General features: G+C 46.5%; 1 protein-coding gene across 2 annotated transcripts; it reads right to left on the bottom strand.

Moving 5' to 3' along the window:
• Positions 1–34567: 34567 nt before the first annotated feature.
• Positions 34568–60138, bottom strand: LOC144110015 (dehydrodolichyl diphosphate synthase complex subunit DHDDS-like). 2 transcript variants are annotated; one of them, XM_077642820.1, is made up of 7 exons: positions 60029–60138; positions 57054–57238; positions 53481–53623; positions 49286–49402; positions 47917–48021; positions 45737–45959; positions 34568–36874 (listed from the first exon to the last, which is right to left on the bottom strand). In XM_077642820.1, exons 1-7 carry the CDS (start codon positions 60048–60050, stop codon positions 36731–36733), a joined length of 939 nt encoding a protein of 312 aa, XP_077498946.1. In that variant the 5' UTR covers positions 60051–60138; the 3' UTR covers positions 34568–36730. The 2 variants fall into 2 exon arrangements, with proteins under 2 accessions (XP_077498946.1, XP_077498947.1); XM_077642821.1 differs by having other exon boundaries at positions 45737–45884.
• Positions 60139–72089: the final 11951 nt, after the last annotated feature.

The following is a 72089-nucleotide window of genomic DNA, read 5'->3' as shown; positions in this document are numbered from 1 at the left end:
GTGAGGGTTCCAGCTGGCGGGTGATCCATTTTCTTTGATCCAAGCTTTTTTTTTCTGAGTGTGTGTGAGTGTGTGAACTTTGTATTGAAGTGTTCCCCCATCGCATGACTCCAACTCGTGACGCCTACATTAAAAAAGACTCCGTGATCCCAGTTTTTTGAACCAAAATGGCTCTGTAGCCGGTCCTATGGTATAAGAGTTTAAAAACAAATAGGTCCACGCAGTGCATTCACTTCCGAAATAGCACTGTGAGGGTTCCAGCTGGCGGGTGATCCATTTTCTTTGATCCAAGCTTTTTTTTTCTGAGTGTGTGTTAGTGTGTGAACTTTGTATTGAAGTGTTCCCCCATCGCATGACTCCAACTCGTGACGCCTACATTAAAAAAGACTCCGTGATCCCAGTTTTTTGAACCAAAATTGCTCTGTAGCCGGTCCTATGGTATAAGAGTTAAAAAACAAATAGGTCCACGCAGTGCATTCACTTCCGAAATAGCACTGTGAGGGTTCCAGCTGGCGGGTGATCCATTTTCTTTGATCCAAGCTTTTTTTTTCTGAGTGTGTGTGAGTGTGTGAACTTTGTATTGAAGTGTTCCCCCATCGCATGACTCCAACTCGTGACGCCTACATTAAAAAATACTCCGTGATCCCAGTTTTTGAACCAAAATGGCTCTGTAGCCGGTCCTATGGTATAAGAGTTAAAAAACAAATAGGTCCACGCAGTGCATTCACTTCCGAAATAGCACTGTGAGGGTTCCAGCTGGCGGGTGATCCATTTTCTTTGATCCAAGCTTTTTTTTTCTGAGTGTGTGTGAGTGTGTGAACTTTGTATTGAAGTGTTCCCCCATCGCATGACTCCAACTCGTGACGCCTACATTAAAAAAGACTCCGTGATCCCAGTTTTTGAACCAAAATGGCTCTGTAGCCGGTCCTATGGTATAAGAGTTTAAAAACAAATAGGTCCACGCAGTGCATTCACTTCCGAAATAGCACTGTGAGGGTTTTAGCTGGCGGGTGATCCATTTTCTTTGATCCAAGCTTTTTTTTTCTGAGTGTGTGTGAGTGTGTGAACTTTGTATTGAAGTGTTCCCCCATCGCATGACTCCAACTCGTGACGCCTACATTAAAAAATACTCCGTGATCCCAGTTTTTGAACCAAAATGGCTCTGTAGCCGGTCCTATGGTATAAGAGTTTAAAAACAAATAGGTCCACGCAGTGCATTCACTTCCGAAATAGCACTGTGAGGGTTCCAGCTGGCGGGTGATCCATTTTCTTTGATCCAAGCTTTTTTTTTCTGAGTGTGTGTTAGTGTGTGAACTTTGTATTGAAGTGTTCCCCCATCGCATGACTCCAACTCGTGACGCCTACATTAAAAAAGACTCCGTGATCCCAGTTTTTTGAACCAAAATGGCTCTGTAGCCGGTCCTATGGTATAAGAGTTAAAAAACAAATAGGTCCACGCAGTGCATTCACTTCCGAAATAGCACTGTGAGGGTTCCAGCTGGCGGGTGATCCATTTTCTTTGATCCAAGCTTTTTTTTTCTGAGTGTGTGTGAGTGTGTGAACTTTGTATTGAAGTGTTCCCCCATCGCATGACTCCAACTCGTGACGCCTACATTAAAAAATACTCCGTGATCCCAGTTTTTGAACCAAAATGGCTCTGTAGCCGGTCCTATGGTATAAGAGTTAAAAAACAAATAGGTCCACGCAGTGCATTCACTTCCGAAATAGCACTGTGAGGGTTCCAGCTGGCGGGTGATCCATTTTCTTTGATCCAAGCTTTTTTTTTCTGAGTGTGTGTGAGTGTGTGAACTTTGTATTGAAGTGTTCCCCCATCGCATGACTCCAACTCGTGACGCCTACATTAAAAAAGACTCCGTGATCCCAGTTTTTGAACCAAAATGGCTCTGTAGCCGGTCCTATGGTATAAGAGTTTAAAAACAAATAGGTCCACGCAGTGCATTCACTTCCGAAATAGCACTGTGAGGGTTTTAGCTGGCGGGTGATCCATTTTCTTTGATCCAAGCTTTTTTTTTCTGAGTGTGTGTGAGTGTGTGAACTTTGTATTGAAGTGTTCCCCCATCGCATGACTCCAACTCGTGACGCCTACATTAAAAAATACTCCGTGATCCCAGTTTTTGAACCAAAATGGCTCTGTAGCCGGTCCTATGGTATAAGAGTTAAAAAACAAATAGGTCCACGCAGTGCATTCACTTCCGAAATAGCACTGTGAGGGTTCCAGCTGGCGGGTGATCCATTTTCTTTGATCCAAGCTTTTTTTTTCTGAGTGTGTGTGAGTGTGTGAACTTTGTATTGAAGTGTTCCCCCATCGCATGACTCCAACTCGTGACGCCTACATTAAAAAATACTCCGTGATCCCAGTTTTTGAACCAAAATGGCTCTGTAGCCGGTCCTATGGTATAAGAGTTTAAAAACAAATAGGTCCACGCAGTGCATTCACTTCCGAAATAGCACTGTGAGGGTTCCAGCTGGCGGGTGATCCATTTTCTTTGATCCAAGCTTTTTTTTTCTGAGTGTGTGTGAGTGTGGGAACTTTGTATTGAAGTGTTCCCCCATCGCATGACTCCAACTCGTGACGCCTACATTAAAAAAGGCTCCGTGATCCCAGTTTTTTGAACCAAAATGGCTCTGTAGCCGGTCCTATGGTATAAGAGTTAAAAAACAAATAGGTCCACGCAGTGCATTCACTTCCGAAATAGCACTGTGAGGGTTCCAGCTGGCGGGTGATCCATTTTCTTTGATCCAAGCTTTTTTTTTCTGAGTGTGTGTGAGTGTGTGAACTTTGTATTGAAGTGTTCCCCCATCGCATGACTCCAACTCGTGACGCCTACATTAAAAAATACTCCGTGATCCCAGTTTTTGCACCAAAATGGCTCTGTAGCCGGTCCTATGGTATAAGAGTTTAAAAACAAATAGGTCCACGCAGTGCATTCACTTCCGAAATAGCACTGTGAGGGTTCCAGCTGGCGGGTGATCCATTTTCTTTGATCCAAGCTTTTTTTTCTGAGTGTGTGTGAGTGTGTGAACTTTGTATTGAAGTGTTCCCCCATCGCATGACTCCAACTCGCGACGCCTACATTAAAAAATACTCCGTGATCCCAGTTTTTGAACCAAAATGGCTCTGTAGCCGGTCCTATGGTATAAGAGTTAAAAAACAAATAGGTCCACGCAGTGCATTCACTTCCGAAATAGCACTGTGAGGGTTCCAGCTGGCGGGTGATCCATTTTCTTTGATCCAAGCTTTTTTTTTCTGAGTGCGTGTGAGTGTGTGAACTTTGTATTGAAGTGTTCCCCCATCGCATGACTCCAACTCGTGACGCCTACATTAAAAAAGACTCCGTGATCCCAGTTTTTTGAACCAAAATGGCTCTGTAGCCGGTCCTATGGTATAAGAGTTTAAAAACAAATAGGTCCACGCAGTGCATTCACTTCCGAAATAGCACTGTGAGGGTTCCAGCTGGCGGGTGATCCATTTTCTTTGATCCAAGCTTTTTTTTTCTGAGTGTGTGTGAGTGTGTGAACTTTGTATTGAAGTGTTCCCCCATCGCATGACTCCAACTCGTGACGCCTACATTAAAAAATACTCCGTGATCCCAGTTTTTGAACCAAAATGGCTCTGTAGCCGGTCCTATGGTATAAGAGTTAAAAAACAAATAGGTCCACGCAGTGCATTCACTTCCGAAATAGCACTGTGAGGGTTCCAGCTGGCGGGTGATCCATTTTCTTTGATCCAAGCTTTTTTTTTCTGAGTGTGTGTGAGTGTGTGAACTTTGTATTGAAGTGTTCCCCCATCGCATGACTCAAACTCGTGACGCCTACATTAAAAAAGACTCCGTGATCCCAGTTTTTTGAACCAAAATGGCTCTGTAGCCGGTCCTATGGTATAAGAGTTAAAAAACAAATAGGTCCACGCAGTGCATTCACTTCCGAAATAGCACTGTGAGGGTTCCAGCTGGCGGGTGATCCATTTTCTTTGATCCAAGCTTTTTTTTTCTGAGTGTGTGTGAGTGTGTGAACTTTGTATTGAAGTGTTCCCCCATCGCATGACTCCAACTCGTGACGCCTACATTAAAAAAGACTCCGTGATCCCAGTTTTTTGAACCAAAATGGCTCTGTAGCCGGTCCTATGGTATAAGAGTTAAAAAACAAATAGGTCCACGCAGTGCATTCACTTCCGAAATAGCACTGTGAGGGTTCCAGCTGGCGGGTGATCCATTTTCTTTGATCCAAGCTTTTTTTTTCTGAGTGTGTGTGAGTGTGTGAACTTTGTATTGAAGTGTTCCCCCATCGCATGACTCCAACTCGCGACGCCTACATTAAAAAAGACTCCGTGATCCAAGTTTTGAACCAAAATGGCTCTGTAGCCTGTCGTATGGTATAAGAGCTAAAAAACAAATAGGTCCACGCAGTGCATTCACTTCCGAAATAGCACTGTGAGGGTTCCAGCTGGCGGGTGATCTATTTTCTCTGATCCAAGCTTTTTTTTTTTTTTAGTGTGTTTGGTACCCTACTCTTTAGGTCCTGACAGCAATTTTGTGATAAAACTCGCTTGCCTAAAGTTAGCATTTCGGTCATTCTTACTAAATAACAATGTTTAGGCGATCCAGCTGCATGGCACTCTGGCAGGAAGACAATATCTCAATCACGTGTCAAGCAGTCATTTCCGGGCGGAGAAAGACGTGACAGGGATGTATTTTTTGCGCGATAAGGTAACGAAGACATGCTTAAGGCTCAAGAGGAGCCAGGGAAATACCACGTACTTTTTAAATGTCGAACAAAAGCTTCTGAGACCTAAGTTATTCAACGTGCAATGTTAACTGAGTAATACTCTTCTTTGGGCGAGTTGATTCATCTTTGAAAGAGTACGTACTTGAGCGAAGAACACAGGACACAACATAGAAGCACACGGTACTTGTAATTGAACTCAACCTCCAAATAAATTATTTTCTTAGAAGGCAGATACATTTGAAGGGGTTTTTATCAATTTTACGTGTAATGCTATCTGGTGGCACACTTGGCGGCGGTATGCTTACATGAACAGTGCGTGTCTTTGTCTGTTAATCTTGTGATTGTTCAGCACGGGTATAAATGTATCTGCCTTCTACGAAAATAAACTAGTTTGAAGTCGCGCTCTCTACATGACGTACTTATTCCCGTGTTGCGTCCCGTCTTGTTCGCTGAAGTGCGTACCCTTTCAAACAATTCTGATTGCTGGCATTTACCAGACCGAAGGACAATGGTGCAAGTAAACTCTCATCTCTTTACAAATTGTTTGTTATTTGCAAAGTGAGCAGAGTTGGCAAAGAAGAAAATGTCGCTGTGGATCTTCTGATTACTCACCCAGATAATACAGTTCCTTCTTTGACAGCCTTTGCGAAGTCAAGTACCATGAGCTTCGTGTTCTTCCTGCTCGTGTGCGGCGCAAACTGTCCATGCCATTTTACTGCAACAAAGAATAGTGCGGACAACCGTTTAGATGGAGACTTCCTAATGGACAACTAAGAGTCATTAAAAAACATACAAGTAAGTCTTTACTTCAGATTTGTAGATTTCTGAAACTCCAAATCAGACATTTCCACAAGAAATCAGGACACCACTGCCTGGTCTGTTGCAGATGAGGGAACGATCACGCCTACACCATGTGAATCACTATGGAGCAGCGGCAGAACCATCTACTAGTGATATAAATGGGAACTGCAGTAACTTGTGTAAGATTTGCCCGGTAATGACCGATAATATGTTGAATGCATGAGAATAATGGCTAAAGAGACTACGCACATATCATCACTGACCGCCCGCTTTCAGGAGGTACCACTTTTGGGCAATACTACAGGTCACTCTCACCGGAAGTTGCGCCATTTGTTCGACAAAACAATTTCAATGAAGTTTCCTTTTATTCAGCTTTGCGTACGTAGTAGAGCGTTGGACCCTTACATGGCCCAGCGCCCAAATCTGAGAAAGCGTGCTCTACATTGCCACTGCCCGGGTGCGAGCAACCCCCAAGTGTGACAGAATTACGCTTAACGCCAGGTTCAACCAAAGCGCACGCATGCGTGAATCTGGTGGCCATATTAATTAATCGCTAGGAATACAGCCGCTTACGCGGGAATATAATGGAAGCACTGTAGCGGCTCGGTTGTGTACATCGCTCAGCATCAAACAATGCCCTGTCATTGGGTTTCAGTTCTGGTAACGAAGTACAACAAAGACAAGCGCGTAATAACGCAGCCGTTTGCTGAGCCATGGAGTTAAACATATGCGGCATTTACCTGCACAATGAAGATGCCCTACCTTCTGGCGCGCAGTTCGCTGCAGATGATAGGGAATGCTGGCAGGTAATCCTTTTCGGAACACCAAACTAATACGCAGTAATATGAAGCGCCATCTGTTGAGCATCAAGAACATTAAATTTCACCGTACCGAAAGAACAGCCAATAAAAATCTTTCCCGGGTATCCGAAAACCAAAGGAAAACGTGCCTGGTCATAAAATACTTCATTTTCAAGTCTTTTCATGTTAAGAATTTGTGACTATTTGCGGTTGAAGTTTGACCTGAACGCTTCGAGTTCTGCCAGAGTGAACTTCGGTTATACACTCTTTTTAGAGCATTACGGCCGTTGCGCAAGCTATTCACATGGTTTAAGTTGGAAGCTCATGCATCTGCTGCTCTATAGCGCTGAAATCGCGCTGATGAGAGTGTTTAGTTTTATTGTTAATATTAGTGGTACGGAGCACGAAGTGTATTCCACCAGCTTCCTTTCTGCCAGTCCTCTAGCTTTTTGATATTTTCTGCGAGTATTTTAGCACGAGTAGTGACTGCACCCCGCTAAATGTTCAGACCTCTTTTGGGAAAGAAGTTTGTTCATTATGCGAGAAAATGACGACACAATGCGCCAAACACACTGCACGCCATCGGCCAGATAAAGTATCACTCACTCGCCTACGAACCGTGGACCTGCGATCGCAACGTCATCTACTGGCCAAGCGGTGAAACTTCGCCAGCATAAATAAAAAAAACATTAATTATATCGCCGCCGCATAAACAGGATGCTATCGCACGGCGCTTAGTTACCGTCGTTTGCCATCCAGCCACTATTGAGAGCAACGACGTGATATACGGGTTGTAGCCGTTCTGGGCACTAGATTGTGAGCAGGGACGGACGCTAGTGGCGATGATAAAGGGGCGGGTTAGAGGTAGAGTTAAGAAACGAAGGAACCAGAGAACGCTGGGCGAGAGTTAAAGCTTTGTCACCAGGCGCCGGTCGTTGCCTGTGTAACAGGGGGAAATAATTTGTGATAATGGCGGCTTAGCGAACAGTCATCCTGTGGCGCCTGGAAGAACTAGGGTACTTCATTTGGCAACGCGGCAGAGAACTGTCGCCACCTTTATGTCTAATACAAGGTACCACGAGTAAACAGTTACATTTTTTCTTAAGCCGCCATAGTTGCTCAGCGATAACGGTTCTCGGCTGCTGACCTGGAAGGCGCGGGTCAGCAGCTGGGTCGTCCTTTACTGAGTCGTCTTTGTGTGGGCTAAAAATAACTCTTATGGGGTTCGATTTTGGCTGCAGCGATGGCATTTCGATAGAGGGGAACTGCTGTAACCCGCCGCGGTGGCTCAGTGGTTTGTGCTCTCAGCGACTGATGCGGAGTACCCGGGTTCGAACCCGACTGGTGGTGGTAGTGGTTTTATTAAAAATAATAGTAAAAAGGAAGGAAAAGATTTTTGCTAGCCCCGGCATCTGCCTTCGATACTGAAGCACCTGAGCTGGGGCAGCGGAAATAAAGGATAGCAGGCAGAATAGAGAAATGAAATGAAAGAGGTGAGGGGCCAGGAAGAGAGGATAGGGGGAGAAGTAATATGTACAAACTATTTACACAATCAGAAATGTGTTCATTTTCTTAGTTCATTTTAGTTAGTTCATTTTAGGCGAATTAAATCACACACGCGCACAGCACTGTGTTGGTTACAACTGGAGTGGGGCGTCCAGTTATTAATCGTTCAAGGTAGAACTCGCGGAGCGTTCGGTCACTGCGTGTAACTACCTGACGGAGAACAGACGGGACGTCAAGCCCGCGTGTTCGAGGAATGCACAGAGGCTCACCAAAGTTCGTTCACGAGTGCGCGCACTGCCCTGCGGTAACAATAACGTCTTGATGGAGTCTGGTAGTTTGCCCTGCGCCCTATAGGCCGCGAGCATATCGCGACGAGCATCGGCGAGCGCGGCACAGCGAAGGAGCAGGTGTTCTAGTGTTTCCACTGCACCGCATCCGTCACACGCATCACTCGTCGCGATTCCGTGACGCAACCGTCGTTCCCCGGGCCACACGCAGCCAATGCGCGCGCCGAGGATCATTGCACGTTGTGACCGTGTAAGTGCTCGACAGCCGGTGACACTGTCGATGGGCTCACCTCCCGCGATGCGTGGGTCGGGGTGCTGCTTTCGGAGATGGTCGTGGATGGCCGCACGCACGTCCTCCAGCGCAAGGGGCAGATCGCATGCAGGTAGTTGGTGTGCAGCGGTCGCGAGGTCGTCAGCTTCTTCGTTGCCTGCGATGCCGCATTGACCGGGCACCCACTGTGCACGCACGGCACAACCTCTCTGCGCGAGGCGCTCGATGCGCGAGCGAATTTCCCGCACTAGTGGGGTACCGCGGCCGTTAGATTGCAGGCGGCTGAGGGCGGCGCGGGAGTCGCACAGCAGAGTACTCCTGGGCGGCGGAGAGCCGAGGGCGAGCAGCACGTCCAGCCCGAGCCGGATCCCCATCAACTCCGCTGTGGTGGAGGAGCCCAGGAAGGCTGCGTGTTGCTGGCTGTGTAGTCGCAGGGCGGGGATGGTGGCCGCCGCAGCAAGGGAGCAACTGTCGCGGGCCACTTAACCGTCGGTGTACGCGAGGAGATGGTCCTGGAGCTCCTCGTGTATGACGGCTCTGGCCAGCTGCTGCACATCACAGAGGGGTGTGCTCCGCTTTCCCACATTGCCGACGATCTCTCGCTGCACCTCCGAGGCAGCAGGCCAGGGCGCGCAGGAGCCGTAGGGGGGTGGGCATTGGGTCAATTGCTCATACTCGAGCAGCGCCGCTCCCATTCGTGAGCGCGGGTGCGAGCGCATACGCTGCAGAAGCGAGCCGCCGTCCGGTGCGCGGTGAAGCCGGTCAATATGATTCAATGCCCTGCGCGCGACTTGGAGCTCAAGTGGCCACGCTCTTGCCTCGGCCAACGTTGCGGCGCACTGCGAGTTTTTGGGCAGGCCTAGGCACACGCGCAGAGACTTGCGGTGCTGAAGCTCGAGTTTCTTCCACCACGTCTTGCGCACTGTGACGAGCGGCAGCGCATAGAGCACCGCCCCCAAAGCTGCGGCATTGTATAGCCTCAGCGTGGCTTGCTGGGAGATGCCCTGGCCTCCAGCGGTGAGCTTGTGCACGGCGGCGGTGAACCTCTTCATCTGCAGACAGGCCTTGGTCGCCGCGGGGCGGAAGGAGAGGCGCCAGTCGATGTCCAGGCCAAGGTACCGCACCGATTTACGCCAAGGAATCGCAGAGAGATGGTGATCGGTGTCAAGTTGTGCGGCCGCGTTTCGATGGAGGCGAAATTATAATAATAATAATTGGTTTTTGGGGAAAGGAAATGGCACAGTATCTGTCTCATATATCGTTGGACACCTGAACCGCACCGTAAGGGAAGGGATATAGGAGGATTGAAAGAAGAAAGGAAGAAAGAGGTGCCGTAGTAGAGGGCTCCAGAATAATTTCGACCACCTGGGGTTCTTCAACGTGCACTGGCATCGCACAGTACATGGAGGTGAAACGCAATGGCTCCCGTGTACTGTGCGATGTCGGTGCACGTTGAAGATCTCCAAATGGTCGAAATTATTCAGGAGCTTTCCTTTACGGCACCTCTTTCTTCCTATATTCTCTCAGTCCCTCCTTTATACCTTCCCTAACGGCGCGGTTGAGGTGTCCGCCGATATGAGACATATACTGCGTCACTTCTTTTCCCCAAACACTAATTTTCATTTTCGTTTTGAATTGCTGTATTATGTGAGAGCACGTTGAAGAGCCCTTCGAAGTATACAAATTATCCGGTGCCCTCTACTACGACGATCCTCTTAGCCTGAGTTGCTTTGGGACATTCAAACCCAATAAACAAACCAAACCAAGCACTATACTTCTATTCCTGCACGGAGACTTCCAGAGCAGAAAAGTTGATCGCTATCTTGTTTATATTCATTGCATAATAAACTGATTGCAGCATTGCTTGTTTCTGGCATTTATAATATTTATTTCTTATTTTTCACTGGCTCTTTAATGATTTAGTTCATGGGAGATGTGATTAAGAAAGCAACAGGAAGACATCCACCAGTTCTCGTCCGCTGTAGCGACGTCCATTTGCGCGACCTTCGCTTGCAAGTCCCTGGGGAGCAAGATGATTTCGCCCGCGTGTCGGATACAGGGGCGAAGCCGTGAAGGTGAAGTCCTGCAAGTGAGAATATTATTCAGCCTTGACCAAATTAATCGTACGCAATGTAACTGAACCAAGACTAGACAGTTCCTGTGCAACTGCTCGCCTTTCATCGCTGCCTTTTATGTCTAGGTATATTAGTCTCCCGCAGTGTTCAAGCACCGAAGAAATCTGCAGCCTGAAGATTAGGCCGTTAGAAAACGGGGCATCACTTCTGCCTTGACAGCGTTCAGATTTCCTTTACAATGTCCTCGTCCTCCACCTGTCTTTTCAGGGCGTTCGGTATCAAGAGGATATAGTGCTGTGCCCAAATGTGCAGTTTGCCTGCGAGCTCCTAGTTCTATAGTAGATTTAGCAGTTTACATTAAATCCTCCTGTGCCCTCTGCAGCATGTGCTTTGAATCGGGTGTTGTGGACACGCTTCTGATTTACTTCTTATTTCAATCGCTGAATATCTACCTCTTCTGCACTGCTTCCTAATAAATTTTGAATGGGAACCAGCATCGAGGATTCTTTTACAATCAGTACCAGCAGCAGTGCTGGCACCTGTATTTCTGCTTCCGCACTATTGTTTATATTCTTCAACTCTGAATATGTCCTATGTTACCCAACGCTCGTTCTAGGGAAACATAGCGTCTCTCATAGCTAATCCAACTTCTAACTCCTAGGCGCAGCGCCCAGCCGATGTTACGGGGCGTTTGCAGCAATGGCTTTGCTGGTGATGCACGCCAAAGCTGTACCGGCAGCCTCTAGAGGCCCGGAATATAGGTCGCAAGCTAAATACCGCGTGAAAGCGCTCAATTATTAAAATTTGCTCTCTAAAACAAGTACTACTACTATTGCTAGATAGATCCTAAAAAAAAAAATTTTGGTTAAAGTGTCCCTCACTGCAAACAACTACTGCATGCGCAAATAACGCTGTGCATGAAGATCATCTGCCCGTGTCAGAATTCGTGGCATATAGCGCTGCAAGAATTATTTTGCTATCGCGAAATTGTATTACGTTTACTGACACGCTACGCAAATACTTCTAGAAATTCGAAGAATTGTCTTTCCTAATGATGTTAATATTGCCGTGGGTATTCTCACCTTAATGACAAAACATACATGAGCGGCTTTGTTCTTTTCGAAATTAGAAGAAAAATGTAGATTCATCGTGAATCAGATGAGAATAACTGTATTTATCGGACATTGTTTCAGCCTGCGCTTGTTCCAAAAAAATGGAAATATTGTTAAACTGCATGGTCCAATAGTCCTAAGATGGATTTTGTACTAAAGTCAAAATCATCGAAATATTTCTTCTGTGTTGTTACATTTTCAAAAATATTTAAGCGAACAGTCGCAAATTTTGCGAATGAGTACTACCTAGTGAGTGCCCTTCAAATTATTTTAGGTAAAAACTTCGCATTTTTTAATTGACTAACAAATTCGATGTTAACGTTGAATAATTGTGAAGTTCCTCCACTTTGTTGTAATTTACACCCTTCTATTTATCATCATCATCATAATCATCAGCCTGAGTACACCCATCGCAGGGCAAATGCCTCTCTCCTGTCTCTGCTATTAAACCTGGCCTTTGTCAGCTGTGCCCAGCGTATGCCCGGCAGCTTCTTAATCTCATCCACCCATCTAACTTTCTGCCGCCCACTGCGGCGCTTGCCTTCGCTTGGAATCAACACCTCCTGTAAACAGGTGGTGAATAGCATTGGCGAGGTCGTGTCGCCCTACTTGACATCCTTGCTTACTGTAATATTACTGCGGACTTTATCAAGGACATTGGTAGCTGTGCAGTCATTATAGGTATCTTCCAGTATTTTCACATAAGACTGTTGTACATCCTCATTCCGCAATGCCTGTATGAGTGCTGAGGTTTCCACTTAGCCAATTGCTTTCTCACAATGAATGAACGTTACATATAGGGCATTTTGGCAGTAAATTGAGCGCCAAGGGACGAAAGACACAGAAAGGGGACAGAACAAGCGCTGTCTCGCAACGAAGTTTTATTAAGAAGGAACGCAAATATATACATACAGAAAAACGACATAGGTACAATAGACACATAAAAAGATAACGAAGAGGGCACTATCGCCTCCAAAGTTCAAAAACCAAATACACTGCGCCACAGATCACGAAGCTGATACGTCATGAGGCATCTAAAAATCCTATCTCTCTTTCAAATAACGCGACTGAGGGAGTGCTGACACAGACATCTTTTTTCTTTTCGATAAATTACGCCTCCATAATATCTCGAGTGCACTGGTCGCTCTTGTCGCGATACTACCGCGTTGTACCGGCATCACGACCAGTGGACTCGAGAGATTATGGAGGCGTATTTTGTCGAAAAGAAAAAAGATGTCTGTGTCAGCACTCCCTCGGTCGCGTTATTTGAAAGAGATAGGATTTTCAAATGCCTCATGACGTATCATCTTTTTAATCTGTGGCGCAGTGAATTTGTTTTTTAACTTTGGAGGTGATAGTGCCCCCTTAGCTATCTTTGTATTATGTGCCTATTGCACCTATTTTGTTTTTCTCTATGTATATATTTGCGTTCTTTTTTAATAAAACTTAGTTGCGAGACCTCGCTTGTTTTGTCCCCTTTCTGTGTCTTTTGTCCCTTCGCGCTGAATTTACCGCCGAAATTAACTACATCCAACTCGCCAATTCACCATTCTTCTCGTTTACATATAGGGGCTGCTTATATCCTGCTCATCTCTATATCACCGGAATGATAGTGTGAATATGGTCTATTGTCGAGTATATTTTACGAAAGCCTGCCTGATCATTTGGTTAATTGAAGTCTAAGGTTGCCCTGTCTCTGTTAGCGATAACCTTAGTAAATACTTTGTAGGCAACGGACAATAAGCTGATCGGTCTGTAATTTTTCAAGTCCTTGGCGTCTCCTTTCTTGCGAATTTAGGAAATGTTTGCATGGTTCCAAGCTTCTGGTGCGCTCAAAGTCATAAAGCATTGCATACTAAGGTTGGCTTGTTTTCCTTGCACAATCTCTCCTCTGTCCTTCAACAGATCTGCTGTTATCCTCACAAGCTTCTTTTTCCCTTTGTATTGCAACTAAGACTCATTAGTTCCTATTTTGTTGCGGACGGTATAACGCTTTGCTTTTGGCTACTGTCTATCTCATTAACGTTCTGATTACACTGGCTACTGTATAAATTTGTGCAGACTTTTTCGACTACTTTAGCTACCTTATCCATATCGTACAGGCATTGCTCTCCTTGTCTCTTAATGCAAGCATCTGGTTTTAACTATGCCTAGTTTCCTCTTCCCCCCTCTCAGGTTATCCTCATTCTATAGAGCATGCTCGATTCCCTCCGTATTAAACTTCATGATGTCGGCTAGCTTGCGCTTATTTATTAACTTGGGTAGCTCTGTTAGTTCTGCTTTGTCTGTAGGGCTAGACATCCTCATCCTATGGCGTTCCTAATCAGATCCTTCGTCTTCTGAGATAGCTTGCCGATATCATGTCGAACCAGCCTACCGCCTACTTCCACGCCGCACTCCGTAATGATAACAGTGAGATTATCATTCAAGATGCCACCATTTCAGTGAAGGTGCGTTTGTATGATTCTATATTTAGATACTAAAGCAAAAATCACGAAGCTGAAGCACCTATCTCACTTGTTCTTCCCCACTCCTTTTGTTAAGCAGATATCGTGTGACCGTCTGCCGTAAATCATTATCCGTTCACCCACTCTTATAAACTTGCAAAAGCAAGGCCTTAGCACTAGTGAGGTAACACTCTACTGCTGGTTAATTGCAGACCTTTAAATATTCAACGAACTACGACTTCTGAACGTTCAGATGGAATGCTTTTAGTTAAATGCAAGGAAGCTTCTGTGCAGTCCATGCATTATTTCAGCTGAAGTTGGCGTATGCTGAGATTCATTGGTCAAAAAAAAAGACCGCCAATCGCATGACATCTTCCATTTTGCACTTCGCACAAAAATATGTTATATATTTAAATGTTTTTTCGAATTTTCTCTGACATGGGTTCTTTATGCAATAATGCAGGTGGGAAGTAATCGGCTCCACCTTTATTTATCCGATGAAAATCGCCGAAAAAATGCAAAACAGCTCTAAGAGCTGTACTCACATAGAGTCCAGTGTTCCAGAGAAGAAACGAAAAAGCTTTTTCAGGACGGCGTCCAGTTCAGAAGTCGTACGGGCGAAGTTCCTTGAGCTCAATACGAAGCTGGACATGTTCGTGACTCCAAGGTTCGCAATCCAGTGGCAAAACTTGAAGCACCCAGCGGACAAAAAAAAAAAACAATTACATCGTCAACTAAGGATTCCTTTCAATCGCTCGAAGCTTCGAGCTCGAAAGAGCTGAGAACGCAAATTGTGTTGACAAAACTACGGTAAATATCACAAAACCCGTAGTAGAGGTTAAATGAAATGTCCTGTCCAGTTTTTTTTTTAATTTTTCGTGGGCTATCTTGTATGCGACACTGAAATCACTTAGTAGCTCTTCATGGGAAACGCGGCCTGCTTTACGCAAGAGATTTTAAATGAAATCAAAGTACGGTTGCTTCTACTAGAACGCCAAATCAGGCCATATTTGAGCAAAATGATTCGAAGGGCGTGAGAACTGCCAAATGCTAAGTTCTAAGTTTGGTCTGTAAAGTAACCGTTTCTGGACTCAAGTCGGTACGAAAGGCTGTCGCAGTCATTTTTGATAACGCCCCACAAGAATAATTTGAAAAGCAAACACGAACACTGATGAGTTCTTATCAACACTAGGTTCTGAATCAGAATGCTGTAGACTTCAGTCAGCTCCATGCCGTTGCTTCTGGCGTAGCGTCTATTTCCGTCTGGAGCGACTGCAACATGTCGCGGAACTAGGCCTTGCCGCAAAATCCATAGAGCGGCCTTCTGGTACCACGAGAGCTTTACGTTCCACATAGTTTTGTTTTCCACTGCAAGAAATTTTGGTGGTTTATAATGACACATGCGACAACCTAAGGGAAACAGCAAATTTGGCAACTTTTGATTAGCTTACTCATTGTTTACGATGTATGAGGGGGCTCTTTTTATTGCTTATAAAAGAACCCATCACAAAAAGAGACACGGGAGGGGCCTTCGGCTTCCTACGGCTTAGTTCAGCTGATGATGACGTTACTTAGTATATAACCCAAAGTCTTCTTTTCTACCATTTTGGGCTACGCTTTGCCCTTGAAGCAGCGTCCAAGAACCTATACCAGAAATGCGAACAAGGTCGCACTTAGAATCAAGCTTGAAGCCTCTACGCTGGTATTCAGGCCGGGGAACCGCTGACAAACCCAACAGAAGCAATAAAAAAGCTCCGTTATTTGGTCATTCTCTATGGGCGATATGTGTGTTTCTTAAAGTTACTGACGGATTGTTGTATGTAACTGTTTACTTATTAAGTATTTAGTGTGCTTTGATGCTCTGTGGGTCTGTGTCTGACTGAGTGAGTTAATGCGAACTGAGTTTACTTAATGGTATGTTTGTGGGCGCCATGTAATTGTCTATATTTCGGTCCTTTTTGTCTAGTGATATTGTGTCACCGAATCGCAAACTATAAGTGAATATCTCATTTATATAATATGTTTCGTCTCTGTGACAAACACCAACTCTCGCACTGCCTAGGGCCCTGCCAATGCAGACCTTGTCATGATCTCCATCAGTATCCTTATCTATTCCAGAAATATAAACTATGGCAGTTTATTTAAACTTAAGCAGAGTGAACAGTACACTGACTGGGACCTCAACTTGTGACTGACATTCATATTCACATCCCCCCCCCCCCCCCCCCCCCAGCAGCCTTGTGCCGTCCACTTCACAATAAAACCCTTTCAGTCAATCAAGCGATTGTACTTGGAGTTGGAAGCAGCATCCTGCTTCCATTGCCCTTGCAGTAAATTATCCATAGCAGATGTTTCTGGTCATGCCCGTTTTTTAAAAAAGAACATGCGTTTTAGTGCAGTGCAAGTCCGATGACGGGGCCGGCTCGTGCGATGGGCAGTAAATTTGTTTTTGGTGCTCTTGGGAAGAGCCTGGTATTTTATGAATTACTTGAAAACACACTCCGATGCCGAGCCCCAGAGCTGTGTTCACATTTTATTATTGTTGCTTCCTGGAGACGTGAAAACACAAATGGTGGAAACTACTGCCGCTGGTAACTAAGGACAGCGCTCTCTTTTATGATTTTAGCGAGGTACAACCCTAGCAAAGAAGCCACTTTCTTCAATGAATTATGTTGCTGACCGCAGCGGCGGCCTAGTTGTATGAGCATCCGCCTCGCATACGGGAGGTGTGGGGTTCGATCCCCAGTGCCGCCGGGTACCCACCGGTTATACAGTGGGTACAAGTTTTCGCCTGTCTGGTGCTCGGCTTCGCTAGGGTGAAGTTCTTGGGCAATGGGTCTTTTACCCCGCCTTCAGAACACGAAAAACCCTGTGCCATGGCGCTCTCTGGTCACAGATGCCCTTGCGCCATAAAAAAATTAATCATCATCAATTGTATAGCTATATTCGAGGGTAACTGTTTAATTCTACCTAAAAGTGTGGTGGTGTGTCTCGCGCTTCTATAAGATACTTTCTAAGATATCCTCTTAAACGAGCTCATCTTCTGGGCCATATTCTTTGGATTGAAAGTTCTTATGACATAAAAACTGTGACAATCTCTGACGACGACGCCCGCCACAATTAAAACTGCACGACCTGTCGAGCTGCACCGATCCTCTTTTTGGGAGCGCAGTCGGCGTCGCTTCGCGGTAAGCCATCGTCATATACTCCGAGTACAGGTGTCCGATTATAGACACACAGCTGCACAGTGTGGCATGCTGCAAGAGGATGTAAACTGCGGCATCAGCCAGCTGTTGTAACCTGACAGCTCTCCGGGAATTGAGCCACGGGAATAGATTTATACGCACGTGGAACAGAAATGCCCTTGGAGGTTTACTTTCTTGTTATTTTTGAGATTACGGGCTCATGTGTGGAGGGGAGTGGTCGATAGACGAGCGCCGCCCTTAGCCGAGTATGTACGGTATATTTTCTCCCCCACATATACACACGCTGAGAGTTGTTGGAAAAACCGCAACAGGTACTGACTTATGTATGTTTCCGAAGGAATGAGGAACGTCCATTGAACCGACAGTGGTTTAGTTATTGGTCGTCACTGCTCAAGTGAAAAAATAATACTGCGGAACCATCTAATACAAATTTTGTTAGGTCCTGTAGAACTGGTGATACGAAGGACCCTTTTTTTCTTTTCACCAAAAGATAAATTTGAGCGTATCCAATGCGTGACAAATTATCATGCACTCTTTTGAATCAAATTTTTTAAATAAATTACCTCAAATTGATCTTTTGGTCCAGAAAAAATAAAACAGTCCGCATCGCCGAGTTGAAAACATGGCACAATTGGTATTAGATGATGCTGCAGTGTTATTTTTTTGCTCTAGAGGAATTACTACCCATAATTAAACCAGTTCTAGTTCATCGGACGTTTCACATTTCTTTGCATACGTTCACCACACACCAGTACCTGTAACGGTCTTGTTGCACGACGAATAATTACCAAACACTTTTAAATTAAATGTTACACACCATTGGAATGGCAAATGGTCTTGGAAGGAATATATACAAACATGAGTTTGTAGAGAAAGCCGGGCGCCGTTGATCTTGCAGTTTTTGTTTTTAGTCTTGTTTAGTTTCTTCTTTTGTAGCAAGTGTTTGCGGAAGTCCGCCAACAAAAAAAATATTCCGAGGACTTAGAGGCAAAGACTTGAACCTATGAGACGTGGGTTTGAATTCCACTCGCGTGTGTTTTATTTTCAGTAGTTTTTCGCCGTTTCGACGCACTGACAAACGCTTGCGGCCAAGGAGAGGTCGAAATGTAGTGGCACGTACATTCCTATATTGAAATCAGAGAAGTGCGCGTCTCTTAAAACAAGGTTCATCTCATATGCACAGCCCCATAGATACGCCTGCACTGCTGTCAACCACGATAACACCTTCTATCTTGCAGCGGCCTTCGCGCCATCGTACCCGGCGGCCGCAGAAGCCATCTCAATAGCCAACACCATCAAAATGAGCGACATCCAACACCAGGGCTACAGCACTCTTACAGACTCCCAAGCCTCCTGTAGAGCCTATACGAATGAACCTGTCCCGCGCACAGCTCTCTGCTTATTGGGCGGCTATCTCCAACATGATCATGTCATTTCCCGGGTCCCAGATAACGCAGGTCTCGATGGCAATATTAGGGCAGATGGCCTAGCTCGAGATTATACCTGCAGAGAGGGGCACACTGGGTTTACTCTCTACCCCCTCTCAACCCATTTTTCAACCTGCCTGGAGACCGTCCGCTTAAATAGGCGTCTCTATCTCCCGCAACATAAACAACTTTTCCCGGGGGACTCCTACCATGCACCTAGCACGCGTCCAAGCACTCACTTTCCCCAGTTCACCCAACATTATACGCAGATGCTAATACTTGATGCTGCGATATTCCCACATTCACGCACATTACATGGACATGCTCAGCTAAACCGAACCACTTAAAGCCGCACAACGCGGCGCTGGAGCAGTGAGAGGCGACGCTGGCCAGCGGTACCCTGGAAGACCAGGAGGCGTTAGTCGCCATCGCCAAAGCGTCGGCGGAAGCCACTGGAGACCTGTACTGAAGACCTGTACTCTACCCAAAATTTGCTCCGGCTTTCCTTTTACGTAATAAACGTTTATTATATCTCTCACAATCACGACAGAAACAGGAGAGCAGTTGCAAAGCAGACATAAGCAGGCAGTTGTTAGAAAAATCACCATGGGCAGGTGGTCTTCAGAACTGCGGAAAACAACGCTAAATCAAGGCGTTTCAGTCCTTAGAAATAATGAATGTAAGCGAAAATTTTTCAATTGCACTTCTCTTTTGATGCTGAGGATGGATGTCGGCTGAGGTTCTCTCACTGAGGCCTCCGGAGCGTGGCTGAAAGAGAGCCTCAACACAGAAGACTGGAGCGCAGCCGGTTTGTTAGTTGGCACTTGGAGGAAGCTGCGATGCGTCCTCTAAACTCCAGCGTCAAAGCCTGAGCCTGCCTCAGGGGTGATCGCATTGAGCTGGCGTTTTAGCGTACCATCCTCCTCGCCTCGTAGGGTGTGGTGTGTTGTCCCCATACATCAGCGTCATTCGGGACTACTGTGCACGTCTGCTTCGTGCCCCAGTTTGTTTCGTTTTTTTATGGGGTGGCTCGCACTTCTTCGTTGTATTTGGTTTTTGCTTGTGATAGGGTTCATACGCGCATAAAGCTATTTTTTTATCTTCATGCATTAACTCTTCCGTGGCGGCAATCATTCGTCGTTGCCGCCTGAAAACACGTCCCAGTACCCTGGATTCACAGTATCTAAGGAATAAGACCTATGTAAGAGCAATACAAACCATGAAGTAGAAACTTTCTGGAATTGTTAAAGGGTCTTTAGGTGAAGTAATACGTGAAACAGTGCACTAACACTTGAACAATACGCAATACTCTCCATTAGTTCTGCAGGGTTGGTTGCTCGGCTAGCTGGTTTTTGTCAGACATCACCGAATTACATCGCTTGAGCAGGAGGACACAGAGGGGCAACACACACAACTGCGTTGAACTGTGACCTTTATCTGAGCTGTCAGCTGTCAACTCTTTGCTTTCGCGCTGCTCTCCAAACTTGGCGAACACCGGACTCATGTCAAAATACAGGAACAGCTCACTCGAAAAATAATTGAAACAGCCACCACCGACAACCTAAAAGTAGGCTGCGTTAGCCTGCCGTCAATAGCCCTCCTGGAAAAAAGAGATCACATTCCTGTGTAGGTCAAAATGATTGTATTGCATTCCAATCCACTTTCATCTCTTAACATACCCATTTATATTCTCATCTTATCTCTTTTCGCCTGTTCAATGTTGCCGCACTTATGTCATCCTTTTACCGGCTTTTATCGCCTCCTTGAAATGCCGGCTTTCTTGATTGTTGGCCAACAATACTTTTCAAATGTTTTTCACTGCTTCATGAATCTTTACAATGTTAATTTTTGTCTCACCTATGCCATTTTTTCACCTGCTTTTATGCATTTTTAAGCCTTGTTTTCGTGTTTTGCGTTGTTTGTCGTTGGAATTTGTTGACCCAGCCTTGGCCATTTTTTTCTTGCGATTTTTTTCGTGCTGGTTTTGTCCTTTTTGTCGGAGTTGAGCACTCTTAAATATCTCGCCACAATTAACTGCTACAGATTGTCCTTTTCATATATGTGTTGTAGGCGTGCTTGGGCATCAAAGTCCTGTAAAATATAAGGCACGAATCAAAGCATTCGAAAATAATGTTTGGTTTGGTTTGTTTTAAAGAGGTTTAACATACCAAAGCAACTCAAGCTATTAGGGACCCCGTAGGGAAGGGCTCCGGAAATTTTGGCCACCAGGAGTTCTTCACCGTGCACAGACATCCTAAAGTACACGGGCCTCTAGATGTTGACAGCTGTGCATAGTTGTGTGCGTGTCCTCTGTGTCTTCGTCTGCATGCGATGTTATTCTATGATGTTCATTTGTTCGCTTGTTGCCGTATTCCTTCTCGAAACTGTTTCTCTTCGCTACCCCTAGAACTACAATAATTTTCTTTTAAATATATTGCTCCGGGATAAAAACAAAGGGAAAGTAAAAATGGCAGGCTAAAAATCAGCGTCAGGAAAAGCTGCTCCTTTTCTTTATCCTAAATGAAATGCGAGATTCATTCACGTGCACTGATAATGCTATGTTGAGGCTGACTACGTGATGCTGTCCAAGTACCGCATATAGTTGAAGGCATACCGAATGGCTTCTCTGTTGTATGGATCTTTTTTAACACAACAACACAGTGACGCCCACCACAGTGGCACACGCGATAAGGTGTTTGGGTACAGGGCTAGAGGACCGCGGGTGCAATCGCAGCCTCGGCGGTCGTATTTTCGTTCAGAAAAAGCACAAAAGGCGCGCATTTGCTGTGTGGTGTTATGGCACGTTGATAATCCCCAGCTTGTCGAAATTGCTCGGAAGCCCTACACAAAGGCTTCCATCATAGCCTGAGTCGCTCCTGGACGTTAAACGCTAAATAGTATAGCCTAATAAAGCAGTGAATATAACGCAAATTCCAATATCAAGTGCCCGAAGAATGGTTTCATAATCTACACCAAGTTACAAGCTCCTTCTCAAGAACGTTTTGAAAAGCTTCACTACTCTAGGTAAAGCAGTCGTCGCGTAGGCCGGATAATGACTTTGCACGACCTTCAGCCGAACCAAAGATAGCCGTGTATGAACATGAGTTGTATAGCTATGGCGTCGAACTCTTGATCCCTGACCTTGACCCATTACCTTCAGTTCACCTTTGACCTCTGACCTTTGACCTTTGACATTGGGTGATCTTTGACCTTTGACCACTGACCTTAAGAACATCCGATAGGGTGATGTGAATCCACGTGATGACATTCGATGGGGTGTCGTAAAACCATGTGATACCACGTCATAGCCATGTGGTGATGCTTAGAAAGCTTGCTGGCTTTTCGCTGAATTCCAGGGTTAGGCAAGTTAAGCCACTGCCAATTGTTTTTGATAACCGGTGCTGATTCATGTCAAGCATGCGACGGCTACAGCATTCCAATGCGGCGCGCTTTCTTCATGCTTTTTACCACACCTAAAATCGAGGACCCCTGGCACCAATTGCAGATTTGGATCGAGTCATCGCAAACTGAGTTCCTAACGCTAAAATCATTTTCTCCACAACCACAGAAAATGCGAGAGCTTCCTGCAGTCGACGTTGCAAGGTGAGAATGAACGCACTGGAATTTCCGCGCAAATATCAATGAATGATGTAATAAGACAATGTGATCTGCAACAGGGTAATCAAGCTTGCTAGTTAGCGCGAATCGAACATGATGTAACCAGCAACAAAAATGGAAACACGACAAGAAAAAGTTGTGAGGTCAGTCCAGTCCTCTATGCTTCTTCTTTTGTTCCCGTTTTCGTTGCTGGATACATTACGTTTAACATTTTATGCTCTTTTTCACCTAGTGAAAAAAATGTCTCATTGCTATTTTTGAGCCAATTCGTTCACTCTGCTAGAATACCCGTACAAAGGCGAAAACCAGGACAACGAACGAGGAGGCAGAGCATGACAGGGAAATCTATAAAAAAGTTTTTTTCCATCATGAGTATTGTTATTATTGAGTCAGCATTAGAAACGTCTGTGCAATCGGAAAAGACGATCGGCGTTCGACGTGGCCACCTCGGATACAATGAGCTTTAGTACACTAACTTCGATATTACGACCCTTAGTTTGCCACCTCGAATGTAATGACCTTCAGAGTGCTATCCTCTAATCTAACGAACCGAAGTATGCCACCTCAGGTATAACGAAGTTCCGTGTGTTATCCTCAGATATAACGAGCTTCCATGCGTAACCTCGTAAGTATTCCACCTGGACAGTAATGAACCTAATTATACCGCCTCGCCTTAAAGAATTTTCGCGTGTTGATCTCGGATACAGCGAACGTGGTGTGTGACCTCGGATATAAAGAACCTAAGTGTACCACCTCCGATTCAACGAAATTTAATATGTCTACCTCTAATGCAACCAACCTAATTATACCATCACATAGTAACTCAACCAAATGATTCACCGAAAATCTCCAGAGTTTTTTCAGAAGCCAAGCACTAGCTGAGGTGTCCAGCTTGCAGAAAACGAGCAGAAACTAATGGCCGGGCAAACGTAGGTATATCCATTATCTACGGGGCTTTGGTGCTGTGGTGGATGGGAGTGATGCAGACGGCTAAGGTGCTGCAAAAAGAAGGAATGAATTTTCAAGAAACAAAATTTATTGCACCTACGGTGCCAATACATCGCGAGATGCACGGCGCCTGGAGCCACTGAAATGACGTGTCATATCGAAATTAATCGTTGCACTCGTATTTTAAGGGAACTGTTGTACTGCCTCGAAACCAATTCCTCGCCATGGTCTGGCATGATGACCTCACTGTACGCTGAAGCAGCAAACAGATGCACGATGTGGCTATCGGTAATGAGTACCGGTTTAATATACGGACGAGACAGTCTAGTAACCGCTGTTTCTTTTGACAGCCATTTTTTCCCTGTCTTGCTATCCCAGACGATGGAGTTTAAAAATATTTTTGGTTTGAAGTGGACCACGTTTTCTGTTACGAGAAAGCAATTATGCCCTTATAAGTTGAGAATTATACTCAATCTAATAGTAAATATTAGTGGGCAGAATTATTAAATGAACTTAAAGAAAAGCTCATAGCACTAGGCCGGGTGATAAGCCGCTTTTGGATGAATGCGACACGCCGCCCATCGTATAACCTTCTGGCGTATCGCGCTCATGTAAACAGAAAAAATGCGCCACGAAAATTTACTAGTTCACCAGGTAAGGGAGCAGATCGACAAGTCCAAGTCGACTGCTGGAGTGAATGGAAACAGGTTTCGCCCCCCCCCCCCCCCCTACACACACACACCTCTTCTCTGGGAAGCCTGCCTAATACCCCTTCAGACGGATAACAAAGCTGACCGCGCTCAAGATCAGAACGGCTGGCAATCTCCACCGCGTGGCCTGAGCAAGAGGCCACCGTTCCGCATAACGTGATGTTTTACCGTCTTTGTGAAAAGTAAGCGAGCAACAGGGTATTGCTTCTTAGCCGTGTAGCGGCGCAATTGGGGCAGCTTTTAAGCTGTAGATCTGGGTGAGGTAAGAGGACCGTTTGTCCTCACTTGCTCATTATAATAATAATAATTGGTTTTGGGGGAAAAGAAATGGCGCAGTATATGTCTCATATATCTTTGGACACCTGAACCGCGCCGTGATGGAAGGGATAATGGAGGGAGTGAAAGAAGAAAGGAAGAAAAAGGTGCCTTAGTGGAGCGCTCCGGAATCATTTCGACCACCTGGGGATCTTTAACGTGCACTGACGCCGCACAGCACACGGGCGCCTTAGCGTTTCGCCTCCATAAAAACGCAGCCGCCGCGGTCGGGTTCGAACCGGGGAACTCCGGATCAGTAGCCGAACTCTTAACCACTGAGCAACCATGGCGGGTACACAGATTTCGGTTTGTAGAGATAGCGGTAGTTTGTTAGCTTGCCTTCGTTTTCACCTTCTTTATTCTCTTATTCAAGCTACAGCAGTGCTAAAGCACCTTAATCTTCTTTTGTTTTTCGAAAAAAGTTTTCCCCCTTTGATTCAGTGTTGGAGAACGGGGATGAAAGATTCTTTCTTTATCTAATCTATCTTTTTTGCGCTGTTAGGCTACTCTCAGCGCCATAGACAGCGTCATTCGCCCTTGCACGCATCAAATGCGCAGCCATCGTGAATTTGTTTGTCTCCGCTTATTTGTGGAAAAAACTGCATACGCTGTTCAATAACACCGTTTTCTTTATAGAAATAGCGACTACGTGAACTTTGCGTGCCATTTTGGTGACGGTTGCGCGGTCTTATGAGTCAGGCAAAAATGTGGATCATGTATGTTCTCGTGCCACTTGAAAGTGGGATTTGGTAAGGGAGGGTGGCGTGCGAAGGAATCTGCGGAGTAATTGATAAGGCGCCAAAACAGGAACTGTTTTGTGGCTTAATCGCAGTTTTGCCGGAAGAAAAAGTTCTAAAAACCTTGTGTAGAAATAAGTACTACATTAACTTATGCATGCCGTACTGTGGCGATGGCCGCATGTTGGTATTGTATGTTGTGGTGTCAGCCGTGGGGGAATTTCTTCTATGTGGTTGATACAGTTTTCCAATTTTCTGTATGTTGTTTCATTTAAGAAGGATTTTATCTAAATAGCGTGGATGCGCCTCCGCCCCCCTTTCTCATATAGTTTATTTATTCTCAGAATAGAAGTAGGGAAACGCTGAAAATTGCTTATTTTATTCACTGGTACACCCTTTTTGCAACGAGAAAAATTATGCTTTAAATGACCTCTATGAAATAAAAAGCGCTGGTCTTTAAGATGCCTATTTTAAATGGAACTAGGAGAGTTGTAACAAATTTAACTCCCATTTTAAACATAAATTGCAAGAAAACAGAGCCGCTGCAATCCGCATATACATACCAAATGTTATTGTGATGCGACCTCAGTAAGTGACAGAATCGTACAAGAACTGAGCTTACATAACAAAGAATGAAAAACGAAATAAAGCAATCCTGCTACCAGGCACACTAAAATGATCGTTCCTGTTTTCTTTTCACCTCTGCTCATTTTTCGATCACTTGGCGTGCATACGTCAGAGTTTTTGGTAATTTCGCTTCAATGTTTGACGCTGCGTTTGGTCATGAAAGAAGACAACTAATTGCAAAAAAAACGAAACAAACACCAATATAAAAAAGAGATTTACAAAACTCGTCATGGAAAACAGCAGGGGCATCCTTGGATGTGACGCTGCGTTGCCAATACAGGGAAAGAGCAGAAATGTTGGGCCATTATAGGAGTGCAATGAAGTGGCATTGCTAGAAGTATTGCTAGAAGTACTGCCAGAAGCGTAGAAGTATGGCCATTGTTAGAGGTGTAATGAAGCGGCATTCACTATATGGTGGCAACAGCGGGCAAATAGGACTGCTGCTGGATTTTTAATGAGGTGGCATTGTAAATATGGGGGTGCAGTGTACAAGCAGGGTCCTTAATTTCAGGCGTAAAAAGCAGCAGTGCCAATATGGGGCAACATCGGACCGCTAGGGCCATCGTCGGGGGTGTAGTGAATAGGCTTTAACAATATGAGGGCAACAATAGCCAAGTAGGGCCATCGTCAGTAGTGTAGTGAAGTTGTTTTGCCAATATAGGGAAAACGGCAGAGAGTTAGGTGCATTGTTAGAAGTGCTATAAAGCGGCATTGACAAAATGGGGAAAATAGGGGACATGTAGGGCCACTGTTGAATGTGTTATCGAGTGGCAATTCAGTACTGGGACAATGAGGTCAACAATGGTATGATATAGCGCAAGGAATAGCCATCAAGTTTCCAAAATTGGGCCGATGATTTGTGCTGCCTTGGTGATGTGTGAGTGTGTGTCTGTATTCTTATATTTCACTAACCGAGAAAAATTATTACTTATGTTCTAAAGTTCAGAGAAGGCCTAAGTTATATATCGCTGCATTTATTAGGTAATTGCTTTCCCAATAAAATGGTATATTTTGTTACAAGATATATATCTTACAAGAAGGCTCAAGACTCTTCTGCACGCACGCCACATTGAAAGAAGGAAGTGAAAGCTTCCTCTCTTTTCTAGGGAACGAGGAGGTTTGAGTATTATTTGGCTCATCAGAAAATTTCGCCCTCCGTCTCCTGCAGACTGTTCTACGTCGTAACTGATCACCATGCCGGCCTCCAGCATACTGATTCGGCGTGATTTCCCGCTCACCGCTGCCTTGCACTTCGCCGTCTGAACCGATCTGTAGCTACGATCTGCTCTTGCTTGTCTCTACAGACATGCCCACCAAGCAGCGGCGAGACCTTTAGACCGCCACCCTTCTCAACTTTTTCGAGCCCCACTAGAGACAGCTCCTCCCCAGCCCTTATCCTCATAACTCGTCACTTCTCCGTTCAAGATGGCCTGCTTTGTCGCCACAACTATCTGCTCGAAGAAAGTATATGGCTTCAGGTGATCGCCGTCATCGACGCATCGACATCTGCGCTGCTCCAGCGCTTACTGCTAGTGCGCTCAAGGCGGCGTGTTGAAAACGTAAACGCGTCAGCATCTGTGGTTATTTAATTGGTTTTTGGGGAAAGGAAATGGCACAGTATCTGTCTCACATCTCGGCGGAAACCTGAGCCGCACCATAAAGGAAGGGATGAAAGAAGGAGTGAGGCAATAAAGGAAGCAAGAGGTGCCGTAGTGGAGGGCTCAAGCATAATTTCGACCACCTGGGAATCTTTAACGTGCACTGACATCGCAAAGGACACGGGCACCTTAGCGGGGAACGCCGACTGCGCTCGGAGCGAGCGGACGCATCTTATATGCGGTCTGCGATTTTCCGGCGATTTCACCAGTTTCCGGCTATTTACAGCCACCAATTTTTCACAGGACGGCCCGCCACCCATCCGGCGTCACCTGTGGGACTTTTAACTACTTTCAGGCGAGTGTCTTCAACTTTACGGCCGATTTGCGGCAACGCCCGACCGCGGGAGCTAGGCCTAACGGCTCAGCACGCCTAGTGCGTGCTCTGCTCCCACCTGCGGCGGCGACGCCCGCTTCGCCTCGACGGCGCTTCCCTGCATTTAAAGATGCAGTACACAGTCACCGGCACGGATGTTACCGCCGCGGAGCTGGCCGATGGCACTTGGACGGCGCTCGAAATGCAACGCCGCTACAGACGCCCGCCACCACCGGCAACGCCGCCGGCCAACACCCAAACGCCTGCAGCCACCACTGTCCTGTCAGACCAACGACCCCGCGGCCGTCCACCACCGCCGACTAAAAAACGACCACTTCCTCGCCTGCCTACAGAGGACTACAAAATCGTCTTCCGACCGCAAGGTACCGTCGACCTCAACGCAGTCGGCCCGGCCAAATTGGCGATGGCCATCTACAACGCCGCCAAGATCGACGGCCGCCTTGCAATCACCGCCGACCAAGTCCGCATCCACCCCACAAACAACACTGTTACCATCAGCACACCGGAAAAAGAACGGGCGTTCCTGTATGCTAAAATACAAACGTTAACCATTGACTCCAATGCCATCCGGGTAGCCACGTACGCCCCAGCCCCCGATGACTCCGTTCGAGGAATCATATACAGAGCCTACAGTCACGAGACCGACTCTGAGATCCTCGCTGAGCTCCAAGCTCGAAACCCTGCTCTCCCTGTAGTCGCCGCACGCCGCATGGGCCGCACACGACATTTCGTGGTGACTATCGCCAATGCCAAGCTACCCCGCTACGTGAGGTATCTCGGCTTCACTTTTGAGGTGTACCCCTACAAACGCCGTCCGGAGGCATGCTTCAACTGCCGGAAGCTAGGCCACAGGGCGGATGTGTGCCCCCACCCGCGACAACCGACCTGCCGACGCTGTGGCGCAGCCCATGACCCTCCTCCAGCTGGCCAACCGCCCACGTGCCAAGCCTCATGCATCGTCTGCAAAGGTGCCCACCCTACAGGCAGCAGAAGCTGCAAATACCGGTTCACGTCCTCCACTCGGCCCAAATCTTCCCCGTCGGTCACTGACACCGATACCGGCTCCAACTTGGCAAACCCCGGACGCCAGTCCCGGTCCCGAGACCGCAAACGCGGCGACGACAACCTACTGCGGGACGGCTCCTTCCCCCCGCTTGGCAGCGACGGCAGCGACAGCCCTTCCAGCCGCACTCGCCGCCGTTCCACATCCGCCTCACCCAGCTCTCGGGCCAGCTCTCAAGCCCGGCCGGGGACCAAAGCAGCCAAACAAGTTGGATGGAAGACTCCTGCACAAGTCACCGCTTCTCCACCAGATTCACAGGTAAGGGAGCTGGCAGATATGGTCAAGGAACTACAGCTACAATTGGCCAAAGCAAACGCTAAAATTCATAGCCTAGAATCAGCACAGGCAAACCCCAAATTGCAACCACAGCAGGTGGCTCACGCTCCCACATCCGACCCTGTAGGTGATCCACGCATGGACACTGAGCAGCCTAAGCGCACGAAGCGTAAAGCACCTCTCCCCTCCTCACAAGCAGACATAGATGCCAAATTCGAGGCAGCTGATGCGCGAATGGCCCAATTCGAGGGCGCCCTCCTTCGACTCGCCCCCACCATTGACCGTCTAGTAGAAAGCTGCGCCACAATGGCAGCCAACATCCAAACCCTTCATGCCAGGCTCGATACCCTCACGAATCCCCCGACATCAGCAACCCCCTTGCAGTCGCCAACCCCTCCTAACTACCCAGCACCCATTATTGTCGCCACATCGGAGAGTGCAACCGCGCGCTCACGTGCAGGCGGCATTCTTAAATCACCCGTCGCGCTATCACAGCGCCCCGAACCCTACGGGAAACGCGATGGCTAGCTCCCCCTTCACAGTTTGGCAATGGAACTGCAGGGGCTTCAAGGCGAAGCGGCGAGCCTTGGAGCACACCCTGCAGGCCCAGCCGCACACCCCCCACATCATCGCACTTCAGGAAACATACATGGACACGAAACTTACCAGCTACGCCGCATATAACCAACAAACGACACCAGACCAACGGCCCAACACCGCCATCCTGGTCCACCGAAATTTAGCAGCTAATCATATAGACCTTAGTTACCCCGAGGTTCCGCACACTTTCGTACAGGTCCTACCGAACAGTCGCTCACAAGCCCCGCTCCACATCCTTAACGTCTACAGCCCCCCTAGCGACAAAAGCACACGAGTGGCAACCCTCGTTCGTAAGGCCTGCGCGACTGCACAAACAGGGATGCTACTCATCTTAGGTGACTTCAACGCGCCGCATACCGAGTGGGGCTACCCCCGCAAAGCATGCGGTCGTAAGGGAGCCAAAGTGTGGGAGACAGCCCAAACACTGGGCCTGACACTACTCCTAGACCCCGACAGGCCTACTCGCATTGGAAACAGTGTCACACAGGACAGCTGCCCCGATCTCACTTTCGCCCGCAACATCCCAGACGCATGCTGGGAAAACCTCGGCATGAACATAGGTAGCGACCATTATGTTCTCAGCACAACCTTCACGGCTACACACAGCAAAGCCCCCAACCGAACAATCAGGCACACTAACTGGGACGCCTTCCGATACGTGCGCGCCAAACGCACTTCGGCCCCCATAGACGACCTGGACGCATGGGCAAACGCACTTCTCGAAGACACCGCCAATGCCACCTCCACGACTACCCAGAACGAGGATGGCCCCTCTCCCGACGCCAAACTAATACACATGTGGGAGGCCCAGCGCAGTCTTAGGGCTCGCTGGCTCCGCCAAAAGCACAATCGACCCCTCAAGCTCCGTCTCGTTCGCCTCGAGCGAGAGATCGAAGCTTACTCCGTCAAACTGAGTCAGGAGCAATGGCATCAAACCTGCGACCGTCTTAACGGCCAGTTAGGATGCAAAAACTCGTGGTTCTTGCTCAGACATTTACTGGACCCAACTCACACCAAATCCACATCTCACAAGAACCTCACCCGTGTCATACACGCTTTTCAGGGAACAAATGAGGAACTCCTCGCTACCCTGAAAGAAAAATACATCAATACTTCCACTGAAATTCCCATCCCTTCAGGATACACGGGTGCTCAGAACACCAACATGGACGCCGACATCACGGCAGGAGAAGTCCGCGCCGCCCTCAACCAGATTAAAACCACCGCGGCCGCTGGCGACGACCACATAACCAACAAGATGCTTCGTAACCTCGAAGATCAGTCCGTCGAAGCACTCACGGACCTCTTCAACCAACATTGGCATGAGGGTCGCCTTCCAGACACTTGGAAGCATGCCAAAGTGATTTTCATACCTAAGCCAGGCAAACGACTCGAGCTGGGCAACCTTCGGCCCATCTCGCTCACGTCCTGCCTGGGAAAGGTCATGGAACACGTCATACTCAATAGACTCCACACTCACGTAGACCAAGAGGACCTTTTCCCCCCCACTATGATCGGCTTCAGAACCGGCCTCTCCACTCAAGACATTATGTGGCAAATCCAACACGACATCCTCGATCCGAGACCCATCCGAGCTACACGAACCATCCTAAGCCTAGATGTCAGCAAGGCTTTCGACAACGTGTCACATGCTTCCATCCTGGCAAACCTCTCACAAATGAATGTAGGCACTCGCACTTACAACTACATCGCCGACTTTCTTCATAACCGTACAGCCGAACTTCATATTGCAGACCTCCACAGTGAGAAGATCACACTAGGCACCCGAGGAACTCCACAAGGAGCAGTCCTATCTCCGTTCCTTTTCAACACTACAATGAGAGGCCTCCCTCTGCTCCTGGAAAAGATACCTCACATTAAACACTCAATATATGCCGACGACATTACCCTGTGGACCAACTCTGGCTCTGACGGGGAAATCCAAAACTCCCTCCAAACAGCAATCGATAAAGTACACTTCTTTGTACAGGCGAACGGGCTCACATGCTCCTCCACGAAGTCCGAATTACTAGTCATCAGGGACAGACGAGCTCGCCTGCCTGTCCCCGACCCGCATGAACCTATTGTGCTTCAAGTCGACACACATCCCATACCTCCGGTCCGCACTATTCGCGTTCTGGGTATGTTAATACAGAACAACACGCTAAACTCGGAGGCCATTCAGCGCCTCCGCACCACAGCCAACCAGATCAACGGCCTTATCCGCCGCATCAGCACCCGCCGCAGAGGTATGAAGGAGGATGACCTCTGTCGGCTCACGCAAGCTTTCCTCATTAGCAGGATAGTCTACTCCTACCCCTACTATCACCTCCGCCGGAAGGACGAGGAAGCTGTGAACAGCATTATACGTTCAGCTTACAAAGCGGCACTGGGGCTACCTCAGTACGCCAGCACACAGCACCTCCTCCAACTCGGCATCTACAACACGCTCACAGAACTCATAGAGGCACACAAGACCGCCCAAATCCACCGCCTCTCCCGCACTAAACACGAGCGGCTCATACTTGACCGTCTCAACATCAACCCCATAGGCGACGTCCACCCCACGACGCCCATTCCGATAGGGGTCTATAGCCGCCTAGTTATAAAACCAATCTCCAAAAACATGCTACCTGGCCGCCATGATACGCGCCGTCAGCTGAAAGCCCAAGCACTAGATGCCACATACCTTGCCGACGAACACGCAATATACGTAGATGCTGCACGGCAAAGTGCAAACACATACGTGGCTTGTGCAGCCACGCCACAGTCTACTCTCGTCACCGCCGCCACAGTAGTAGCTCACTCTCCGACAGCGGCAGAAGAAACCGCCATCGCGCTGGCCATCGCTGACCCACGTACGCGCACAGTCCTCAGCGACTCCAAAAGAGCAATACAAAATTACTCGGCAGGTTTTATCTGCCACCCCGCTGCACGCATCCTTCGCGGCTGCACTCCCGACCATAAGATCAACCTGGTCTGGGTACCCGCCCACGCGGGAAACTCTGGAAACGAAGGGGTCGACCGACTAGCCCTAGGACTAACCAACCGGGCGGCCGGCCCCACGGACCCAGACGCTCTTGCCGAGGCTCCCCAGACCTTTGCCGAAATTACCAACCTCTACAGAGAGATGAGACGCCAGTTCCCGCCTCCACACCCCGACTTGAACCGAGCGCAAGCCACCTTGCTCCGCAGGTTGCAGACACACTCTATCCTTAGCCATTCTAGACTTTCACTCATCACAGACGGGGAATACGACCCCGTCTGCCAAAATTGTTACCAGGGAGAAACCGCCACCCAGGCTCACATCCTCTGGGGTTGCGCGGGAAATCCGCCCCCTCGAACCTTACTGCCAGCTCCCTCCGAAGATGGATGGAACGAACTCCTCAAAAGGCCAGACAAGAGCATCCAACTGGCACTCATTTCGTGGGCCCAGGAAGTCGCCCCCACCTGGGGGCCACACCAAGCCCACCTGCCCTAAATCCCGCCAATCTATGGCAATAAAGTTGTTTCTCTCTCTCTCACCTTAGCGTTTCGCTCCATCAAAACGCAGCCGCCGCGGTCGGGTTCGAACCCGGATAATCCGGATCAGTAGCCGAGTGCCCTATCCACTGAGACGCCGCGGCCGGTTCTGTTGGCGTGGAATGTACCACTTTGATCACCACTTTGTGCGCTCTTGCCCATCCTGCCAACGCCGTAAAACTCTTTCTCACGCTTCACATGTTTCCTTGCATCCTTTCCCCTGCCCTGTCCACGCATTTGACCGCGTTGCCATCGAGCTCTATGGCCGTCTCGATGACAATTCTACTGGCCGCAGTTTAGTTATTGTGGCCGTAGATCCTCTCAGCAGTTATACCGAAAAATGTCAATTACCATCTGCTTCCTCACGTGATGGTGCTTCCTTTATTCTAAAGAACCTGATCATCCTCCGTGGTGCTCGTAAAAAATATGCTCAGGAACCAAAGACGTGCATTCCTGTCAGACGCTCTTAAGACTCTCCTGAAGGAATTCCGCAATATCCATCGCGTCGCTTTGTCTTGCCACCTTGAGAGCAATTGCGTAGCCGAGTGTCTTAACAGGACACTCAGGTGCATGTTGGCCATGTGAGTAAAAGCCGCTCAATTCAACAGAAGCCAGGTTGTTCCTTTCGTCGCCAACGCATATGACATGGAGACGCAAACCGCCACTGAATTCTCTTCCCTTCTTTCTGTTATACTGGCGCGATCCAACCTGTACGATGGACTCTTCTTTTTTACCGCACCAATGTTTCCAAACCTAGACCACCCCTTGAAGCCTCCACGTAGGCCGAACACCGCTGTCAGCTCGCTTGCTCGTTTACGACGCAAAACCAGTCGCAGCGGCAACATCACCGCGACACCTGCGTGGCGTTTTGATCCTATGCTCAGACTCCCTTCTGTGGCTCTGGGTGCCTTCACCAGTCGCGGCCTTTTTCCAGAAGCTGCTTGCTCGGTATCACGGTCCTTACCGGGTACTTCAGCAAATGCCTCCTGCGAATTACCTGGTTGAGCCCATTGCGCCCTCTACGGGCTTGCGAGGCCGCGGCAGCAGAACCGTCAATGCAAACCATTTCAAAAATTAGAAAGGTCCCTCTGTTCACTAGTGTCCATGAGTGCCAGGATGGCTCCTTTTTTTCCCCGAGGGAAAGTGTAGTGCGTCAACTGTCACCACCTCCTCAGGCGGCAGGCGCCGAGGCCGCACTGGGGCTGGGGATGAGGAACTTGCTCACTCGCTTGGTGCTGCCAAGCCTGGCGCTACGTTGGAAAACCCGTCCCAGCAGCTCGGCCTCTCTGAGCACCCCCATTTAACTGTGTACTTAGTAACTGAACTATTTATATTTGTGAGGACCATAGCTATAGTTCTCCTAGGGAGAAATGAGGCCCTCTGCGCCCCTCAAACCCCAGTTGCTAGGCGTACAGGCGAAAGCAGCCCTTACGGAGGGCAGCAGGACCAAAGACACGACAGAGCGCTCATGAAAAGCTACCTTTTATTCCACGACAGGGCTTTAAACACTTATCGGTCGCTGAAGGAAAAGAGTACGAGCTAATACAAACGGCCAAGAAATACACAAACATCGCTCCTATAAGTGGTTACAAGATACAACTTTTAATTTGTTTGCCATGAAGAGCGAATGATGGAACATTAGACCTTGTGTCGCTCTAGTATTAGCAGTGGCTTCGCTGATTTCTTGTGCTTTGATAGATGAATGTTTTATGACAATACTGCCTTTGAGTGGGAGATCACAATCGTGCCAGCGGCAGCGTGCACAGATGCGCATGCGTAGTTGTCTTACCACTCCTCGGCATGACAAAAAATTTAAATACCTCTCTGAAAAGGGGTAATAATGATCGTAGGGTGTCGGTATTTTATGTCACATCTTTTTGTGCACAGCCCTTTCCACCCGAGACCATGTGGTGCTTTAACCGTTGAATGTCTCATCATCTGCTGCGTTTTTGTACGTCCCTCATTCGACTCTGGCCAATTCATCCGACTCTGGCCGAAGTTTTCACCTTGTTAATGTAAGGCGTATCAAATTGATTTTTTTGCATCCTTAACTAGGTGGTGTAGAGGAGAGCTGCCCGCGAAATATGCATATGCGGTCCGCCCGCGAGGTAATACGAACGACATGGAGTGGGCTTTTTTTGAGTAGCAGAACGCTAATGTCGAAAATTCACAGGAAGATTAAGAGTGTTTAAATGGCATGTTTCTCAACGTTAACTGGCGCAATGAAGAGAGAAAATAAATTGTCGTTGTTATTTCTTTTTTTGCTTGCACTTCTTCCTGTTCCTCGTTTCGTTTTTGTGATAGCGGATTTGAAAGCTTGTTTATTTAGCATAAAGGAGTAAATACAAGCACACAACTTCAGGGACCCAGCAAAAATGTTTAAGGGTCCTAACGACGGTACCTTGAAACATTTCGAGTAAACGACAGCAAAAAAATTCTTATAGCTATTTAGCAGAAAAGGTATTGGAGCAGTAGGCACTGAACATTAGCAGAGTCTGACTCTTCATGTGACATAACTGCGCGCTGACCAATCAACGTGACTCCTCGTGATGCTTGCAGAAACGCCAATAAGGATGATTAAAAACTGGTATAAGATGTAGTTGCAACTAACGGCGCAAAATTGAAGATCTCATCTCTGTCTTAGATAAGCTTTCTGGACAGACTAGAATGCATTGATTACGATTATGACTCCCGAGAAAAAGGTTGCAGTAGCTAAATTGGGTTGAGTGCTGTGAAAATAACTTTCCACTTAGGCCAGGCGCTCCAGTGCATGTACTGCTGCTTCGTGTGAGACCAATTCAAAGGAGGCTTCAACTTCGAGCAAAAGAGCGGTGTTTCTACGCCAAGCCCACGTTTCTTCTTCAAGCTATGATACTAGCCGAAAAATATTGTCAGTCATGGAGCTGTATTCACGCTGATCTCAACTTGCATGAAATAAAATGACGGGTTCTTTTGTCGACACCTTAGCTATACGCAAAAACTGCATTAGGAGCGGTGGCCTACTCAAAAAGAGAAACTCAATACATCGCTTCCAATAGATTGCCTTTCTCACCGGCAACCGCGCGAGGTTTTTATTTTGCTCTTTATGACAAGTGCCTTTTCTTGATAACAATAAACGCGTCTTTCGCTGTCAAACACACATTCGCTTAAAGATTAAAAATATATGCATTAAGATTTTATTAAAATAGAATATGGGGTGGAGCTGTCGTCTGTGTAGATTTCAGATGTGTTACTGTGGATGCATATCAATTTTTGATAGAATCCAGCTCCTTCAGTTTTCAATCAGGACTCCCAGACATTGCTGCGAAGAGCAGATATTCAAATCGCCCATCACTGTTAGGCCTATATTTTATACATTAGGCCGAGCGCGGGAACAAGGGTTCATCTATAATTGCGATAATAACCAGACTTATGTAAAGAAAATAACACTTTTTTGTACTTTTTGTGAGATAGGAAAGAAATGCGTAATACACCTCTCCGATTTCAATCAAGACGCATGAAACTTCATCTTAGAGCACGACCAAGAGATACGCTTCAATAACAGAGTTCTCGAGCTTAGATGGTGCCACAAACGGTTTTATCCTATTTAAACACAAAAAGTACAGACGGCATGGCACTGCCAACCGCCACCGTAACATTCGGCTTCATGGGCTGAGAGACAGCTTCGCTAAACATGTCTTCCTTGCCATTTCATTGCATCTAAGAAAGTTCCGTTGACGCAGGGCTCTTGTAGAGTCCAGCCCGTCTTTATCCATCGTGCTCAGATTGCGATGTCTTTGCTTTACCACCTAGTATATCAGAAGAAAAGAGGAAGACATTAGCAATCTTGATTGGCGGGAGTTCGTGGAAAGACATGAATGCCTCTATCAATGAGAGAACATAGTCCGAACAAGCAATGCACAATGTGCGCCTTTATGGTGTTTGGCCAGAGACGCCACCATCACGCGAAGCTGTTTGCCTACCTTACGCTTGCCGTGATAATATGATATCCGACTTAACTTATCACAGCTAAGCTTCAATGCATGTCTTATCGTTTCCTCATATTATAGTATCTAAATAAACTGATCAGAGCTAAAATGTTTTTTCTTACCTTATTGTTCCCGCATTATATGTAATATGTTAATCACTCATCACTGCTATATTGTTTACTAACCTCACTATTAGCACACATTGAACTGTCTTAGTGCACTCCTGTGAGTCAAATTGCTTACTTGTCTAATGAATTGCCATAAACTATGCGAATGCACTCATCAAAGGTAAACTGTTCGCTTATCTTATGCCTTCCCTGACATAACGCTGTGCGAATACACTCCCCATGTCCAACTTTCTCGTGCAAAAATTTTGAAAATTATAAATTTTAAGACACTTTAATGAAACTATTGAAAGCAACGGTCCACTAATCTGATATATGGCAAAATCCTTCTTTTATGGTGTTTCCATTCATTGCATCGAAGAGTAAGTTTGCCATAGCAAGCCAATGGGGAACGCTTTTGACGATAGCAAAAACCTGAATATAAAAATAATACAGACCTGCCATGGTGTGATCTGTGGGTGTATTGATTGTTATAGCAAAATCTCACATTATGTACAAAAAAGTCTGTTCATAAACAGTTTCCCGCTGAAAAATGGTTTGTCCAGAATTTCTGGGTATGTCAGAGCTAAATGTGCTTTTTCCTTATGCAATGTCTGATAATATACGATGTAAATACAATCATCATAGCTAAATTGCTTGTTTACCTTACGCATTCATTCATATTGTAACGGAAAACAGGGAGACAGGTCGCTAACCAGCAGAATACAGCAAGCAGCCAGCCAGCCAGCGCGAGACACTTCAACGTCTTCGAAGACACTTCAGCGCCACCTGAGAACACCAGGTGGCATTACTCCCCCTCCAAAAAAAAAAAAAGAAAAACAAAAGCGGGGTTGCAGTATGGGCAGTGGAAAGAGAAAAAAAACAGCACAAGCACACAAAAATGTACAAGGGAGGTGGGCGAAGGTGTCCCACGCGAAAACTAGCAGAACACTGAGCGTACTATCCATTACCGCGTGAAGTAGGGTTTCATGCGGACAACGTGCACAACCTCAGAGCGGGGTGGACGACGCTGAGGCTGCACAGTCCCGTCAGGAAGAACTTCGTAGGTCACTTCGGTGACGCGGCGCAAAACTCGGTACGGTCCAAAGTAACGGCACATCAGTTTTTCAGACAAGCCTGGGCGGCGTACCGGGGTCCACACCCAAACTTGGTCTCCCGGATGGTATTCGACGTGCCGATGACGGAGGTTGTAGCGGCGTGCATCCGTGCCCTGCTGCCGCTGAATGTGAAGACGGGCAAGTTGACGTGCTTCCTCGGCGCGCTGAGCGAACTGCTCGGCGTCTGGCGTGAGTGGGTGGTCATCAGTGCTGCATGGAAGCATTGCATCCAGCATCGTCTGAACGTCACGTCCGTAGACCAGACGAAATGGTGTAAATCGGGTCGTCTCCTGGGTGGCCGTGTTGTAAGCGTATGTGACGTACGGGAGAATCTCGTCCCAGGTTTTGTGCTGCGAGTCTATGTACATTGCGATCATGTCGGCGATCGTTCTGTTGAGTCTCTCTGTGAGCCCGTTCGTCTGTGGGTGATAGGCAGTAGTTTTGCGATGGTTCGTGTGACTGAGCTCGAACACGTCGCGCATGAGCTGTGCCGTAAACGCCGTACCTCGATCAGTGATTACGTGGGACGGTGCGCCATGACGCAGCACGATTTGTTGCATAAAAAACTGGGCGATCTCAGATGACGTACCGCGCTGCACCGCTTTAGTTTCCGCATACCTTGTTAAATAGTCGGTCGCGACTATGATCCATTTATGACCGGCCGATGACACAGGGAATGGGCCCAGAAGATCGATGCCGACTTGATCAAAAGGCGTCCGAGGGGGTTCAATAGGTTGGAGCAAGCCCGCTGGCTTGAGAGGAGGCGCCTTACGACGTTGGCAATCGCGGCAGCCTCTGACGTAACGCTGGACGGCGTGAGAAAGTTTGGGCCAATAATACGCCTGGCGCACGCGTGCAAGTGTGCGGGCAAAGCCCAAGTGGCCGGAGGTCGGCTCATCGTGACAAGCAAGAAGGATATCGGCGCGGAGATCTGCCGGAACGACGAGGAGGTGCGCTCGGTCAACAGTGCTGGAGTTTTTCTTAAACAAAATGCCGATCCGGAGACAGAAGGCCGGCAGGTTTCTAGAAAATTGTCGGGGTACGACAGAAGCTCGGCCCTCCAGATAATCAATGATAGGTCGCAGGTCTGGGTCAGCTCGCTGGCGGGTCATTAGGTCTAAGGCGCTGACAACTCCAATAAAACCACTCTCGTCCTCTATGCTATCATCCGCTAACCCGACGGGCGCGCGAGAGAGTGCGTCAGCGTCTTCGTGCGTCTGGCCAGATTTGTGCACAATGGTGTAATCGAATTCTTGGAGGCGGAGGCTCCATCGGGCTAGGCGCCCCGATGGGTCGCGAAGATTTGCAAGCCAGCACAACGAATGGTGGTCGGTAACTACTTTGAACGGGCGGCCGTAGAGGTACGGACGAAATTTCATGGTTGCCCACATAACCGCAAGGCATTCTTTTTCTGTGGTCGAATAGTTTGTTTCAGCGCGAGAAAGCGTGCGGCTTGCATACGCGATGACCCTTTCCACGCCACCTTGGTGTTGGACGAGTACGGCGCCGAGGCCGACGTTGCTCGCGTCGGTGTGGACTTCGGTTTCAGCCTCTTCATCAAAGTGCGCAAGAACAGGGGATGTTAGCAGTCGTCTGCGCAGCTCGGCAAAAGCCTCCTGCTGCTCGGCAGCCCACACGAACTGTGTATCATTGCGCGTGAGGTGGTACAGGGGTGCGGCAATCTTTGAAAAGTCGGCGATGAAGCGGCGGTAATATGCGCACAGACCCAAAAAACGTTGCACACTTTTCTTTGTTGCAGGAACAGGAAAGTTGGCGACGGCAGCAGTTTTCTCGGGGTCGGGCTTAACGCCATCGGCACTCACGAGGTGACCGAGAAACTTCAACTCTTTGTACCCAAAGTGGCACTTCTCGGGCTTTAGCGTTAAGTCGGCCGATCGGAGGGCATCTAATACTGTCCTCAGGCGTTCAAGGTGTTCGGCAAAGGTTTCGGAAAATACGACGACATCATCGAGATAAACCAAACAAGTTTGCCATTTTAGTCCAGCGAGAACGGTATCCATCATCCGCTGGAAAGTTGCCGGCGCTGAACATAGCCCAAAAGGTAGCACTTTAAATTCGTACAGTCCGTCGGGTGTCACGAACGCCGTTTTTTCGCGGTCCCGCTCGTCGACCTCTATCTGCCAGTACCCACTCTTTAAATCAATGGAGGAGAAGTACTGGGCGCGACGAAGTCTGTCGAGCGAGTCGTCGATACGAGGCAGCGGGTAGACGTCTTTTTTGGTGATGTTGTTCAGTTTCCGATAATCCACGCAGAAGCGGAGTGTCCCATCCTTTTTCTTCACCAGCACGACAGGTGAAGACCAGGGGCTGCTGGAAGGTTGAATGATTCCATCTGAAAGCATCTCCTTCACCTGCGTTTGGATCGCCTCACGCTCCTTCGGTGAGATACGGTACGGCTGCTGATGGATGGGGCGGGCATCGTCGGGCGTAATGATGCGGTGCTTGAGAAGAGCCGTTTGCCGGACTTTCGACGAAGAAGCGCACAGGTCTAACAGCTTCGAACGCGAAACATTCAGAAACCTCCGCTAAGGGGTCGGCGAATGCGATGGCAGTAGCACGAAAAAGGTGCCGGGGCTCGTTAGAGAAGTTAGTCACCAGGAGCTCAGAGCAGCCGTCGCGGAGATGGATGAGACCTCGCGCTGAGCAGATGCCGTGGGTGAGCAAAAGGGACAGGTTGCCCTCTGCGACCGCTGTCCCTTCACGTAGTCCGTCGCAGTGAACACTCACAAAAACGCTGGCGCGTGGCGGAATCCAAACGCTCTCGGCAGATATTCTAAGGGCGGCGCGGCGTGGACAGTCCTCGGAGTAAACATCAGCTTTCTCGGTAGAAAATGTGACAGTGCGCTTTCGGAGGTCAATAATAGCTCCATACTCTCGGAGAAAATCAACGCCAAGGATACAGTCACGGGAGCAGTTCGGTAGAACTAGGCAGCTGACAACAAATGTGGGGCTGCGAATTTGGACTCTTGCTGTGCATAGGCCAAGCGGAGTTACGACATGTCCGCCAGCCGTGCGAATCTGCGTGCCGGACCATGGTGTCATTACTTTTTTAAGAAGCGCCGCTAGCTTTCCGCTTAAAATCGAGAAATCAGCGCCAGTGTCCACCAAAGCACTAACCTTATAGCCATCGAGAAGCACGGGTATATCCAACGAGAATCGATCTCCGAGTTCAGGTACTGCAGTCGTTGCCTTTAAATCGCGGTCGGTCGCTGTTCGCGTTGTCGGGGGGTCTTGTTCGTATCGATTGCCAGCGGCCTCGCCCCCTGAGGTCGCTCTCTTTAGTTTTCCCGGCGGGGACTTGGCGACCGTCTCTGCGCCATCCAGGAGGAGCTTTGGGGCTGTGGCGAAGGTCGGCGTGGTGATGGAGACCGAGACTGCCGCTGGGGAATTGTCGCCATGCGCTGCTGGGCTACGTAGTCCTCGATCTCCCGGGGTCGTTGACCTCTTGGTGGACGGAGCATGTCGATAGGGAACCCCTGCAGCCCAAGCTGTCGATACGGGCACTGGCGATACAGATGACCGGGTTCCCCGCAGTGAAAGCAGAGACGCCGCCGATCCGGAGCACGCCACAGGTCCGTCTTCCGCTGGGGTGATCGTCGATTGTCGATGTAGTACGTGTCGGGGTGTGCGGAAAACAGCGAGCCTTGATTGGACGGAGGAAACTGCGCCGAAGAGGGCGCAGGACGTTGCAAGGCTTCAGCGTACGTTGGACGACGGCACTCCGTTGGTAAAGGCGGCGGGTCAACGGACGGGAACGAAGGTCTCAAGGCTTGAACCTCTTCGCGGACCAGGCTAGCGAGAGAGCCGGCCGTCGGCAGGGGAGCACCGAAAAGCGCCTGGAGCTCTTCGCGCACAACGGAGCGGATCAGGTCGCGGAGAAGACCAGGGTTAGCCCCGAAGGCAGGAAGCGGCTCTGTAAGTGAAGCGGCGAGTACCGGCCGGTCGTAGGTGGTAGACCGCCGCAAGAGCATCTTCTCCATCGTGACCGCCTCCGAGAGAAACTCAGCAACAGTCCCAGGTGGACTGCGCACGAGGCCAGCGAAAAGTTGCTCTTTAACGCCGCGCATGAGATGGCGCACCTTTTTATCTTCGGGCATGGCCGGGTCAGCTCGCCGGAAGAGCCGAGTCATATCCTCCACGTACATGCTTACAGTCTCATTCGGCATCTGAATGCGAGACTGCAAAGCCCGTTCAGCCCGTTCTCGACGATCCGTGCTGGTGTAGGTCTCCAGCAGGCGTCGGCGGAACTCGTGCCATGATGTTAGGGCGTCTTCTCGGTTTTCGTACCAGGTACGTGCACCATCCTCGAGACTAAAGAAGACGTTTCGAAGTTTAGCGGCGTCATACTGGTTGAATGAGGCCACGCGTTCAAACTCGAGAAGCCAGTCCTCTACGTCTTCGAGCTGACTGCCGTGGAATGGTTTGGGCAGTCGCGGATTCTGCAAGGTGTAGTAGGCAGCAGCTGGCATGACAGGTCGATGGGTGGGTGCTCTGGCAGACTCCAAAAGCCCGTGTTCGGGAGGTAGGCCTTGATTTCTCCGGCTAGCACGGTGCACGGGGGTGTCCACTAGCGAAGGACTGGAGCCCAGGGTATCCGGAGGAGTATGAGACATATACAGGGATCTTTACCCAGCACCTCCACCAAAATATGTAACGGAAAACAGGGAGACAGGTCGCTAACCAGCAGAATACAGCAAGCAGCCAGCCAGCCAGCGCGAGACACTTCAACGTCTTCGAAGACACTTCAGCGCCACCTGAGAACACCAGGTGGCATTATAATACTATTTAAATGCAGCCAATACAGTTAAATCGTTCGCTTAACTTATGCAATTCCTCATATTATGCGATGCGCATACATTCAAAGAAGCTGCTGTAAACGAACGTCCCAATGCGTGGCCTTGCTCTGCTAAAGGACGTTTCCAGGCCGTCTTACCCTAGTGTGTTGGTAAGATGTGATCCCTGTGATATCCGAAACTCAAAAATGCTTTCATTCTAGTATGGAATTACAAAATCATAGGCCTTACACGATACGTCGGATCAGAAACGAAGAGACGTGCAATGTCAGTATTTAGCGTTTGTGAGGTGCTTTCAATTTAAGATCTCCTAAAATCTGAAGACGCAGAGAAGCACGGAAGGAGTCAAAGAAGTTCTATTATTAGGGCAGCGTGGCTCACATGAATTATGAACTATCTCTCATCAAACCATTTATAGCAGATTGGACTCAAGATCCTAAAAGGTGAAGTAGTTAACTTCAAGTAGAAAAGTTGTGCGACTCATCCTCTCTAAGAGAAGTTTCTTGCTATCTTTATGGACTGCTAATTTTTATATGCCGGAGATTAAAGTGAATTTTCTAGCTTAACTAGGTTTTCTTTTTTGTGATGATCATTCCTGAAGAGTGTCGTAGCTTTTTACGTGCCTCATTTGTTTATTTTCTCATTTAGCTGCGAAGCTGGTAGCACCGCCTTCTTGCTATGCGTGCGCCAAGGCCACACTAAAACTTAGAGCAATCTTCAAACACGTTAATCTTTATATAAGAATCATAAAAGAGGCAGTTCTGCGCCCTTGATCACCTCTGAAACCACTGCCGGAAGCAGACAAGAGTTAGCTCTATTAAATGACATCAACAACTAATCTTTAGCTATTAGTCAATCGGTGATGCAATAATGATGGACGTAAGAAACAAAGAATTTTATTTTCTTATATTCGATTATTAACACAAGTGTCCATTTGGAATTAAATTTGTCCATTTCTTAAGCAAGATTTATACCAAGAAAAGAGAGCAGGTCAGCAGGCTCAAGGCTAACTTTCCAACAAATTAAGCTGTTCTATACATGCCAATCGACAACCTGCAGAAATAGAGTATTTCTCACCACGAGAAAAGAGGGCCAAAATTTGCGAGATACAGAAGCATGCAAGAGATAATCACTAATTAAAGCTCAGATTTCACATTTTTTGAAGCTGTGCTCTCTACTTATTTGCCAGATATATCACTGCTGATCAGCAGTTCTATACCTAGTTCTCGTCTTTCCGCTAAACCAGGATAGAAAAGTACGTGCATACCTGTTCTTTAGTACTGTATAATCTTCACCTGTCTTCCTAACCTCACTGAAATCTATCACATCCCATTGAATACTTGCTTGTTCTTCAAACAGCACTGCTAAGCTAGCCTCCTTTACTACTCCTCTGAAAATGCGCTGGCGTTAAACGTTGCCAGGTGCAGTTTTCAATGACGCCTGTCGAGAGCCAGAGATTCTTAGCCCCGTCCACCGTGTGACTGGTCCTGTCCGTAGGTGCTGGTGACTGATAGCTTGGAGTAGGATTGTGTGTTCATGTAAGAAATATAGGTAGTCAAATGCTGTTCTGTTGAGAGAATGCGTGGTCGGCTGTGGCAACCGGATCAGACCGCCCCGCACGCCTGGTTATGCAATTTAATCAACAGGCGGATTGCTTTTATCCTGTTAAGAAATGTGTAGCACAAGTGTTGGAACCCCGGACCTATTGCAGGCGAGGCGGTTGCTCTACCTCTTCGCTTCCTCTGCATCAATTTCCTACAGATAAATACCGATTATTGTCGCACTACAGTTTTAAAATGTCGCTCAGGCCAAATCTTTGTGCTCCGAAAGCTGGGTTTCCTGGTGTTTATGAGAAAAAAGCTCAAACTATTAAAAAACCGGGTCTTTTTGCCCCAGTATCTTTTTGAGCAATTTTCTAGGTGCAGTAGGGTGTAATTAGCTTACATCGGCTCTATGACAGGTGGCTCAATCCCACTCACGGCCACTTGCACTTATATCAACTCACCCACACTTTTGTCCGCCCACACTCACATCCACTTACTCGTACTCACACTCACATCCACTCCTACTCACTCAGTCATTAACATCAGTGTCAGCCAAGGCGATGCCAGGGCACTCATGAGTGAGTGTTCCAGCCAATGGTAATTAGGAGTTTGATTACTCATTGCTATTAATAAATGAGGAGCGCCAAAACTCAGCTGACAGCTTCAGAGCTAACGAGCTTTGAAGCTCGCTTTGAACTCAGCGTTGAAGAAAATTTATTCCCGTTGTTGGATACAGTTTTCCTCAACCGCGAATATTCTGAGATGGTTTATACCTTCTAATAGGAAATAATAGTTCTTTCTGAAAATATTTACAAGCGGTCTGTAATAGCCATGGTCTCACTTTTGTTTACAGCATATGTATTTCCGGCAATTTCGGTAACAGTATCACGAGAACATTAAGCAAAAGGCCACACAGCTCCGTGTGACTAACTGAAGTGCCGAAGCAGGCTGATGATGTTAACTTCGTGCGCATGCGCGGAATCTTCATGTTTCGACCTCTCGTTTATTTCTACGTCGCTATCGATACCCACGTACTACTGTGAAATGATCTTTTCTTTAAGATGCTGTGTTGATCGGACTGTACCTAAAGAAATGGGCTCACCTTGATTTTTGGCCAATGGAGCTGGAACATGAAAATGGCACAGACCAAGTTCCAGAATCCCACCACTGGCCAGAGTGTCGGATCAATGTAGATGTAGGCGTATCCATTTTGCAGCACCAAGAACTCGCTGAATCGGACTTCGCCCGAGCTACGATACCAGAGTTGCGTTTCGGGGCTCTCGTTTAGTGAAAGGTATTCGTCAGTGAGATCCGCTGTGATGTCGCTGCACAGAGCACCAACCGCGCAATAAAACGTAGGCTACTTGCAACTGTGACGCAAATAGGGCTACAAAGCACAATCTTGTGACATTGTGACAGCTGTCAGATATAAAGCAAGTTTTTGAGTCTCCCAGCGTTCATAACATACATTCTTGCTTTGGAATCAATTCTCTGATGACGTTCTAGCCTCCGTACTCAGGATGGCTGACAAGGAACCAGTTTAAGAGAGCGGATGCTACCTTCTTGAGAGTGTTGGAAGCCTGCAAAAGAATTTTACTATTCCGTTCCCATTCTGTTCCCCATGGAGAAGTTTTCAGTGCTGTAAGGGAGCTCATCGAAGATGGCGACGTGGTAGACTTACAGAACTCTTGCCGTGTGTCTGTGGATTCCTTTTTGGAGCTGCTCACGTTCTATTTAAGTTCAACCGTTGTCTCATTTGATTTGATGGTAAATTTTATGTTCAAATGAAAGGAATCTGTATTGGTTCCGGCAATGCGCGACTTCTGTGCAAAATATTTCTGGCTAATTTAGACCTAGTGCTCAAACGCAAGTTGACCCATGCCTTCATTTCTAGTGTTTTTGGATACGTAGATGATTTTCTTATCATTTTAAAGCTTTCACTTAATGATGTACTAGCTGACGTGGCAGATGAGCTTTTGGATGTCTTCTTTAGATGTTCACATTCTCTCAATTTTACTTTTGAGCTTCCGCAAGATGAATACATCCAGTTTTTAGACCTAAAGATTGATTTTAATCAATTCGACTATGCTTGCAAGGCTTTTGAGCCGAGATCCAAGAAAGCTTTACAGCCGTTTGACTCACCGCATTCAAACCTCGTAAAACTGGCTTTGGTATCTTCATGTTTTAGGTATGTGCTTTTGAAATCATGCCATCACAAAGTGCAGCTCTGTTTTCATCTTCAACTTCAGCGACTCGAAAAGGCGGGCTTTGCGATCTCCCTGTTAAGATATGTGGCTGAATCGCTGCTAAAAAGCTTCGCCAGGCGGCGAAAAACGACACCTTTTCCCATGAGCCACCTAGTCGAAATAGGTATGTAGTCTTACCATATCTTCATAATATTTCCCGAAAACTTAAGAAGATCTCAGGCAGATATGGCGTTGACGTGCTCATGCCTGCGCCCTGAAAGCTTTCAAAACTCTTCAATTTGGTGAGGAAGCAGACTTGAACGCACGTAGTTTGCGGCATGAGGCATTCGAAGAAGTATGTCTCATGCGCAACTGAGGGGGTTTATAAGTGTGTCAGCACGCCTTCTGTCTGTTTTTCAAAAAGAATTAGCGTTTCTGTCAGCGTTTCACTAGGTTTTTTTCATTTGGTTTTGCTAAAGTTAGTTGTGTCATCCTTGCTCGACTTCCTTCGCTTCGCCGTACCGATTGATTTCGTCATGGTTGCCATGGAACTGTTTTGTCATGCTTCATCATCATTTTACGATTGCTTGCCAGATTACATGCGCGATTGATCCATATAAGCTCTGCTGTTTTTTTTCAATAAATGTTCAGTTGTCAGTACCGCCCTGTGTTGTCGCCTGCCTCAGTCCTGTCCTGTTTTGCGGTTTTGCTCCTCATGACTGTTTCCCACAACTGCTTGTGACAGCAACGTACATTCCGAGCAAGCCCCTTGGGTAAGAGTGCATGTTGCTGTTAACAAAAAAATGGGAAATCACATTTGTTTCTGTTCTTTAGTTTGCGCACAAAAAATGAAAACCGCAGCTTTGGCCCCCTTCCCGCCTCATTCTATGCTGGAAGAACGGATACAGTCATTTTAAGTATGTCGGCTGGAAGATGCTCGTCGCCCTAGTAAATCAGAAACTACGATTTGCTGCGTAACACATGAACGGGTTCAGTAGACATGAACCACTGAATTTAACAATATCCCTAATCCCCAATCCCGTCGTGCCAAGACGTTTGTAAACACCAGGCAAAAACTATTGGCTCTCTAACTTACTTGGATTGTATGACGCCATCCTTGACAGCCTTTGCAAAGTCCATAATCATGAGCTTCGCATTGTGCCTTGTATTGTAAGCAGCGGCTATTGCCCAAGTAATTGTCCTGCAACAAAGTAACAAAAACTCTGTTCTTTTCTTGACGATATTTTGTAAAGCGCAATTCGCAGAAGAGAACTGCACAGCATGATGGCGAAAACGCCATGGAAAAAAATGAGGCGCATAAACAGCGCCAGCAGCCTCCTTCTCCCGTTTAGTTGAAATTTTCCAAATCAGGAAATTTCGAAAATTAGTGCCTGTGCAGCATGCTGCGGGGACACCCTACTGACAATGAATCAGTTGAGATTATTTTACTAATGTGAAGACAATATTTATTCGACTATTTTATCACCTGAAAATCGGCGACGGCAAGAAAATAAATCCTTCTAGTGAAAAATGGCTTCCAAGGGTAGCAGTAAATCCATGAAAGTTGAGACGGCCCAGCTGAAATTTCTTTCTTTTGAAACCTTCGTAAAAATTAGGGAGATATGAAAGACTCTTAAAAGTATGTAAATTACCACCCTGGCAAAGCGTAACAAGCAGCTTGTGGAGCAGCGTGCAGAAAAATCACGGCCGTAGTGTACTTACAAGCAAATGTCGTTCCAGTTGGTGAACATTTCTAACAGGTTAAGTAGGTGCAGATACCAGTGTCCACTAACTAAAGTGTCGTTCATTAACATCGTGTTGATCAAAGTACGCAGCATTTGCATACTTCCCATTCAAAACCATAAAATCTACCTCTCAGACTCAAAAATACTGAACGAGCAATTACGAAGGTTATATTGCCGTAATGACCAGCTTTCAAAGGATACATCATAGCTTCCAACGTTCATTCAGTGGCTGTGATCCTGCTAGCTTTTGGGTTCACATCCGTTATGAAGCTTTCAGTAAAGGTGTTCTATTTGATATAGTACGTAAATTGCATGGGCGTAGTCTCTGCGGAACATCGCTCGGAATTTGTCGTGAACAAGCCCTAGCAGAGCTGCCACCCTGAACAACAGAGACCAGGGCTCCCATGTTATTGAGCTTTACTACTGCTCCACTCTTGTCTCAAGTAAACGATAACCGCAGAGTGAGTAAAGTCTCACGAATAGACCCACACTTGAAAAATGAAACAAGAATATGCCGAAGGGCAACAGCCCTGAAAAACGTTTATGCACTCGTTAATAGAGTTTCTACATAAATAACGAAACACAATGAGTGCCGCCGATATTCAGCAGGCTGTAAAATCAATTACCTTCATCGAAAACTCTTCCACTCTTCTCATATGCGCACAACCATGGGCACACGCACATTCTCATACTAAATTTACAAATAACAGGTCAGCTTACCGGCTCGAACCTGAAGTACAGACGTCGACTTCAGCGACCCTCGTTTGAATGGTCCTGGGAAGCCAGGTTAAGTCACCGATGTGTCGAAGCCATAGGCCAAGGCGTGAAAGGAACCTCCTGCGTGTTAGCGTATTGGTCAGCATTCACAGGCTTTATACGTCCTCGCTGTAACTGAATCGGAACTAACAGTGCCGCAACCGGATATCTAACCCATCAGCACCTCCCACTATCACGTGTTAGATTGGCCCGCGACAGAACTTGTCTAAATCAATATCGTCATCGTCGTCAAACTTATACCGCTACAGTGCAAAGCCCTCCAATATATAAACAATAGCCCGGACATGTGGCAGCTGCGGCCACCTTATCCCCGCTAACTTCATTTACTTGTCCTCCCAAGGAACGATCTGCCACCCCTTTTCTGTACGCTCGTCTTCTCATGGAATTCGGTCCGTTACCGTTAACGACCATTGGTTATTTTGGATTCGCATTGCGTGCACTGCCCATGCCCATTTCTTCTTGAATTGGAATAGGACTTCACTAACTCTCGTTTGTTCCCTGCTCCACTCTGCTGCCTTGCTGTATCCTAACGTTACACGTATCATTTTCCTTTCAATGGCTCACAGCGTTGTCTTGGATTCAAGTTCAACTATAACCGTTAGCCTTGACGTATCTGCCCATAGGTGAGTACCGGAAAGATACAGCTGTTGTATACTTTTCTCTTTAGCGATACAAGTGAACTGCTTTTCATAATATGAGACTACTTCGCTCCTCCCCAATCTTATTCTTGTAGTTATTTCACTCTTGTGGCCCGGACCTGACCACTGCCTGCCCTAAGTAGATCTGTAGTAAAACACCTGTATAACGAAGCGATATGGACTTCCAAAATCTTCGTTATACAAATGACTTCGTTGTAATAGAGCACGTCGGAATCATGGCACTCTGTACAGCACCGACAACTTGCGACTCCTCGTGAGGAGAGAACTGTCGGTGCTTCGATGTCGCGGCGCTGCTTATAATCATCGCAGTGATAGTGAGACATTGCAGCAAACTCTGCTCTAAAACGCGCTGGCGTAAAAATAGAACACGGCTAAAACGGCGTGTGCTCTACACGGTCAGCCGGTCGTAAACGCATGGACATGCACAAAGTAGAGTGCTTCCCAATGCAGGAAGAATTCAAGTGCCGGCCAGCGCTAGCTCACGTTTACGTCATTTCGTCATCTGCCAGTCGGATCGGTATGAAACGGCTCGCTGCAGCCGTCTTCTTTGTCGACGTCTCTGCGCTGTTTCTTGAGAAATTTTCTATAGCTACGGCTTGCTACAGTTACCTACAACTCACTACAGCTCACAACTGTTGCGGCGCCGGCTAGCGTGACGCCGGTGAGCGTTGTGTCTAATGTTGTTTTGTAGCGGTGCTGGCATCGCAAGTGGCGCTGATGAAGAAGATCTGCCTCGCGCATCCGAGAACGCTCTCATCAACCAGCTCGACCAGCCAGCCACGTCTACTACCCGCTCCGCCGGCTCACCAGCCGCGGCTACCGGGATGTCCAATAAATGTGGACTTCACACCACAGTTTCTTTTTTGATGACATGCAGCGCTAGTGCCGTTCGTCAAAATGTGCGCTCGCTCGGCACGCTGCGCACTATTTTTCTGTGCGTCGGTCTGGCAGTTACCATGGTTACTGTGGATTTTGAGTTCCCCCACGCGGTCTATGCTGTGGTGTAGATTGGCGCTCCTGTGCGCACTGAGGCTCACTGGCGGCTGTTGAGGGCAATTATTGCGCCACCAGGTGCGTTCGTTGCAAAGCAGCATATCAACAGTCGAGGAAGCTTAAAATTCACCGCTGTAGAGGCGAATTCATAGGAAGTACTATGATGGCTGTGCAGCTGCTATAGATTATCGTCCAGTAATTATAGATATGGCTCTTCGAAACCATGGTTCCGCAATGCGTGCATCATTCCTGAGGTTTCGATTCTGTCAAACGCTATCTCATTATCTATGAAAGCTATATACCACGGTTGGTTATACTATAACTTAGGCCAGCGTACGGATATATGTAAAACTCCTCGGAAGCCCTTGCTATATTCTCCAAAATGGCAATGTTATTGCCCTTTTTGTCGCTTAGCGCGTACATCTGATTTGCGAATATACCTACTTCCATTCTCCAACCACCTTTAGGCTACCTTGGTTCCTTAGATCATGCCGAACTGCCTCCGTAATAAACTTCCGGGCATCGGTTGATTTGCGCTTTCTTATTAGCTGCCAATTTCATTCCGTCTATTGAGATAAAGGGTGTTATGATTTGACGTTTCTTAATTAGATCATTCTTCTCCTGAAAGAGCTTGCCGCTATCCTGTGCAATTACCCTGCCGCTTACTTCTACGGCACAGTCAGTAGTAATAGCTATGAGATTATTGTTACTTGCTTGAACATTTAGATAGTCGCGCATGGTTAAAGCGAAATATCTGTTCTGCGGCTGGACCCTTAATTCCTCTACCTTTCCTCTTAGACATAACTTTTTGATGGGGTTCTGTCTCACTAGTTTTTTCCGTCCCCTCTTCAAGTGTTAGCTAATTCCAGAACTTACCATCCTATGGTCGCTACGTCGCCGCTTACCGAGGACCTCCATAATTTGCACGATTCCAGGGTGGGCGCACAGTATGAAAACTATTACATTTTAGTCTCGAAATTGGGGCTTTTCCAAGTTTACTTCCTGTTCTCTCGTTTGAGGCAGAAAGTATTGATTATTCTTAAATTATTTCCAATGACTCACCACTGATATTCCTAAAGTCTATTCCGTAATCACCCACTGTCCGGTATCCAGCCTGCTTCTTGCCTACCTTGGCACTGAAATCGTCAATCAGTATAGTACACTTTTTTAGTGTGAGCTGAATGTCCGTTATTTCCTCATAGGCACTACGCAAAAGTGGTGCAATGACGTCACGACTTGTTAGCCTAATAAGGAACTGCGCAATGACGTCATCACTGTTGTACTTAGAGATCGTTGTGGGGTATGTGGATCACCCGCGCTAGGTCATGTTGTTACACCACACCGTCCTCTACGAATGGTAATTTCGTTATCACACTACCCAATTTCATTCCTACACCAGCGTGTTTTTGCGCAAAACGTGCGCTCTATATAAAAATAAATGAATAAATAAATATAAATAAATAACCTCAATAAAGGTACTAAGGACATATGCGGGTTTTGTGCTTATAGAGAGGTCTTTGTCATGTTCAGGTTTCTTTTGTGATTATAAAATAACGATTCAAGCAACAAAATGATGGTGTTTTGTCAGATATAGGTACGGCTGGAGCAAGGAATACCATTACAGCGTGTTGCATACAAGAATGCAGTTCTTGTTTAGACCTTATGCAAAATGCTTCTGCAACTGCACTGCGAATAGTGTGTGTCGCGTTAATCGTTTCTTCTTGTGACAGGTTTTGCGAGTGTGCACAAGAAAGCAGCTCAGTTTATTTGTGTGTACAATTCTTTTTGTGTCTACTCATTAGGCTATTAGCGAGCGCTTAATGCTTAACATGCTTGACAATTATTCATTAAACATTACGGCTGCTGCTCCCACCTGAAGAAATGGTTTGCGGAGGTTCATCTGTACCACAATGTATCCTGTTTCATATAGACGCTTGAAGAAGTGTACAGGCGTGAATCTGTTACCTGAAAGCGTAAAGCTGGGAAATGTAGGTAAGGTTTTAAGAAAGCCTAGCACGCATAAGCGAATTCTGGTCGCAATAGAACGACACTAGTGACCTTTGGAAATGAGCAAAAACGTAGGAAACGTTTGTTCGTCGCATTGCAGCTGCTCCCAAGACTGCGCATTTAAAAGTCATTTTTTTATCTTTAGAATGAATTGGCCAAACAGCGAGTAAAAGAGTTTTGGTTCAGGAGTGCTGTAAAGTAATGTTTGCGCAATAATTTAAAAGTTGCTTTCATGCATGAGTTCACACCTCGCATTTGCGTCGAAATATCAGGTTTCATCACTTGCACATGGAGTGATTTAATTCTCACTTTAGTGATACAACTAATCGAGATTTTTTTTAAATGACTCCCAACAATAGTTGCAAAAATTCAATGTTTAAACTACAATAAGCATCCGGCCACAATAGGACAGGATGCAACGACCAGTCACAGCTTCAGTAATTAGTAATAACACAAAAATGCCTACAATGTCTGCTTACAGGGAGTTCAGCGTCGTCGCGAAAAAATACAACAGCTTGTCCAAGGCAGCGTCCAGCTCACAAGTCGCGCGCCGAAAGTTCCGACAGCTCAGTATAAAACTGCTTAAATGGGTGACTCCAAGGCGTTCCATCCAGAAGCAGAACTGAAAGAAACAGACAAATTATGCAACACCACTCCCCTTATCTAACTTTCGCTTAATAAACGGCACAAAACTTACAGAAAAATGGCACAGTCTAGATGACCACAATTTAAAGGCTCCTTAAACTGCTGGAGAACGCTAAATTTATCCCCTCCGTCAGCAACCGTGCAGGCATTCCGTAATTAAAATGTAGAATAGGAATATGTGTAAGTTGTACAGAAATTTTACAAGGACGACTCGACAGAAATAAAGAAAGTAAGCTTGTTTGGAAAGCTGATGAAAAGTCTCCGGGGCTTTCCGCGTGTTTACGAGAGGTATTTAAAGGGTTGCATTTGGAAGACTCAGATTTCAGTTAATCAGGAGAAAATTAACCACCTCTAATTTCAAGTCACCATTGGTCTGTAAAATACCCCACGAGAGAAAACGAATATAATGGCTCAGGACTTGAAACGCAAAGAATACCAGTGGCACCAAAATTAAAATAAAGAAATATAAATGCAATGACAACTGCCTTCGAAGGAAGCAACTGTTTGCGATAAGCAGTGGGGAATAGAAGCGGTGAATGGATCAATTTATCTGTGGCACGTAGTTACCATGCAAGCAGGCAGCGAAAGTGAAATATGCAAGAGGCGTCACTCACAGCCCATGTGTGGCCTCGGTACTTTGAACTGCACAATTTAAATTTGCTCAGGACGAACTGCTCGGCTGCTTGGTTACACAAAGCAAATACCTAGAAGAATACGGATAAGCTGAAGTGCATTATGCTGGCCATCTTATGTCATGAAGAGCAGTTGACAATATCCCTGAAGAGGAAAGTATACAGTAAATTCGCATTACCAGCATTCACGTTTCTGGCAAGTATTTGTAAGAGTAAGGCGGTCGTTATTGCGCGACAAATACAATAATCTAGAGTTAATATTAAACCCAGGAAGGCAGCAGAGGAGTACATTCAACAAACACGTCTATTTAATCTACTAGATGATTTCAAAAAGAGCGATTGAGTGTGAGCAGAAAAGGTGGCTAAGTTTGAAGAAACACGGGCTCCAAAACGAGGGGCTGGAGTTCACTGAAAGAGGCCCATCTCCTCCAGCGGAAGTCACTGTGATAACGACAATGATGAGGATGAACAGCGTAACGAAAAGGGTGAAAAGGAAATGTGGACACTCAATGGGGCAAAATGGAAATTACTGCGAATATTCACAAATAGTAGGCTAGTTAATGACATGCAAGCCAAAACAAAAAACCTAACGACAGCGCTTCCGCAATAAAAGCATGTAATTTCCTTCTACAAAGCGGAGAGTGATTATCCAATGCTTTCTGTTTGGAATTCCGTCGCTTTTGGGTTCTCAAAATTAAGGTACTTGTTTGTCATCTCTGCTGATTCCTGCAGTTCCCACACTGCTGTGTTAATTTCCATTGAATACTATCATAGCACGAACCAGTTCTAATATACAGCTTCTTACTTCCTCGTATATTCAGACGAAAATTTTCTACTCCTCTTGTGTAAAAGACTCCAGTATCGTTCATGCCCGCTAAGTGCAAGCCCACTCCTATATAACTCCGCCATGTGGTAGGTGGCTCCTTACTAAAAGCGCGCGGCTCATCAGATAGAATGCCACAAGGCGGAGCAGTTGGGAACAAAGCGTACTTGGCAAGTCCAGGTCTTCAAAGAAATTTCGAATTCACTACTTCAGCCCCAGATGAGAACTACTTAACAGAAAGACTTTTTTATGCCGCATGCACAACGATCTTGAAAGCGACGGAGAAATGCTGTTTCTAGGTTTCACTTCCATGATAACAGGGGCCGTCAATGAATGCTACCTAGCAATCCCATAACGTGAAAAGAAATGCTTTTTCATATCAGTAGGCCATATAGTTGGTCTGCGTAAAAAGGGCAAGCTATCAAGAGATGTAACGTAGTTGCCACCGCCCTCAACGCAAATGTGCCAAAGACGTGGATAAGGGTGGGCCGCTGCTTTATCTACACTCTAAACTGAAAGGAGTGCTAGAGGACATCATACTCTCTTTTTACTTCTGTGCAAGGGTATTCATCTTTGGATTGTGTAGTGTTAGGTGATAAACATATACTAGTGCAATTAGGGTACAGCATTAGCAATGATGGGTTAATTGCAGACATATGGGAGAGTCATGTATATGGGAGCCTTAGTCTGCTCGGCGATGACGGGATCGCTAAGCTCGATAGAGAGGAACGCGCTGCTCGTTAGACCGAGGCGAGGCTTATGGGCGGTGGAACGCTGTGCGCGCTCCCCGAGTCGAAACCCGAAGCCGCTCGCATTTGGAAAATCGTGTTACGTATGATATCGCCAATGGTTCGAGTATCGGATCAGCTGAGCTTGCAAATCGCGTTGCCGTGAATAGAAATCGCAGGTTAATTTTTTACACTTCATCGGCCCCAATATTTTCCAATAGTCCAATAACTTCGTAGAATAATCTGCAACCGGAAGCAGACCTGCTATGCTCTGAACACTTTGAGGCCCTTTATATTTAGTGTATAAACGAGCCGTAATTTCACCAATAGGTTTCCGTGACGTGTAACCTTATCTGGCGTTCATTAAGTACACGCCGTCGAGATTTTGCAAGTTCAATTGCACTGACATTGCTACGACCGCTTGTGAGGCGGTGCCGCGATATCGCATCGCTTTTTTCTCACTACATCAGTCTCTATATTTCAGGAATGTTGCAACATATTCATACAGCCAATGTGCAGTCGGGTGCACAGTTTAGAAGAGGTTAGCTTTTTGGGCTCCTTATGTTTTAACGACCCTGGGAGGAACCAACAGGTTTTGTTGACCTCAAACATTATCTGGAGTCTCAGGCGTGCCACCACAATCCGACAGAAACGTGTGAAAGCATGTACGTGACATTGTGGCTACCACTTGCGCTGAAATGTTTAAATACACGGCTTCCCTATTTGAGAAGCTCATTTGCACTGATATCGCCATGGCTGTTAGTGAGGCGGTGGTGTTATATGAGGCAGCTTTCTTTCAACTAAATTTCCCTGAATATTCTGAAACATTACCAGGTATTCTGGAGAAACTCTTCTAGTAAAGTTATCTGCTACCACTGCTGCATGATTTTGAACATTCGAAAATATCGCGTTGATTTCTTTCGTTACGTAAGAAAGAATGTCTGAGTGGCTACCGAACAGAGCGACATACGTCGGTAGCCGTAGCTGCTCTATCTGGACACCTTCCTGAATTCCTGAAAATTATTGTCTCAGCAGCTTCATTGAATCAATTTGCAGAGCAAATGCAGGTTTCGGTGGCTTGTAACCTTATCGGCATCTGCAGGAGACTTCATTTAGGTTCCTTGTTGTCCACACTAAAAAGCACACACCAAAAGGTGCAAAGTGTGATCCCGATGTGCACGGGCACAATGAAAAGAAGAGTCACAAAAACCGTTCAATTCTTACCGAGACAAGGTTTTGAAAGAGGATATCGTAAGCTTCTCCCAGCTTCATGCCTGCGGTTTTAGCGTAACGTCGACTGCCATCAGCAACAACGGCGACATGACGAGGGAGGACGCCCTGTCGCAAAACAAAGAGCACGACCTTTTCGTGCCACGCCAGCCGTACATCCCACAAGGAGCTTGCGTCCGCTGCAAAACAATTTCCTGTGTAACAATGACGCATGTGTAAAACCGTTGGCCAAAAAAAGTAACACTTGAGGAGCATGCCCATACTAGTGGAAAATAACTCAATTCTAATAACACTTATATTATTGAATCTGTCATTTTCGGAGGCGCCCACGTGCTCTCTGATCGATAGGCACAAATTGATTTTATTGAAGACTGCGCTTGTCTCTTTTCTTTCCAAACTCATTACCCCAACTTCTCACGGCCCGACTCGCTCCTTCCAGAGCTTTTGTCGTCCTTTATTCAAATTTCACAATGCGAACCTTTATTCACAATCGTTTAGCTATTCGCTGCCCGGGATTCCTTGCACAAGACTATTTACTCCTATTGTTTTCAGAGATTGACAGCATTATTCGAGTGTTTCACTGCGAAAGCAAGGCTATTTTCGGCTCTTTGGCACTTTCATTGATATTACTCCCTCCGCCCTCATTCATCAGAACGGAAGCTTTTTGCTGGCCTCTAATTTTCAGATGAATGGCCCAGTGCCTGCGTGATTTAGGGTAGATATTCTTTTATGTTGGCGGAAATTTATAAGTTTCTGACTAAAATATCAATGTGCCAAACCTCACTCTATGTGTTTCCTATTAATTTGCTAATTCTGTCTCATGTTATGTGTTTGTTTTCACCACCTAGGTATAATAAAAATACAGACGCCATCGCGATTTCCTCTACATGGCTGCCAAGGTAATATTTTCGTCGTTATACGTTCTCGAAGAATTTCTCCCACTTCTTCTACAACAGCAATGTATGCCAGCAGCTTCTCCGCAGCTGTTTCGCCCCTTGCTCGGCAGGCGATGTGACATGGAGGTTGAGGGAAATTTGGATGTTTTTTACAGATGGTGGCGCCAGCTACACAAAACACAGAACACTTCTTTTCTAATAGAATCGCTGAAATTCTGTACGCTGTTGATATAGCAGTTAAATACATTTTTTTCAGAGCGTGTGCTCAATACTGTGTTTTTGGTGTACTTTGTAATCGTATAGGATTAATGATATATACCATCTCCTAAATCATAATGCTCTATAAACATATAACCTTCACTTTTTCTGCATTCAAAAAACCCACACCAGACACTTTCGTTTGTAAACATCTAATAATCATTAGATGTAAACATCTAGTAATCTGCTGAAAACCACACCCGATATTACGCCGCGGGTGCGTGTGACGCTTTATCTGCCAACGCTACCGAGAAAAGATTGAAAAGGATAAGGGCTTAACTTTCACTTTCGGCGCTCGTAATGACAGAAATGTCATCCCAAAAAATACCGGCTCACTCCGGAGCAGTTTCACGTTGATCGGCACCATTCTTGCATGAGTAGTTACGAGTATTATTCGGTAAACTTGGCTCCAAATATCGCGATACGCGAGCGTGTTGTAACTCTACAAATGGACTTGACTCAGAATGCGACCCCCCTCAATGTTTCCACTGCTGCCATGCAGCAGCACTGCTGTGTATAAAATGGCAATTTATTCACTTAGTTGATTATGAGAATGAAGGTGACACATATTTTTGAATTCGTGTCCGCCGGTCGCATAATTTATGTGGGAAACCGACTCTCGTTTACAAATGGTTCACTGATGAAAAATTTAAAAGTCGAATTTTTTCCTACATTCCCAATATTCTTCAAGGGTCATTTATTGACGGAGACATCAACATTCGTATCTCACTGCAGAAAAACCATACAGGAAGTTCCAGAAAACTGGCGTCAAGTTTTAGAAAACAGCCCCCCTCTGCTTAGGTTAGACCTGAGGAAGAGTCTAAGTAGCCGTCTTGCACAGGCCAGCACATATTGAAATTCGTGTGATTCACTAATTGACAAAAGAAATGCATTCAGTTATTATTCTTAACTTTAACTCAGAATTGTGTAAAAATTAGTGTTACGGCATGCATTGCAATGCTCATTTGTACTGTTTTGCCTAGTAACTGTAGTGCGGCTCATTATTTCGAACCTAAAATAAACCTCCAGGGACTTCAAAATTTTCACGCAAATATGTCCTCCACGTCGCGAAGTTAGCATCCTAAAACGTTCCCCAACTGAACTCATTGTATTACGCAAAGCCGCAAGGGAAAACCAGGCGACCTGTTGCTGCGCATTTTTTGCGCTTATTGAAGATGATTTCAAACTCCATTGACCAGCTCTTATACTCGTGGAATTTGTTTTCAGAATAAAAAGATCTACAACGATAAGCTACCTTGACTAAAACAACTGAAATTGGTATTTTTATCTTGCTCTAAACTTTTCGTACTAGAAAATCTGGAGCAATATCAGTGACCACAGAGTTAAAATTTAGCATGATCAGTTTTGGAGCTTGCTATTAACGAGTGCTGAAAAAAATTGCAGGCCTGGTCAAAGCGACTGCCAGCAACTCTGCACAAATCGAATCATCGTCGAGGACGTAGTTTTTTATTGATCCTTGGGGAAAGTTAACTGAAATACTCGGGTTGTAGTTCGTACCTGGCAGTTCTTTAATGTATGCGCCTGTCATATAACATCAAAATGAGGTTCATTAAGTGACTCCCCTGATGCTATCAGATCATCCTTTCCGATGGGCTATCTTCACTACTAACCGGCCATGTAGGTGCTAAAATGATGGATTCGCGCCGTTTATACGGTAAAAAAGGAAAGCTTACGTTGCATACCTGGAAGAGAAGAAATGAACTCTGAGGTATTGTAGAGTATGACCAAAAAGGCGCCAATACATCGCCTCCCTTTACTAAAGAAGGAGCTACTACTCAAAAAGTACGCACTTACCGGGTCGTACTGTTCGCAGCATGCGTGCCTAGTGCTTCTGAGAGCACCTGCGGCTGCGTGTACAAAGAAGCGCGCGCAAATATGTACCACGTGCACAGCCTCCACATCTGGCGTGTGTATGCAATTAAATTTCACTAGAGGTTCCCGATCAGTTGCATACAGGTGACAGCGTTGTGGGAAAGCCCGCTTCATTCAAGCGATCTAAAACAAGATTGATTTCAACATCGTATGCTCCGAGCCCGAAAGATTAATAACATTTTTCACAGCCACCACTTGAAGCACCTGCATTCAAAGCTAGTTGGAGTCAATATTTCGCAAAAATTAGACAGTCGTTTGCTTAATTACTTTTAAACTTTGGAGATGACTGAATTGAACGCGTACAAAAATAGAACACAAAGATGAAACGCAGGGACAACATTAACTTGAAGGTTTGGTTTTACGAGCTTTTCTGGCGCCTTTCGTGTGTTGATTCCACTTACGCTTAGTTTCTAACCGAGCAAAAATCAGAAAAACAACCTAGCAGCTGTCAGTAGTGTAATGGCCAGTCACGAGATAGCCCCATGTATCCGCTTGGTGCGCCGTCGCAGTTTAACCTTTTCAAACCCACTCTTTTTTTTCTCCCTCTCGTTTTATTGCTCTGTTTTATTAAAACCAAAATGGCAGCCTGACAGTGTGTGTCGTATCGTTGGATTCGTGCCACATCCACTAAATCCGCGACCCCGAAAGATCTGCTCACCCTGGCAGAGCATGTAGTGTGCGAAACAGACGGTGCAAGGGGAGCAAGTTGGACCCGAAAGCAGGAGAGTGCATATTGGTCGGCTACCCAGAAGGAGCGAAGGGGTACAAGCTGTGGAACCAGAAGGAAGATCGCTTCTTTGTAAGGCTGGACGTCACCTTTGAAGAGGAGTCCTTCCCATGCAAGCTTTAGCAAGTTGCAAGTAGCAAGGCTGAAGCACATAGCGACACTTATTGCACAATCACGTCATAAGTTGAAGACAGCATGAGCGAGCCACATGATGTTGGTAGTTCAGATCGCAATGATACTGATTACAACTGTGCTGAAGAAGTTGGCTCATCAGCTGATGAAGACGAGGCAACTACACTGGACAAAGGAGCTACGCCGCGACTGTCCTGTGTGACAGATTGTGATACACAGGCACTAAAACGATCGGAAAGACTAGCAAACAAGAAACCACGTCAAAAGGTATGTCATGGCTGCTGCATGGCCAGGCAAAACAGCTAAATAGATACAGAAACTCTACACGAAGCCTTATCTGCACCAGACAAGGAGGAATGGAAAGCAGCTATACAGAGTGAACTGAACAGCCTCGAAGCTTCCAATGCATAGGAGGTAGTGCCACGAATGAAAGACAGACAAGTCGTAAAATGCAAGTAGGTGTTCCGCAAGAAGTGCGACGAAAATGGTGACCTAGAGCGATACAAGGCACGGTTGATTGCATGCGGATACTCACAAGTGAAAGGTACCGATTACAAGGAAACCCCTCCTGTAGTGAAGCTGAAGTCCGTCAGGACACTGCTGGTCATAGCAGTTGAGAGGAATTGGAAGATCCACCAGATGGACATCACGGCGGCATACTTAAATGGTATGCTGAAGGATATCGTCTACATGGAACAACCGCAACCTTTGAATGACTGCAAGAAGGATGAAGTCTGCCTTCTGAAGAAGAGCCTTTACGGGCTATGACAGCCTGGAAGAGAGTGGAAACTTGCTTTGGACAAAACGTTGAAGTCAGAAGGGATGACGAGATCAAAAGCAGAACCCTGTGTTCAAGTCAGCAAGAAGACGAACCTCATCGTAGGAGTCTACGTTGATTACTTGCTGATCATCGCAGCAGATTAGAAATAGATTGCCAACTTTAAGAGCCACCTGGGTCAAGAATTTGATGCAAGAGACTAAGGTGAAGCTAGCCACATTCTTTCCACACAACTGAAGAAAGAAAAAGATGCAAAACTAACACTGGACCAGACGACCTACGCTAACGACATGCTGGAAAAGTTTGGCATGTCAGACGCAAAGGCAGCATCATCTCCTTTGGATCCTGGAACCAAGCACCAAAGAGGAGACAACAATAACCCATCAAGTGAGGACCTGCCCCGCAAGTACAGACAAGCAATTGGTGCATTGCTTTACCTCGTCGGAGGCACAAGGCCGAACTTGGCTTTTGCGACTACTTACAAGAGCCAGCTCAATGAGCATCCCACAAAAGAACATTGAAATGGCATAAGGCTTATTCTTCGCTATGTGAAACAAAGAATAATGCACTAGTCTACCATAGAACTGGGAAGTGCATACAAACGTTTTGCGATGCAGACTGGTGATCAAACTCTTGACAGGTGATCTGATGTGTTTAGCGTGTAATGGAGCATGATAGGACCATGTCAGGTTCGACTGAAAAGAAACACCTAAAAATTAATGACGCTCTACGCTCTCAAGCAATGCATCATTAAAGGTCATGTTTATACTGAAGGCACTGGGCTTATTTTCTGAGGAAAATATCATGTATTTTTGTATTTATTTGAAGCTTGTTTGTTGATACCCATATATTGAGCTCATGCAGCCATGCGTATTACGTGAACTGAAGTCTCTCAAGGCTCTCTCCGGAAAAAAATACACTTGTATCAGCCATCTTCTCTATATACGGTATATTTTCTAGTTATATCAGTTTTTACATTTTATAAACGCGTCTATCACAACACGACGAATCGTTTGACGCCAACCAGAACATCCTGCGACAAGCGGCTCCGCCGTAATGAACGTCTGAAGGTCTTTGGAATGCACGGTTTGGGGGCAGAAAGGTCGTCGTTGCGAATTCCACAAACAATTCTAGCTTCCCCTCAATTAGTAATTTTATCCTCAGGAGCATGCCAAGTCATTTGAAACCACTTCGAACAATCTGCGTCAAAGGGGTGGCCCACAAATTTTATACAAATGGTGGTGCTAGGAGTTGGGGGCGAGGTGGGGAGGGGGAGGAGGGACAGGTGCCATTTCAATGGCCGCTCTTCTGGCGCACATATAACGGATCAAATGTATAAGTATCAATTGAGGCGCTTCGTGCCCACGTGGTAACTGTTTTAGTCAATTTTACCTTCATTGCCGACAGACGCGTCCTTGCCAAACGTATACATAAGTAGTAAGAGCTAACGCTCTTAAAAAGTAACTAGAAGCAACCCACCGTGGTGGCTTAGCGGTTAGGGCGCTCGGCTGCTGAGCCGGAGTTCCCGGACCCGATACCAGGCGCGGTGGCCGCGTTTCGATGGAGGCGAAACGCAAAAGCGCCCGTGTGCTGTGCGATATCAGTACACGTTAAAGATCCTCAGGTGGCCGAATTGATTACGGAGCAGTCCACTACGACATCTCTTTCTTTGTTCTTTCACTCCCAACTTCATCCCTTCCCTTACGACGCGGTTCGGGTATCCACCGAGGTGTGAGACAATTACTGCGCCATTTCCTTTCCTCAGAAACCAATTTTCAATTTTCTTGAAGCAAGTTAAGAACTCTGGCAACGAGGTGCAGCGTATTTGTCATGGCTTCTAGGACCTCTGATATAGGTATGTCTTTTGAATGGATCAAGTCAAAGCGCCATCGGATAATGTTTTCAACTCAGCAGCGAGAGTTTTACTGGGTGTGCATGCAGTATTCTTGTTAACTTCGTATGTGCACTAGTGGCTCTAGTCGTTAAAATTCATTTAGATCCGCATTTGTAATTTTGAATTCAATGATTGATGACAAACTGACCCACAAAACAGCATCAACGACTCCTTAGATTTACGATCTTATAGGCCTTGTTTTCATATCATCGGTACGAAATCAACATACGTGGGCAATTTTCGGAGATTAAAAACTGGCTTGGAAATCCCGATAGCACTGGTTCAGTGCCTTGGAAAACTGGGCCGGTATGCGAAACGCTTCTAATTTCCCAATAGATAATATGAGCGAAAAGTTATAGTTTGAGCCGAATTGTAGAAATTGAGTTATATTTCCTCGATTCGCAGTTGGGGTTAACATTTCATCAAACTGTTAACAGATGGTTGCAAACTGTCATTCGTCGCTTGTGAATGGTAACAGCCTAGGCGACACACTTTCTGCAACTGTGGGCTGCCTGCCCGGGAGCCCACAATACTAGAAAGTCACAAAGTTTGTGTGGCAGTGATGGTAACAACATAGCTTGCCTTTCAATGGAATGCTCAAAACACGTTTATAGGACAGGACTGGGGGGAAGGGGGGGGGGGGCAGACAGCCCTTGATTAAGAGTCATTCCGTCTACATAAACTATGAGGACCATGGCCGACACGTAGGGTGCAAAAACTGCAATCAAAGTACTGGAGCCATACCTCGAGAGTTGCGGCATTTTTAGAAATTAGTGGATGTCAGTTTATTTCACCTTCTGCATGTTAGAGTCACGCCGCATTTCATTGACGTCTCGTAAGTGTCTTTGTTGTGTTTTCAAAGCCCACTTTCACACGATCACGTTGCCAGTATATTGGTGCGGCGGTTACGAAAACTAATTGTTTTTATTTTACCTTCATGTTTCCGCGATTACGTCCTTCTCTTAAAAAACTCTTTTAGACAGTCTATAAACTCTGCATCGAATTATCTCTATAAATTCTATAGACTATCTAAAGACGAGCCCTAGATTACAGTCTATAGGGAACACAAATCAAATAGACAGTCTATAGAAAATTTATAAATTTATGGCCATACAATTTTAGTACACTTTTACCTATAGACAGTCTACAGACTATGCGTAGACAAAAATAAATATCTAGAGGAAGGCAATAAAGTCTATAAGAAGTATATAGCCGGTCTATAGACCATTTTGATAAGGTATATGTCCTTGCGTGGCCTTGCGGCTCGCGCGTATGCCCATCTTCTCCTTTACACTTTGCTTATTGCAAAGCTGTGATGCGCTTGCTTTTGTTGCGCTCTTATGTCGCTGGTCATTTTTCACTGTCCATTTGAATCTGCATGTGCAATTGCCCTGTCTGAACACCTTGAATAAAAGACGGTCACCCCGTCGCTCAACCACGACGGCTAAAACAGGAAGACACTCAGCCACCTACTTCTCGACTATGAACTGAAAAGATACTACTATGCGGTTCAAGTGGTTCTTGAAAGCAGCCAGGACATTTTTCTTGATTATGCAAAAGCACTCGTCGATGTATCGTAAAAAGACATTTGGGCGCAGTTCGAACGAAACCAATGCGCGATTTTCTAATGCTTTCATAATAAGGTTGCCGATCGTCACCGAGATAGCAACGCCAGTGGCGATACCTTGAACCTAATTGTTGACCTCACGCCGAAACGGAAAGCATGTGTTCTCCCTGCAAAAGTGAGACAGCTTCAGAAGGTCTGGTGCTCCGAAATAGGCCCCCTTACACAGTCCCTCGTGGTAATGATGCCCTCACCAGCGTACCTCCACCGTCAGGTCCGAGGGAATACTCGTGAACAGGGACTTGCCATTAAAGGGCATCATAATTTCGTCGTCCTCGACCTTGACTTTCCGTACCTCTTCAATGAGCTCAAAAGAGTTGCGTATAAAAGTTGGGTCCTATCCAGAGAGTGGTGCAAAAACCTTGGGCAAGTAGCCCGACAGACGGCATAAGAGCGAACGTGTAAAATCTACTTGCATCGGAAGGTACGGCTTCTGGATCTTCGGGGGCCGTCTGAAAGCAGGCGTTGATTGATTTTGACCAAGGTGCGTTAATAATAATAATAATTGGTTTTTGGGGAAAGGAAATGGCGCAGTATCTGTCTCATATATCGTTGGACACCTGAACCGCGCCTTAAGGGAAGGGATAAAGGAGGAAGTGAAAAGTAGCCATTTATGTTGTGATCGGACAAATTGGAAGACGTCAGTCAAAGGCCTTCGCAAGTCCCTTTCTTTTACAGCTTTCACCGCGTTAATTTTTTTTTTGCGTGGTTGCCAAGCTTCCGTGCTAAGCGGCGCAGGTTGCGACGAGGGCACACCATTCGCGATAATGCAACCATCCCAGCACACAACCGGTGCCTCGCGCCTAGCGCTGATCTCGTCATCGGGTGTTAGCCAGCGTCCTAACAACACGCTTTCAATCGCCGTGAAACGAAACTAAACAAAGCAACCTGAAATTACTAGGATCGCCATACTGCACGACTGCGAAATAATGCTTGTTTAAAAATAGGTTAAGGTGAAAAGGATTCTAAGTTCGACCTCGATAGAGCGCGAAAGAGACCTGTACAGGGATAGCGTTTGTGTATAAGCGGTTGCTCATTCATCCCTCTACAAGATAAGAAATAGCTCCTTCCATGCTTGTGGCAGTGAGATTGGTCTATGTGATAGCTGCCAGCGATGAGCATTGCTCCGGGAAAAGCAATTGGTTTGATCCCCGTCACAAGACATCTAGGTGGCGAATACACATTAGTCACCTTACAATTTGCACGGTAGTTCGTCCATTTAGAGCAGAACATTGCAGCATAATAATGATGATAAGAAGCACACGCTCACCTTTCGAATTGAATACGGCATTTAACATCAATTTAAGAGGTCAAACATTTATAGAGCAAGCATTACCTCCAAGCAGCGGTATAACTTTGATTGGATTAGAGATTGAGTTGGATCGGCTGATAACGGCTGATGAAATACCTCTGTTATAGATGCTAATGTCGATGCAATTAGCTCCGCTGAGTGCGATGTCTTTAAGGATACATTGCTTGTTTCGCCAGTATCTACAATGCTGAACACTTTCAAGACTTAATTATGCTCTTTTGATTATAGCTTTGTGTAAAGCTTGAGTAACGCAAGCGCCTTCAGGCCGTCTAGAATCCGACGCGCGCTGAGCTTTGTACATCATAAAACGCGCGGACTATGCACCGCGTAAACAATGTATGGCTGCGCGCAAACCACAAGAGCGCAGGAATGCGCACGAGCGGATATCAGACCCTTCATATGTAGGCTCACAGAAACCTGTGTGTGGGGACGTGATGTAATCAACACACAATTTATTGAAAGTACAAATAGATTTTAGAACCTTGTAGAACAAATAATGAAGTTGCAATTGCTTTTTCCTATCGAGAGGCTAAACAACTTGTACATAACGCGAATATTCTGTACGGACTGATTTGGTCAGCTCACAGAAGGGATTCGTATACAGGGGGACAGAAAGCATTGAAAGAACATAGCGAAAGCGCTGAGGAGATGCGTATTTGAAGATTCCTGCAGCGAGGTAACGAGCGCTTGCGCGCAGAGGTGGCGCTAGCACTGCGTCTTAACCTCTTTTTTGTTAGGTTTTAAGTCACCGACCTAACTATGCGCAAGCGCATTATGAAGGGCCAAGTCAGTGTGTTCCTAGCTGCTGAAATCATCAGCCTCCTTTGATTACCATTGTCACACACACACACACACACACACACACACACACACACACACACACACACACACACACACACACACACACACACACACACACACACACACACACACACACACACACACACACACACACACACACACACACACACACATATATATATATATATATATATATATATATATATATATATATATATATATATATATATATATATAAAGGAAGCCAACAGTCACCGAAGCCAAGGTGCATAGGGGAATGTTTTTTTATGTGTTGTGCTTATCAGTGGGATATATTAGTAGTTAGATTAATAAATCGCTTAAAAAATTAATTATAAAGCAGCAGAAAAAACAACCATGCCGCCGGTGGGATCCGAACCCACGACCTCCGAATATCGCGTCCGGTGCTCTTACCAACTGAGCTACGGCGACGGCTGTCCAATCTGCTGCTCTCGTGGGTATTTATGTTCATTGAGTGTAAGCGAACCTTGAGAGCGTTCACCAGCGCCACCCTCGACCATAGCGGCGGACGTAGCACGTCCTGTAATACCGCGAGTGTGACGTGGAACGTCATCTAACGGCGAGGGCGGAAACTGTGCGAGAGCCCTCTTAAGCTACCTATGGCATCAAGACTGCCAGAACCGAGACCCTAGTATATATAATACTATTAATGATAGTAGCCATTTTTGTTTCCATCAAAACGATGGAGAGTGTCACAGGTAAATGCTGCAATACAGCTTGTTCAGAGGCCGTGGTCCCCTTGACAAGGGGCTGCAGCTTTATACGTGAATTCCAAAAATTTGCAAGAAAATGAGAGTGATGACTATTCCTTAGAAAAGTAGCAGTGATTAAGAAAACAAGGCAATAAAAAAGGTTTAAATTAGTGGCATATACAGTTAAGGAATTCGTGAACCGTAGCATCGCTTAAATGGATCCTACATTTATCGATACCATTAAAAAATGACACTACGTAAATATAGTTCTTCCACACCGTAGCTGGAATAGGGAGTCACCAGCTTGCAGTATTCAGCCTGACATGCAGTATAGGATGTGTTTTTCATTCAGGCTTGGATAGGTTACAAAAAAAAGGGCCGGTTCTCTTTAAAATCGCGCATAAATGCGACACTTAATCTTTGACGGCATAGTTCCTAAGGAGTTATTATGTACCTTTGAAACAACCGACATTTCTGTAGATTGAAAGATTTGTGTGCGCTCTTTAACATACTAAGTGTTTCGGTGATGGCCGCCACTAATTTTTTTTTTTTAAAAAAGGTCTTTTGAGGTAAAAGGAAGCTTTCTGTGCCATAGTAATAGCAGTGTTGGTGGGCGTCAAATAAAGAGGCGAATCATGTTAAATAGAAAAGCGATTAAAAAATTTCAAATGGGTAACATTTTAAATATCATCGATAGGCGCTAGATTGCGGTAAGAGATTTGTAGCCGGCAGATAGGAATAACCACCCGAGTTTTTAAAATTCCGAAAACGCGACTGCCCTCGACGGTCTGGCTCAAACCATTCCTCGCGCCATTTGAGCACCGCGCGCCTCCTGGGAGCAGAAAGAAACGTCCATCGAATCGCGACACTCCGTGACGCACGTGTCACGTGATGTCCTCTGTTCCGTCTGCGCTGGAGCAGCCAAGAGGCGAGGGGCGGGGAGCACCGCAGCACGGGCGGGGCACGGACTGTCACGTGGTAACTGCGTCACGAAGTGGCGTTTCTTGACATTGCTTTGCTCTCTCCTCCAGATACGCGACGAAATTAATTGAGCCACAGCAGCAAGCGGCGCGGTAATGGCGTTTTCGGAACGATACGCATATATATATATATATAGACCCCTGTAACCTCAGTCTTGAGAAAGGACAGGCTCTGTCCGAAACGTCGACTCAAAATAAATCTATGGCTATACTATATATATATATATGAAGGACGCCAACCGCTACCGAAACCAAGGTGCATAGGGGAATGTTTCTACATTTTTTATTTGTAGAGCTGGTGAATGGGAGTATAATACTTAGATTAATCTCTCACTTAAAGAAAATTACGTATAAGCCAGCAGACAAAACAACCATGCCGTCGGCGGGATCCGAACACACACACACACACACACACACACACACACACACACACACACACACACACACACACACACACACACACACACACACACACACACACACACACACACACACACACACACACACACACACACACACACACACACACACACACATATATATATATATATATATATATATATATATATATACATAAAATCGATATGAAAAGACGTTGGTTTCCGGGGTATGTAGCTTATAAGAAGAGGGCACTGGCGAAAAGTACTTTATTACTAACGTTCCGGCCGCGGTCCCGCCTTCGTCAGAGTATATATATATATTTGCGGCATTTTTCTTACCTTGTTGGCAATGTTTAAACTGTTGTATGTGCATCGACAAGACACGTCGGCTATCAGCTAAACCATCGGAAACTTGCTCATGAAACAGAATATTCGCAGCATGTTTCGGAAGGAAAGTTTTACCTTTCATGTCCACATCAGGCACTGCAGTGACACATCATACTACCATCCCATCACAAATTCAAATCTGTTAAAAGAACGGCCAAATGCTGCCTAATGAGAGTCTGGAAAGACAGTGCCTTCTTTAACTTATATGATTTGGTTAACATTAGAAACTCTCTTTGCGCGACTTGAGCCTGTAGTTGGTGAAAGAATACACACTGCAAGAAAAGCAACAAATAAGTTGCTTGTACGCACAATACTGTACATTCGGAACGAAAGCGGTTCTCCAACCTTGAGAGACTGTAAGCAGAGTGCCAAATGGGGCGAGAAATAGCCACAAGGTATTGAAACGAAAAGCTTCACCAAACTTTTCGAGCGTTCGATGTAACTGCGGTTTTAACCTTCGCGAGCCTTGAAAGTGAAACCAGGAAAAGCAGTCACGTAGGCCACTGAGTAAGTCACATACCTGTGGTTATGTGGTTCCTAGCTAGGGTGGACCGCCACGCATGGTCAAGGTCAAAGGTGAACCAAAAATTCCGAGTAAGAAGGTGAGATTGACGTCACTGTGTCGTCAATGGTCACGAATGCCACGCAAGGGCAAAGGTCAAACAATAAAATGTGAGTAAGAAGATGAGATTGACGTCACTGTGACGTCAATGGCAAGGAATGTAAGTATACAAGGAGATTAATCGAGGGAGGGTCTTGACGTCATAGTGCAATGCGGGGCGTTTGACGTCAGGGGAAGAGCATATTTAAGCGGCTGGGGAATTCTGCCGCTTGCCAGAATCCTGTTTAAACAGCGTGACCAAGAGACTGATTTGGTAGCGATAGCTACATTACGGTAGCATTTCGAGCATTCAGTCACGTTGTCACTTGGTTGGTCACCTGGTGCGGAGCAGATGCCGGCGGTACGGCGCCGTGGCTGATCGCGTGGTTCGTCTCGTGGTTGGTCACGTGACCAAGCTCTATTCGGCCAGCCGTAGCTATCGCGTCCCTCAAAAGGTTTGACAATCCGCCTTTTTCACGACACGACTGCGCATGCGCCCATCCCCTGGCGGCGATGTCGCGAAACATATTGGAAGGGTCGCTCGCTCCATTCGAGACCGGTCGTGGAAGTGTAAACAAACCGGCTTCCTACGCGGGGTGCGTTGCTGCAGCCGTCGGGCGTTCAGCGCGACGCATTTGGCGATACCTACGAAATGTGTTGCATACGGCAGCAATGCCCAATATGTAAAGGGAAGTAAACTCGGATTTTTTCGCTTTCCGAGCGCTTCCCGGGGCAGCCTTCGACGCGAAGCGTGGATAAAAGCAGTTCGCCGGCTCGACGATCGTGCCGCCCTTGGGCACCGTCAAGCACGTCAATACTGTGCGGGAATCACTTTGTGACAGGTACGGACGAGGTACTTTGTTTAAATGCGTGTGCAGTCTATCACGAAGTGTTTTATTCATGGGCACGAAGGCCTCGAATGTCACCGCGGCACCCAGACTTCGTTCCGACGCTTTTTGCTTTCTCAAGCAAGAAGGCCAAATGGGCAAGTGCTGTGAGGCGATTTCAACGCGCGATGGAGCGGGCAACGAAAAAGAAGCTACGGGAGCATTCACGCATGGTGCTAAAATTTTGTCATAATCTCCTATGGAAATTTCCTTGTTTATGCCACTACGCCCTGGCCAATCCCCCCGTGTGGGTATGTGCCATGTATTAAGAGGCAGAAGAAGAAGGTGCGTTATGCGTGTGTTCGAATCATATCCATGATGAAGAGCTCTGCGTGGTGTCGCCGGAATGGATCAATGTGCGCCTCTCGCGCTCGTCTTTATGAACGCGCATGCTTGTTTAACCTATGCAGCGGTGTGTTGTGGGAAAATACAGTGAAATGCTAGCAGAGCTGCTTTGTTGCGAGTACGCTTGTGCTTTTATAGCTCGTGCAGCTATTCTGCAGCGCTTGAGCACAACTATTGCTCGTGAAAACTGTTGTCCCCAGTCGTTTTCTGTACTACAGCGTGCACGATGTAGTATCCACCTTTCATGAATGGCAGGCATATACAGCGGAAAACGCCAACCTCACTGATCGGGGATATTTCATTGAACATTATGTTCCGAATGTAGCCTTCATCTCTGAAGTGGCGGCCCTTGCTAGCTGGTGTTCGCATCGCATGCCGGATGATCGGAGATACTGAAGAATTTT

Source organism: Amblyomma americanum, chromosome 11 (assembly GCF_052857255.1).
Source record: "Amblyomma americanum isolate KBUSLIRL-KWMA chromosome 11, ASM5285725v1, whole genome shotgun sequence".
In the NCBI taxonomy this organism is placed as follows: domain Eukaryota; kingdom Metazoa; phylum Arthropoda; class Arachnida; order Ixodida; family Ixodidae; genus Amblyomma; species Amblyomma americanum.
This window is presented reverse-complemented; position numbering and strand designations above follow the sequence as displayed.

What these genes read in the sequence shown, in the direction of transcription:
- LOC144110015 (XM_077642820.1), bottom strand. Translation starts at nt 60,050, where the DNA reads ATGCTGCGAACAGTACGACCCG. An exon ending in TCTTTCAAAACCTTGTCTCG is followed by an intron (nt 53,624 to 57,053) that starts GTAAGAATTGAA and finishes TGTTTCTTTCAG; the next exon opens with TTCTGCTTCTGGATGGAACG. An exon ending in TGTACTTCAGGTTCGAGCCG is followed by an intron (nt 48,022 to 49,285) that starts GTAAGCTGACCT and finishes ACTTTGTTGCAG; the next exon opens with GACAATTACTTGGGCAATAG.